This window comes from Helianthus annuus, chromosome 16, assembly GCF_002127325.2.
Source record: "Helianthus annuus cultivar XRQ/B chromosome 16, HanXRQr2.0-SUNRISE, whole genome shotgun sequence".
NCBI classification, from domain to species: Eukaryota; Viridiplantae; Streptophyta; class Magnoliopsida; order Asterales; family Asteraceae; genus Helianthus; species Helianthus annuus.
This window is the reverse complement of record NC_035448.2, coordinates 148,370,630-148,442,718: the sequence shown is the minus strand read 5'-3', so window position 1 is coordinate 148,442,718 and position 72,089 is coordinate 148,370,630. Positions and strand designations below refer to the sequence as shown.

Sequence of the window (72,089 nt, the reverse complement as noted above, 5' to 3'; positions counted from 1 at the left end):
TTGCCGGGATGGTACCTGATCTCGCAATCATAGTCATTCAGGGTCTCCATCCAACGGCGTTGCCTCATGTTCAACTCTTTCTGGTTGAACAAGTGCTGGAGGCTTTTGTGATCAGAATAAATCACAAATTTAATGCCATAAAGGTAGTGCCTCCACAACTTAAGTGCAAATACAACGGCACCCAACTCCAAATCATGGGTGGTGTAATTCTTTTCATGCACCTTTAATTGCCTTGAAGCATAGGCAATCACCTTGCCCTTCTGCATAAGCACACACCCCATGCCCGTGTGTGATGCATCGCAGTAAACTACGAATTCATCTGTACCTTCCGGTAATGTCAGCACAGGTGCGTTGCTTAGCTTTTACTTCAGTATTTCGAAGGACTCTTGCTGCTTTGGCCCCAAATGTACTTTTCTTTCTTCTTGGTCAAGGAAGTCAAGGGCGCAGCAATCCTTGAAAAATTTTCAATAAACCTCCGGTAGTATCCTGCTAATCCTAGGAAACTACGGATTTCGGTAGGCGTCTTTGGCTCTTGCCAGTTCATAACCGCCTCTACCTTAGCGGGATCCACTTGGATACCACGCTCGCTCACAACGTGACCTAAAAATTGAACCTCTCGTAGCCAGAATTCACATTTCGAGAATTTGGCGTAGAGTTTCTCACGCTGTAGTAATTCGAGAATGCAACGAAGGTGCTTCTCGTGATCTGCTTGGTTCTTGGAGTAAATAAGGATATCGTCGATGAAGACTATGACGAATTTGTCCAAGTACGGCTTGCAAACGCGATTCATGAGATCCATGAACGCAGCCGGTGCATTTGTGAGCCCAAAAGGCATCACTAGGAACTCGTAATGACCATAGCGAGTCCTAAATGCTGTCTTATGTACATCTTCATCTCTGACCCTTAGCTGATGATAACCCGACCTTAAGTCGATCTTGGAGAAGTAGCTTGCTCCTTGCAGCTGATCGAATAGATCATCGATCCTTGGTAAAGGATATCTATTCTTTATGGTAACTTTATTTAGTTCTCTATAGTCGATGCACAACCGCATCGATCCGTCCTTCTTCTTTACAAACAGTACAGGAGCTCCCCAGGGAGATGAACTAGGTCTGATAAAACCTTTCGCCAGCAGTTCATCCAACTGGGTCCTCAGTTCTTTCATTTCCGTTGGAGCTAGCCTGTAAGGTGCTCTTGCTATCAGAGCTGCTCCAGGAATGATGTCTATCCTGAACTCCACTTGTCTATCTGGTGGCAAACCAGGTAGTTCTTCGGGAAAAATCTCGGGATATTCAGAAATGACAGGAAGATCCTCGATCTTCGGCTTAGGTTCTTCTATTATCACCTGAGCCATGTAAATTACACAGCCTCTGTTCAAACACATTGAAGCTTTCAGCATAGATACGTCTTCGGGCAATCCGTAGTGCGTATCCCCTTGAATGGTAAGAGACTCACCACTCGGAGTCTTTAAAACTATCTGCCTCTTACCGCAAATGATTTGGGCCTGATTACGAGATAACCAGTCCATGCCTAGCACAATGTCAAAACCCGCAAGTTTGAAAGAAGTAGAGATAAAGGAAAAGAATGGTTCCTAATGGACATTTCACATCCTTCTAGAACAGTAGAGACGGTTTCTATCGTGCCGTCTGCTAACTCTACTTCGTATTTCATATCAAGGGTTTTGATAGGCATATTTAGTAGTTGGCAAAATTTCTGGTCTACAAAGGATTTATCGGCGCCAGAATCGAATAGTACTCTTGCAAATATATTATTTACGAGAAAAGTACCTGTAAGCACATTGTCGTCCTTAACCGCTTCCTTTGCATCCATGCGAAAAACTCTCGCATTCGACTTCTTCGTCTCTTCCGCCTTCTTGGCATACTTTGGGCAATTACTCTTGATATGCCCCTTTTCATTACAACCATAGCAGGTTGCATCCTTTATCTTTTTGCACTCCACGGTCTTATGATCCTTGGACTTGCATAGCCCACAGGATGTAGTCTTTTGTTGCGACTGTGAACCAGACGCAAACCTACACTTCCCGGAGTGAGGTTTCTTGCAGACCTTGCAGTGAGGTCTCCCATCAGCTTGCCCCTCCTTCTTTGCCTCCGACCCTCTTTTGCCCTCACCGTTTCCACGGTGCTTTTTCCCAGACTTTCGTGAGGTATCATCCTCACGTTTTCGCTTTTCAGCCTCCTTGTTCCTTAGTGTCCTCAGACGGACAGCATCAAGTGTAAGAGACAAGGAGAGGTCAGTAACTGACCTGAAGGTCGTCGGCCTGGAGGCCTTCACACTGGCCTTGATCGCCGGCTCTAAGCCCCCAATGAAACGGGCAATCCTTCGAGGTTCTGGTGTCACAAGATATGGCACCAGGCGTGACATGGTGTTAAAGCTTGTCAGATATGCTTGACAATCCAGGTTTGTCATCACTAGTGAGACAAAATCCGCCTCAATCTTCTCAACCTCGTGCTGAGGGCAGTAGTTTTCTTTAATGAGAGCAATAAATTCCTCCCATGTCATCTTGTACAAAGCAGACTTACCAGATGCCTGCACCAACGCCCTCCACCATGCCAGGGCCTCGCCCTTGAATGACTGCGACACATACTTCACCACATCCCTCGCTGCACACCCACTGATGTCCACAATAGTGTCCATCTCGTCTAGCCAGGTGATACAGTCAACCGCACCTTTCTCCCCTGTAAATTCCCGGGGCTTACATGATACAAAGTATTTGTAGGTGCAACCCTTAGCACTGGATGCATCAGTATATTCTCTATCACGATGAACGCTGTGCTCAGTGGACGAGTGTTTGTCGTCATCTTTCTTGGGTTCAGAGGGTGGTTTGGAGTGTGTCTTTGGTTTAGAGGGTGGTTTTGACACGGTTCTGCCTTGGGACTCGGTATATTGACGATCGATAGCTGCCTGAACAGCATTGTCAATCAGAGCCTTCAGTTGTGCGCCTGTCAAATGCACTGACGCATTGTCGTAGTCATCTTCATTTGTGTGGCTGTTCTCTCCATTGGGATCCGCCATTGTAACTTGAATCTGTTACAGAAGATAACAAAATTTTATTTAGGAGATTATTATATAATTGTCTTTTATGACAATTTGTCAACCATGGTACAGAGACCATATTTGGTTAACTTTTTATTCCATTACATGCTAGGATTTGAATATATCCTATTTCAGCTATATAAATAGTATTGGCGGCATAAAGCCTAATCATGATGATGTTTTATAATATTAGCCGAGATTTCAGAGAATCAAAGGCATAGAGAGTTGAACCGTAGTTCTTTTATCTCTTTCTGACAGAGAGTCATAGACTACCACTGTCTTTTGTCTTTATAAGACAATTATTATGGCCCATAGGCACTACACCTCTAATGGATGTTTTAATATAGTTGGCCCGTAGGCACTACATCTCTAATGGATGTTTTAATAATATTGGCCCGTAGGCACTACATCACAAATGGATGTTTTTATAATACTGGCCCGTAGGCACTGCATCACTAATGGATGTCTTTATAATACTGGCCCGTAGGCACTACATCACTAACGGATGTTTTAATAATATTGGCTCGTAGGCACTACATCACTAATGGATGTTTTAATAATACTGGCCCGTAGGTACTGCATCACTAATGGATGTTTTAATAATATTGGCCCGTAGGCACTACATCACTAATGGATGTTTTAATAGTATTGGTCACCTTCATTGGTGATTTAACCCACGATTCATAAATCATTTAGTTGGGTTTTGAAATCCTTAAAGGATTATTGTATAAGAATGACGTGCGTGATTTTAACGAATCACATCTGCCATGATTGTTAACATGCGTACAGAGGTTAACAGGGAATCAGAATCTTTTCAATTAGGTCATACCATCTTGACTGGATCTTAAAAGACACCAAGCTAGGTTTCACCTTTCAAGATTCTTTATTTAGGCAGATCAATATAAAAGGAATGGTTTTGATTTATTTTATACATGTTAAAACAAAATTCATAACATACATTCCAAAATCTCAAATACAATTACATATTGCCCTAAACGGGTCTTTCAAATAGTACATACCTCCATAGAGGTTTTAAAAATAAGTGACAAGTCCACGCAGGGACTAATACAAGATAGATGTCCGTGCAAGGACTAAAGATAAGTCCACGTAGGGACTGAAATACGATAAGTTGTCCACACAGGGACTTATTTTAAAGTAGAAATTACATTCGTACAACTATTAAGGGCTAATGGTCACGTTTCTTCTTTTTGCCCTTTAGTAGATTCGCCAAGCCTTTGAGAAATCCTCGGTGGCTTTTCTTCTCTTCCTCGAACTCTCTCTCCACACGATCTAGTCGATGGAGTATTTCTTCCTGTTCAGGAGGAGAGAAACGTGGTTGTGGCGCTTGATGCGGAACTGGAGGTCTGGGAGGTATTGGATACCCATGAGCTGAGTAGTCCGGTGGTCCCATGTTTCCATGTGCTCCGTCAGGGTAGCGCGCATTATATCTTGCCGACACCACATATGGGTCGCGCTCATAGCCATAGTTGTATTGTGCTTGTGACGGTTCGAACGGGTTGTAAGCCGTTGGACCCGTGTAAGCAGGTATGGGTTGGTCATACCCAAATGGTGGCGAATTTCGTGCAGCTGGTGCGGAGTTCGCCTCCTGTATAGGACTTGAAGGTCCTTCTTCTTGTAGTGGCGGATAGTGGCTACTACTAGAGTGTCGAGGAGTGCTGAAGTGGATACCCCCTCCTCCTCGTGTAGACATACGAGCATTTGTCCTCCTACGCCTTGGCGGATCAGGTATTACTGGTTGTGCCGGTGGCGGAGGTGGTGGCGTAACTGCCTCAAAGCGTGAATCCTCAGAGGGATCCTGTGGATGTCTCGGTTGTTGAGATGTCTGTTGAGGTGGCGTGTAGTACCACTCATGTCGGTCAAACATCGCTTGGAAACTGTCGGGTCCTTGATAGGGCGTTCCATGGAAGGATGACCCATCAGAAACTTCTATCGGGTGCGTGGGCGTACCGCGCGCAGGTTCAGTTGGATCCTCATCTTCCTCCATGGGATCTTCAGAAAAGTGGTCTTGTGGACCAAGCGGAACAAAACCTGAAGGTTCCTGTATGTAGTCAGCCGGATTAAACTGACCTATGTAGTAGGGGGTAGGGTCGTCATAATTCCGGTGCGAAACCGAACGTTGTAGAGGTATGAAGGAAGGTTGTGGGTTGTTGGGATCATTTTCTGAATCTGGCCCAAAGGAGTGCCGGTAGGATGGCGTCGAGCTGTGCGAAGTGGAATGCCTCGCGGGTTCGTAAAGATCTCTTCGTCGTTGTGGCTCTTCGCTCCGTGTCATCGAAGGATGTCTTGTACCAGATGGTCCAGCCTCGTTATCGTGATGTGTCACGATTTCTCCTCGGCCTCTTCTTCCCCTTCCTCTTCCTCGGAATATAACAGGTGGCATTTTCCTGCTCCAAAACTTATTAAAAATCGAATCGAAAATAAAGACAAAAAGGAGTATTAATCCGAATTTGTCCTAAGTTATTGTCTAGACTCAAGTATGTGCAATTGTGTCATTGAGATTAAACACAATAGGATAGTGTTTAATTCACTCAATGTTGGCTCTGATACCAACCTGTCACACCCCGATTTCCACGTGTCTCACCGGTGGGCCCGGTGGGGGATTACCGTGACGATGTTGGCAACAATATAGTCAAACCACACAATTATATAATGCACAGCGGAAGCATAAGATAAATATATAAACTTCAACCTTTGGTTGTAATATCAAATGTATTACAGGGGTTGAATATATCCACAGTGGATCGTAAATAAACAATAAGTATTGTTCCATCAGATACTGCAATCAAGCTTGCGAGACTTATCACGACGCTAGGGAGCTAATACCAGCCAATTTACGTTTAGGTACCTGCACTTAATCTTTTTGGGGAAAATACGTCAGTTTACACTGGTAAATACATTCAACTGACACATTTGAAAATGTTTATTAAAATTGATTTGAATGCACAAGGCACAAACTCTTTTATAACTTGGGAAAATTATAATAAAATCTTGTGAACGTTTTACATGTTCTTTTATGCGTTCAGTAGCCCGGGTCGTGCCGGGTTAAAGATTTATAGACACACCACGTTTGCGTAAAACCGTAGTATAAAAACCAACGGCTACGTCTTTTAATTTAATGTCGACACTTTATACCGGGTGTACGCCTACACCGGGATGTCGATGGTCGTGGCCATTTCGTAAAATGATGCCAAGGATATCCGGGACAACGGTCATTAAACCCCCCAAAGGCTTATAAGCAACAAAACTGTTTAAATGAGCCGATCATATTTAATCAATTAACCACCTAAGCGATGGAATTATATAATGCTCAATCAAGCGGTATTAATATACCGTAACCCAAGCCCATATAGGGGAAATAAGTTAAAGTATTTACCTTTGCAAGTATATTTCCTTATTTTGGATTAAATCACCGATAGCTTTTACTGGGGCTCCTAATCTGGAACGAAGGTTTTAATTAACCTCTTAGAATCCTAACGGGTCGTTATAATGGCCGTAGCCTAGACCGGTTGGTTCCGATATATATAGATATGGTTTAATCGCGCGAAAAGGCGAAAACCGAGAATGGAGTGTGATTCTGACCCAACAAGTTCAAAGACTTGTTTTATATGGGTTAATGGTTCACACTCTGGATTTTGGGGTTCAAATGATATTATTTGACCCGTATCGGCTAAATTATGAAAACTAGTTTCATAAGCCGAACCGTGCGCGCAATAGGCGAAACGGTTAACTATGAGAGTCGTACGCTTATTTCCTAAGTCAATATGCCTTAATTGGGTTGTGGTATGAGTAGGATACCTTCCGTGACGCCCGTAACGAGTTTAAGTTAATATTATGCCCCGTAGGGGCTTTTCGGTCATTTTAAAGACTTTAAAAGGGCTTTTCGAGTTCTACAGGAAATCTGAGTTTCCCGAACAGCTTATAAAGCTTAAAATACTTTATTTATTATTTAAAACCAGTAGCAACTGGAATCGGGTCAAAAGACCTTGTAGAACTCATGTTTTGGCCGAAAAGGGCATATTCGATATTAACCGAACCGTAGCCATAACCGCAGGTTATGAGCAAGGTAAAAATTATTAAAAATCTTTAAAATTCCCAAAATATTAATTTATAACAGTGGGTAAAAGATTTGGTGACGAAATCTTGGTTTAGATAGGCGTTATGCTATTTGCGCCGTTAATTACTAAAGTTTATTTAAATTGCGCTAATTAGCATAACTCTCATTCTAGACCTCGGATTGACGTGAAACTTTAAGGACATGCTTATAATTTAATAAGCAAAGTTTTGGTCCGTTCACGTGTCCGAAATACTCGTTTTAATTTTAAAAGGTCGTTACGGTCAACTTTTAGGCGAATGACGGAATTGCACAAAAGACTCGGATAACTCATGAACCGATCACAGAGGTTTATACCAACATGTGACCTGGTCCTAAGAGAGTCCTAAGGTATATCTATACCTCACTAAAACGGGTCAGAACTGAAGTCAAAGCAAAAGTCAAACTTTTGCGACATTCGGCTCCGAACCGGCTCAATATAGCAAATGATCGATTCAAACGAGCGCAAACAAGTTTATATACTTATTATCATGTTTTATGATTATCAAAACAGGTTCCATAACATATACATTACAGATTATGCATAAATCGCTAAAATAGCTTTCTGTTGACTTTTTAACCGCATGTTTGACTCGACATTTGACATAGTTAGAGTGGTGATCAGGGGGAACCATTTTAGAGGTTTATTACCCACATAAATACCAACTCATAACCACTTTTGATTCGTCATAAGACTGAACCATTACTGATTTATTGTAAAGTCAAACCGTAGTTACGACGGTTTGGTTCTTAGCCATTTACTAAGGAAATGTGAAACCACAAAGGGTTAGATCACTTACAGAAGTTGTGTTCTTGCTTATAGAGCAGAGAAAAGGACTTGAGAGCTCTTGCAATGATCAGAGATGTGTGCTTTTGATGTTGTGAATGTTATGTGCATAAGGTGGCTATTTATAGCAAATGCCAAGCAACTATGATCATTGCAAACACTCACAATAGTCCAGTGGTGATGGGTAGGTGTCCCTGAGAGCTATGGGTCAAGTGTAGGGTGCCCATGCCTCATTGATTGAGGTTTGATCGTTCAAAGGCTCCAAAAGGCAAGTAACTACAACAATTCTGCATCTGGGCACTTTACGCGACCCGCATGGAAGTTCCATGCTCCTTTAACGCGGGTCGCCTAAAGTTCAAATATCAGGCGTGTTATTTAGGAGGCTCGCGGCCCGCCTACACTTAAGCCTAACCTTCACGCGGGTCGCGAGAGGTTAAGATTTCAGAAATTTTAAATCTTTTGTCATGATTGCGAAATCCTGGTAATTAATAACGAAATCTTTCGTAATGATTTACCTGACCTTTCGGGTTTGAAGGGGTAACTTTGCGGTTTGGCCCTCGGTTATTTACCGATAGGGGCCTCGTGTTATTTACCCGCGTTGTTAAGTCCCTGATTGGTTTATTAATTATTCAGAAAGTCTTAACTTTCATTATTGACGCTTTTAACCCTTCTCATACGAATCTGAGTATAACTCTCTCGTTTTAAGACGGAACTTCGCGGAATTTATACAGTATATTCTAGTGAGCGTATAATACTGTTACTAAGTCTTGGGAACGTTAAAGGGTCACTCAGAGGTATAATTAAACATGTTGACATAGTTAACCCCTGTAGTTCGAAATCTCTCACTTTCTTCCGCGTTTCACTTCCGTACGATTTATGATTTATTCGTTTGAAGGTACAAGCGTTATTTAGGGTTACTATACAGTATTTTTTACCCTTGTTGACATTTATAACCCTCGAATTTATATACTTTCAAGGTTTGTCAAAATCAGTCCTTTATTTAATATCAATGCCACGTGTAAACAAATGACACGTGTTAACACATTATTGGACACAAAAATTCGAGGTGTTACAACCATTGACTCACACACCTTCATTTCCCTAATTGTCATAGCTGTCCATTTTCTGCTGCTAGCGATAGGCTTACGGACCGTAAGCCTAAGCTCTTGCGGTCCGTATGCAGCTCTTGCGGACCGTATGCTGAAATGGTTGCGGTCCGTAACCGACCCTTGCTGAAATCGCCCAGGTATGCATCTTACGGACCGTAAGCCATGACCCTTACGGTCCATAACCGATGGTCAGAGGACAAAGATTTACAAACTTTCAAGCCTTGACCATGTAATCATACAAGTCCGAATCCATGCCATCTTTTTCAGTTGTGGGACCTTCTTGCTCAGCCATTGCATGCTTGTATATCCCTTACATGTTTTCACTATATCTTGGATTCATGTGGGAAGATGGAATTGACGGAATTACCAAGAATTCTTCTTGGATTCTCATAATGGTTGAACATGTTAATTAACTATTTTCAGTTCCCTTTATACAAAGGTTTAAATCAGAATTTTAGTAGTAACATTCCTAATGATCCAATTTCCATATAATGGATGGAACTTTATTTATTTAGACACAGCCGGCTAGATGTTTATCATAACGATTTAGGATCTTGGGATTTATGATTCGGGTCGCTCAGAGGTGTTTTAATAACATGTCGCCCTTGGGTCGTTCAGAGGTATTTTTAATAACATGACGCCCTTTTTTTTAAAAAATCCTACCATACATCTTTTTATTTGATCCGGTTTCCTGATACGTTTGTCTCTCATGACACGTGTCTTCATTTTATTGGACAGGAATTTCCGAGGTGTTACATCCTCACCCCTTAAAAGAAATCTCGACCTCGAGATTTACTGAAATAATTGAGGGTATTTTTCTTTCATTGTGGACTCTAACTCCCACGTATAATCGGGACCTCTACGGCCATCCCATTTGACCTTGATAATAGGCACATACTTCCTTCGAAGCTTCTTTACCTGTCGATCCTGAATCTACACTGGTTTTTCCACAAATTTTAAGCTCTCGTCTATATGCACATCTGTGTGTGGTATGACTAGTGATTCATTAGCTAGACATTTCTTCAGATTGCATATGTGGAACACATTGTGAATATCACTGAGCTCTTCAGGTAAGTTTAACTTATAAGCCACTGACCCAACACATTCGATGATCTCGAATGGTCCTATATACCTCGGGCTTAACTTACCTTTCTTACCAAATCGCATCACCCCCTTCTAGGGTGATACTTTGAGCAAAACTTTATCACCAACCTCGAACTTGAGGGGTTTTCGCCTTTTATCAGCATAGCTCTTCTGCCTATCCCGGGCAGCTTTCAGGCGGTCACGAATTTGGACAATCTTGTCCGTCGTTTCAAAGACTAGATCGGGACCTGATAATTGAGTGTCTCCTACTTCTGCCCAACAAATGGGCGTTCTGCATTTTCTACCATATAGTGCCTCAAAAGGCGCAGCCTGAATGCTGGTATGATAGCTATTGTTACAGGAGAACTCGACTAAAGGTAGGTGCCTATCCCAGCTACCTCCTAAATCAATCAAACATGCACGCAGCATGTCTTCCAGGGTTTGAATGGTACGCTCACTTTGCCCATCCGTCTAAGGATGGTATGCCATACTAAAGTTTAATTGCATCCCCAGAGACTGTTGGAAACTCTTCCAAAAATGCGAAGTGTATCTAGTATCCCTATCAGAGATAATAGACACTGGTACCCCATGCAGAGACACAATTTTATCAACATACAGTTGGGCCAACATGTCCGAACTGTAAGTTTCCTTAATGGGTAGGAAATGAGCGGACTTGGTCAGTCTGTCAACTATGACCCATATAGTATCATTTCCCTTCTGCGTCTTAGGCAACTTGGTGATGAAATCCATCGTCACCATTTCCCATTTCCAAGTGGGAATCTCAGGCTGTTGTAGCAAACCTGACGGCCTCTGATGCTCAGCCTTGACTTGAGCACACGTCAGACATTTGGCTACATGGGTGGCTATAGACTTCTTCAAGCCTATCCACCAATAATTTGCCTTCACATCCTGGTACATCTTATCCGCTCCAGGATGAACGGAATATCTGGAACTGTGGGCTTCCTGAAGGATAACGTCTCGAAGTCCTCCATAAACAGGAAACCATATTCTTCCATTTAATCTCAGGATTCCGTCTTTGCCATAGGATAACTGTTCTTCTGTTACTCCCAGCTTTTCATTAGGATAGTTAGCTTCTGACACAGCTTCCTTCTATGCAGCTAACAACCTTTCATTCAGACTATTCTTGATTTCAATGCTCCTGGCATTGATTCTGATTGGCTTCACTCTTTCTTTTCTGCTCAAGGCATCTGCGACTACATTGGCCTTGCCTGGATGGTATCTTATTTCACAATCATAATCGTTCAGAGTTTCCATCCAGCGTCGCTGCCTCATGTTCAAATCCTTCTGATTGAACAGATGCTGAACACTCTTGTGATCAGAATAGATCACACATTTAGTCCCATACAGGTAATGTCTCCAACGCTTAAGTGCAAATACAACAGCACCCAATTCCAAGTCATGGGTGGTGTAATTCTTCTCGTGCACCTTTAGCTGTCGTGAAGCATAGGCAATGACCTTGCCTTTCTGCATTAACACACAACCCATCCCGGTGTGTGATGCATAACAGTAAACTACAAACTCTTCAATTCCTTCAGGTAACGTCAGCACTGGAGCGTTGCTCAACTTTTGCTTCAAAATATCGAAGGATTCTTGCTGCTTAGGCCCCCAGTTAAACTTGTTATTCTTGCGTGTCAGCAAAGTCAGGGGTGCAGCAATTCTTGAAAAGTTCTCGATAAAGCGTCTGTAGTATCCTGCTAGTCCTAGGAAACTGCGAATTTCCGTAGGCGTCTTTGGCTCCTGCCAATTCATGACAGCTTCAACCTTAGCGGGATCCACTTGGATACCACGCTCACTCACAACATGTCTAAGGAATTGGACTTCTCGTAGCCAAAATTCACATTTAGAAAATTTTGCATAGAGCTTTTCTTGATGAAGCAATTTAAGAATACATCGAAGATGCTTCTCGTGGCCAGCTTGACTCTTCGAGTAGATGAGAATGTCGTCGATAAAGACGATGACAAATTTATCTAGATAAGGCTTGCAGACGCGATTCATGAGATCCATGAATGCGGCAGGTGCGTTAGTGAGCCCAAAAGGCATCACTAGGAACTCATAATGACCGTATCGAGTCCTAAACGCAGTTTTGTGTACATCTTCATCCTTGACCTTCAATTGATGGTAGCCTGACCTTAGATCAATCTTGGAAAAATAGCTCGCTCGTTGAAGTTGATCGAACAAGCGTCAATCCTGGGCAGAGGATACCTATTCTTTATAGTGACCTTATTAAGCTCATGGTAATCGATGCACAAACGCATCGTACCATCTTTCTTCTTGACAAACAAGATCGGTGCTCCCCATGGAGACGATAGCAGATCATCTAGCTGCGTCCTTAATTCCTTCATTTCTGTTGGTGCCAATCTATATGGTGCTCTTGCAATAGGTGGAGCTCCTGGAATGATGTCGATTCTGAACTCCACTTGTCTATCTGGTGGCAAACCAGGTAGTTCTTCAGGGAAAACTTCAGGGTAGTCAGAGATGACTGGAATATCTTCAATCTTGGGTCTTTCCTCACAAATGGTTACCTGTGCCATATAAACGACACAACCTTTCTTCAAACATCTGGATGCCTTTAGCATAGCCACTTGCTCTGGCAATCCGTGATGGGTATCTCCCTGAATGGTAAGTGGTTCTCCGGACGGAGTCTTGATCACCACTTGCTTCTTGTTGCACACGATCTGGGCTTGGTTATGCGATAACCAATCCATACCCAACACTATATCGAAACCGGCTAACTTAAAGGGTAACAGGTATAAAGGAAAAGATTGGATCCTAATGGATATGACACATCCATCTAACACAGTCGAGACTGTTTCCATAGTCCCATCAGCTAATTCTACCTCATAATTCACACTTAAGGCTTTAACAGGCAGCTTTAACAATTCACAAAACTTATTATCTACAAAGGATTTGTCTGCTCCAGAATCAAACAATACTCTTGCGAAAACATCATTAATGAGAAACGTACCGGTTATGACGTTATCGTTCTGGATGGCCTCCTGAACATTCATTTGAAAGACCCTGGCGTTGGTCTTTTTCCCTTCCTCAGCTTTCTTCACTAGTTTTGGGCAGTTGGTCTTGATATGCCCTTTTTCATTGCAACTATAACAAGTTGCATCTTTCAGCTTTTTGCACTCAAGAGTCCTATGCTCAGTGGACTTGCAAATCCCACATGCCTTAGGCTGGGATTGGGATTTCTGCTCAAACCTGCACTTCCCATAATGGTGCTTCTTGCAGATCTTGCACTTTGGCCTATCACTTGACTGTTGATCACCCTTCTTGGATCCTGACCCTTTCTTGTGGTCGTTGTTTCCTTTTCGCTTCTTATCTGAGCGTTGTGAACCATCATCTTCACGCTTTCTCTTCTCGGAGTCAGCATTTCTCAATGATCTCTGCCTCTTTGCATCCAGAGTGAGAGACATAGATATATCAGCTACGGATCTAAATGTAGTGGGCCGAGAGGCCTTCACGCTAGCTTTGATTTCTGGGGCCAAACCCCCAATGAAACGTGCAATCCTTTTGGGTTCCGGGGTCACAAGGTATGGAACCAATCTGGACAAGGTGTTGAAACTTGTGAGATACGCCTGGCAATCCAGGTTCTTCATGACAAGCGATAGGAAATTAGATTCTATCTTTTCAACCTCATGCTGAGGGCAGTAATTTTCCTTAATAAGAGCAACAAATTGCTCCCAAGACATGTTGTACAAAGCAACCTTCCCAGAGGCTTGAATCAACGACCTCCACCATGGTAGGGCTTCACCCTTAAATGACTGGGATGCAAACTTCACCATATCCCTTTCAGCCCAACCACTAATGTCCACAACAGTGTCCATTTCATCCAGCCAGGTCATGCAATCCACTGTGCCCTTCTCCCCAGAAAAATCTCGGGGTTTACATGAAACAAAGTATTTATATGTGCAGCCCTTAGCGCGGGGTGCATCATCGAACACTATCTTTTTAGGGTGAACACTGTTCTCATTTGACGAGTGTCGATCATCATCTTTCTTAGACACATCCTTCTTGGACTTAGGCTGGACAGAGGGTGGCTTGCTATAAGCCTCAGAATGGGTTTTTGGTTTGGAATGAGGTGTAGACAGGGTTCTACTTCGGGTCCCAGAGGACTCACTGTACTGTCTATCCAAAGCCTTTGCAACAGCGTTGTCCACTAGTGCTTGCAGCTCCGCACCAGTCAACTGTATTATGGCATTATCATGATTTTCCACTGGATGACTATTCACTTCATCCGACCCAGCCATGTAGCTTCAAATGCTACATATAGAATTAATGGGCAAGGTTATATTTAGAGTATTTTATATTTTATTAACCATGGTTTTAAATTGCCATTTTAGGTTAATTTGTTAAAATTTTAGGATCTTCATTATTACCCTAAAATATGAAATATTAGCACATAAGGCCTAGTCACAAGGACAATTTAATTCAATTATGAACCAGGAATTTACAAAGTCCCGGTATTCAAGTTTGAACCACAGTTCGTCACCTGTTATTGACAGGGAGTCATAAGCTACCACTGTCCCTAGTCCCAGAGGACATTTAATTATTGCCCACAGGCACTTCGTCCACAAGGGGCGGTTATATAATTAAGGAAATTTAAATTAACCCTTTTTAAAGGATGGCCTGTGTGACTTTAATGATTCACAGTTTGCCAAGGATGTTAACATACTCAGAGATGTCAACTAAATTTGGAATCCTTTGGACAGGTTCTACCGTCTTGGCCATGTCTACAATGACACGTGGCTAGGTTTTACCCCCAAGATTCCTTTAATAATTAACACAGAATAGTCCTAAATTAAGATGTTAATATGGATCTTAATCTAATTATGGAACTACCATCTTGGCCTTGTTTTATAATAACATATGGCTAGGTCTTTGTCCTTTTTAGATTTTACCATTTTAATATAATGGCAGATCTCTTTATTATTTTCATTTATTTCCATGTTTTATGCACATAATTAACAATAATAAATAAAATGAAAATTTAACTAGAACATCTCATAAATTGTTTAAACAAGTACATCATTTGCCCTAAACGGGTCTTCTACGAAAATAAATGCCCATGCAGGGGCGGAAAATCAAAACAAACCCACGCAGGGGTCAACTAAAAGACATGCCCACGCAGGGGCAGAATACAAAATGACAAGCCCACGCAGGGGCTGAGTACTAAAGCAAAAGGTCCACGCAGGGACTTGATTACAACTAAAATAAATAAAACAAAAGGCCTTCAATGACCCCTTCTCTTGGACTTCCCTTTGATCAAATCTAATAATCCCTTGAAGAAGCCACAAGTGTTACTGCGCTCTGTTTGGATTTCCCGTTCACAACGGTCCAATCTTTCAAGGACCTCCTGCTGGCGCTCAGGTGGGATCAACTGCGACTGCGGCGGCTGGTACAGAGGTTGAGGAGGTGGCGGAAGCTGGTACCCATAAGTTGGGTAACCAGTGGTCCAAAGACCACCATAGGGTCCCTCTGGGTGACTAGCATTGTAGTCCCATGCCTCCTGGTATGGGTCCACATTAGCATAGTTGTAATGGGTATGCGCCGGCTGCTAGAAGGGGTTATACGCCGCTGAACCGGCGTATGCAGGTATTGGGTTATCAAAACCCACTGGTGGCGCCATAGGCGCAGAGTTGATCTCTGGGATGGGGTTTGATGGACCTCCCATCTGCGGTTCTTCTTCTTCCTGGAGTGGCGGATAGTGACTGCCACTCGATGGTTGGGGTGTGCTGATGCGGACACCCCCTCGCACGGACATCCGTGCGTTTGACCTTCTCCGCCTCGGTGGCTCCGGAGGCGGCTGCTGTTCCACTGGTGGGGGTGGTGGCGGAGTGACTGCCACAAATCGGTGATCCTCGGAAGGATCATGCTGCTGTTGTTGCTGCTGCTACTGCTGGTATGGGGACGAGTGTTCGGAGGGCGTGAAATACCAGTCAATCTGCCTGAACCTCGCCTCGTAGCTGTCAGGACCACGATAAGGCGATCCGTGGAAAGATGACCCATCGGAGATTTCGATGGGGTGGTTCGGTGTTCCGGACACAGGCTCCACGGGATCCGTGTCTTCGTCCATGTCGTCCGCGTGATCCCCTGAGAAGTTATCCTCAGGTCCTAGTGGGTTAAAACCCATGGGTTCTGGAAGGTAGTTAGCCGGGTTGAACCGGCTTTGGAATGCGGGGGTAGGGTCACCAAAAGAGTGGTGAGAGTTGGACCTCTGTAAGGGTATGAAAGAAGGTGGTTGGTTGTTGGGCTCGTTCTCTAATTGGGGCCCAAAAGAATGCTGATACGAAGGTGAGGAACTGAGAGAAACTGACCGCCTCCCAGGTTCAACGTAGAGCCTCCATGGCTCCTGTGGGCTAGTACTCATGGTAATTGATGGCGTACGCCGGTGCGAAGGCCCGGCTTCATGATCATGGCCCGTAACTGGACCCTTGCCTCGACCTCTCAAAAATCTTGGCGGTATTTTCGACCTGCAAACATGGTTAAGATAACGACCAATATATATATAAAATAAAAGACCGAATAAAATAAAAAAAACAAAACAGAGTTTGTCCTATGTTCGATGTCTAGACTCGGAACTCGAGAAATGTGCAATTCGTGCACTGAGATTAAACACAAAAGGCTAGTGTTTAATTCACTCAGTGTTGGCTCTGATACCAACATGTCACAGCCCTAATTTCAGTGTGTCACCGGTGGGCCCAGTGGGGGAGTATCGTGACGTAGTTGATACCATCATAGTCAAACAACACAAATTATAATGCACAGTGGAAGCAATAAAATAGATTTATTTCAACCAAACAAAAATGTAATATCCAAGTATCACATAGTAGCTTAAATAGATCCACAGGCAATCGAAATAAAAAGGAGAAAATTGTTCAACAGATAAATGGCATCCAAGCTTGCGAGACTCTACGATGCTAAGGAGTAGCCAGCCTATTACGTGTAGAACCTGCACTTAATCTTTTGGGGGAAAATACGTCAGTTTACACTGGTAAATACAATTTAACTGACTCATTTTGAAAATGTTTTAAAATTGATTTAAATGCATATGGCACAAAACTTTTTATAACTTGGGATAATTAATTAAATCTAAACTTGTAAAAGAATTACATGTTTATTATGCGTTCAGTCGCCCGGTTCGTGCCGAGTTTAAGGTTAATAGACACACCACATAGTATAAATCTGCGGCGGGAAACCAACGGTTATACCTTAAGTAATATGGACACATTGTCGGGTGTACGCCTACACCCGTGTGTCAAGGTCGTGGCCATTTCGTGAATGATGCCAAGGATATCCGGGACATGGTCATTAAACTCCCAAAGGCGTAAAACAAACAAAACCAGTTTTTAAACGGGTCACATTGATAATACCCAACTACTAATGAGTTAGGGTCAACTGCCCGACCAAGCGGTATTTTATATACCGTACCCCAAGCCCGTATAAGGGAAAATAAGTTAAAGTATTTACCTGTGTAAGTATAAACCACAATAAGCAAATGCAAGTGTCTTTTACTGGTCTCCTATTCTGGAATGAAGGTTTATAATAACCTATTAGAATCCTAACGGGTCTTTTAATATAGCCTAAGCTTAGACCGGTTAGTTTCAAGGAATAGATACGGTTTTATCGTATGGAAGGCGAAAACCGGGAAGGAATGTGATTTAGACCCAACAAGTTTGGAGACTTGTATAATATGGGTAAATTGATCACATTCTGGATTTTGAGACAAAGATGATATGGTTTGACCCGTTTCGGCTAATATGCGTAAACTAGTTACACAAGCCGATCCGAACGCGGAAATGCGTAACGGGTAACCATATCATCATATACAAGTTTCCTGAGATTATATGCACCAAATATGTTGTGATATCAGTAAGATATGTCCTATTATGCCCCAAATGATTTTAAACTCAAATTAGGCCTCATAAGGGCATTTTGGTCATTTAAAAGGGTATAAAAGAGTTAAACCAGCAATCTGAGTTATATATCTGAATAAATCAGTAAATATGCTTAGTTTACTATGTTATAACAGTAAGATATCATATGTATGTGAATTTTATTAATTATAACCATCCTATCCACCGGAAGGGCATTTTGGTAATTTCACATAAGCCTAAAAGGTCAAAACTGAAAACCTGAGTTTACAAATTTAGTTTACTGTTAAAACATAAAAATTTACTGAGTATATCAGTAGGTATCAACCTTAATGCATATAGACTAGTTTTGACACATATTATGTCGTAAAAATGCCTAAAAAGGCGATTTGGAGCCAATTCTGGGTTTTGTATAAAAAGTTGATATTTTTAATATACCAGAAGGCTCAAAATAATTATTTTAACATAACAAATCAGTAGGAAAAGGTTTGGGGTCAAAAGGATTTATAAAACTTATTTTATAGCCCAAAAGGGCAAAACCGGCATTAGCCGAATTAAGCTTAGAACACTAAGTTATGCTCAGCCTAAAATTGAATAAAAATCTTTAAAAATCCCAAAATATTATTTTATAACAGTAGGTATAAAGTTTTGTGTAAAAATTTGGGTTTAGATAGGCTACATGCTAATTATGCTAGTTAATTACTAAGAATGCTTCTAATTACGCTAATGAGCATAACTCTTAATCTAGACCTCAAACTAATGTCAAATTCGGGTACAAGTCTATAATTCAGTAACTAGATGTCTACCCTTTTACATTTTCAAAAATCATATTTTATGGACATTTGGGCATAATGGTCAACATATGGGCATTTAATGGAAATTTGCATAATAATTAGACAACTAGTGAACCACGCCGTATAATCACAGAGGGTTATACTAACATGTTACTAGGTCCAAAAGAAGCTCTAAGGCAATCTTAAACTTGACTAAAACGGCTCAGAACTGAAAGTCAAAGCGAAAGTCAAACTATGCGACTTTCGGTTCCAAACCGGGTCTAAACAGAAAATTGTCGAGTTGAACATGTTGGGACATGTTCTTACATTAGTTACCAAGTTATATTAACGATCAAACAGGTTGCATGTATCCTACATTGCTAATTATGAGTTAATTTGGATTTAAGCATTCTGTTGACTTTTTAAAGTATACTTTGACTCGACAATTAACATGGTTAGAGTGGGAATCTGTAAATACCCTTTTAAGGGTTTGTTACCCACATAATTACCTACTTATAGTTATTTTTAATTCAAGACTTGACTGGGTAATTATGGACTAATCTCGAAGTCAAACCTTAATCACGATGGTTTGACTTTTAGCTAATTAACTAAGCTAAAATGGATTAAGGAAGGTTAAGGACACTTACAAGAGTCCTAATGATGCTTATGGAGCCTAAGAGAAAATGGTTGCTGACCAGGAGCTCCAGAAATGTCTTGAACAAAAGTTCCAAGTGAGCAAATGAAATGGTTACAACTTCATGCTCTTATATAGTGAACCAATGAGCTCAAGATCAAGACATGTAAGTCTAGGATGGTTACAAGATCACCCCAGGTGTCCCTAATAGGCTAAATACTGCCTAGCAAGTCCCTTGTTTCGAAAACCATCTCAATAAGGCGGTGCAACAGGCTGAACAGGCAGCTGTCCATTTTCTGCTGCCAGCGACAGGCTTACGGACCGTATACTGAAATGGTTGCGGTCCGTAACCGACCCTTGCTGAAATCGCCCAGGTATGCATCTTACGGACCGTAAGCCATGACCCTTACGGTCCGTAACCGATGGTCAGAGGACAAAGATTTGCAAACTTTCAAGCCTTGACCATGTAATCATACAACTCCGAATCCATGCCATCTTTTTCAGTTGTGGGACCTTCTTCCAGCCATTGCATGCTTGTATATCCCTTACATGTTTTCACTATATCTTGGATTCATGTGGGAAGATGGAATTGACGGAATTACCAAGAATTCTTCTTGGATTCTCATAATGGTTGAACATGTTAATTAACTATTTTCAATTCCCTTTATACAAAGGTTTAAATCAGAATTTTAGTAGTAACATTCCTAATGATCTTCCATATAATAGATGGAACTTTATTTATTTAGACACAACCAGCTAGATGTTTATCATAACGATTTAAGGATCTTGGGATTTATGATTCGGGTCGCTCAGAGGTGTTTTAATAACATGTCGCCCTTGGGTCGTTCAGAGGTATTTTTAATAACATGACACCCTTTTTTTTAAATCCTACCATACATCTTTTTATTTGATCCGGTTTCCTGATACGTTTGTCTCTCATGACACGTGTCTTCATTTTATTGGACAGGAATTTCCGAGGTGTTACATTAATGTAGGGTAACCTCAGTGTCTCCTAAACCTTCAAGACTAAATCAACTCACGTTTGGGAAAAGTTTTGCAAATCGTGAGTATACATGATCCCTTTTTCCTTTTACACACTTTGGGTGCAACATGTAAAACTTTATTACAGATCACATACACACGATCAATCACATTTACACTATCACTCTATCCATTAAAACATGATACTTGTCATACTCTTTGTTTATACGTGCTATACTCATTCTTGTATACTCTTTGCTCATTAACTTTGCAAGCCTACCTTAAAAATTATAGCGCTATAGGATTAGCGCACCGCCCGTTCTTGTGGTATTGTTAAGTAATTTATTTCACGGCCTTGTCATTTCGGCGATAAGAATACGCACGATTGCGGTACACTTTGGTTTGACTCATAGTTTACACTTGCTAGTATGTTATATTACAATGTATGCAAATTGTCATGTTGGATATGAGGCAACTTTTTTTATTTACACTTATGCTATGTAGCCAAACTTATATGCTCACCGACCTATTTGTGTTGACAGATACTTTAACACATGTTGCAGGAAATTAGTGACGATGCTTGAAGAACACAACTTAGGGTGGACTAGAAACACACCCAAATTTTGATTTTGAAGTTTACTTATTTGATTATGTTATGATCAAAATGTTGTATTTTTCATTCCAAAAACAATGTACCTCCATTTAGTATGATACGGAAATTTCTTATTTAATTATTGTCACTTTTTAATATGTTATGATGTTTTGAGCAATCTCGTTCTCGTCATACTTCGATGTTTCCGCCATCGGTTGGGTGTAACACCCACATGTAACACATTGCACTAACTACATTACGTTACATTAGCCTTCGCGGGTGGCTCACTTTGTGTTCCACACTATGAACAAAGTGGATCATTTCATCAATAATAGTTCTTAAACTGATAATAGTCACCACATTGCATCGGAAAGTACGTCAAAACATCAAGTATCGATTACATTTAGTATTTTAACAAAAAAGATTAAATGACATAGTAAGTTAAGTAAGGTCGATAGAATGCTTGAAGTGTCTGAAATAACACACGTATTTCAATAGTTAAAACCCTATATTTGTAGTTGTATATTCAAGATTCACCTAGAATCAGTTATCTGTTTATTAAGGTTTGGTGTTTTGCAACTCCTGAGGCTTAAATGAAGGATTCTCAAGATTAAAGACGAGATTCGCTGAAAAGAAAATGAAGAAGTTGGAAATAAAGATGGGTACGACCCGTACATAAGAAGTGAAGTACACCACGTACCTGAAAACGACAAGGAGTTGAGCGCCACCATAGGGAAGTCAAACCCCTATTGTGCCCTGTGTCTACATGTGAGTTTGGGCGGTGCGCATTTAATGATGGTACAGGTTATACTTAGTTTGAAACAATAAAAACACCTATAGAAAGAGCATGATGGCTAGGAAACCCAAGAGGACAAATTTGGGCGGACGTAGAAACGGATAAGGGGATGTGTGGATTCGTGTAACAAGTGTGAAGATCAAAATAGCTTAGAAACATAAGATATAAGATACAGGAGATCGTATTCGTGATTCTTATTGAGTTTGATACTTTTAGTTTATGTTTTTCTTTACTCTTTAACATGTATTCAATGATTCTAGTTGTTTTGCTTTGATTATGGCTAGCTAACCGCATTATAGCTCGTTAGGTAAAATGAATTCTAGTTTTTGTTATGTTTGAATATTTATGTTTATGAAAGTGTGATTTATTTACTGCTGACTTTGTGATGTGTATGATTGTATGTTGAGTATTGATCTTTGAATGAGTTTGTTTGGATAATTTAGGTCTTTCTATGAGGTTATGCATGCTAGATCTGATTATTCTATCTTTGAGTTATATATTGATCATTAACTTAGGGCTTGATACCTCGCCATTAATTAGTAAACTTAAGGGTTGATAAAACATATGAACTACCTATGTGAAGGATCTAAATAAATGGGTCTGGAAACTAGTTAGGGTTTTCTTTGAATTGAACTCTATAGATAGTAAATTGCATTCTTCGTTAATCTATATAGTTAACCAATTAAGAGGCTATAAATCACAAGGGATTGGTAAAACACTTAGCTACTTAAAATCATATTATCAGGGCATGTCTATAATTTGGGTATTCAAGATTTTGTGGTTAACCTCGTAAGGTAATCTTTTACATATCTTATTCCAAAATATCATAAACTCACTTTGATTCATTTCAAAATGAGATTTTTATAAATATATCATTTAACAAACTTTTCAAATGACTAGAAGGATTCTATGTAACACCCCGTGTTTTCCAAAAGTCAAAGTCAAAGTCAAGAGTTGACTGTTATTGGAATTAAAGATGAATAAAGATTAATTTCATTTTAGTTTCATTTTGATTTTCATATTATTTGGAGTAAGTGTTGTATAATCAAACTAATCGACCGATAATCGAACTGTGAATCAACGACCGACTGTGAATGATAGGAAGTAACAATGCAATAAAGCTAGTCAATCAATAATCAAGCTAATCAAATCAATCATCGAACTCAAGTGTGGGGATTTTAGTACTTTTTATACGTGTGTGTGTGCCTTATGTGTTACTTGTGCATGTTACTTTTGTGTTAAAGTGTGTGGTGAATCAATCAAAATCAATCAAGACTCAAAGGTGAATCAAACTCAATGGAAATCGAACCCGAAATGGTTGTAAGGATGCTCGTATGTTAGATATAGTAGTTGAGACTAAAAGTAATTTGATTAGGAATTCTATCATTCTCAAATCATCGTTCATCGAAGTCGAAATATCAAAAATCGTCGCGAAACACTCAAAACCAGGCAAGCCGATCGAACAGGGCAACCTGATCGAACAGGCTAGCCGATCGAACAGGGCAACCTGATCGAACAGGCTAGCCGATCGAACAGGCTGTTCGATCGGACAGCTGCTCGATCAGGGATGCTGTTCGATCAGCTGACCCTTTCCTCTTTTGGAAGCCTATAAATAGGGCTGTCTTTGTCAAACTTTCCACTTTTGGAAAAGCTCTAACCGACCAGCCTCTTCTTCTCACTAAATCTCAGATTTCTCTCAAACCGGTAAGTATTTCGCTCTAATCCTTGTACGTTTTTGTTCATTAATCGATTCTCCATCTTTCTATCTTTCAAAACTTGGATTTCAACCATGAAATCACCAAGATCTAGGTGTTCTTGAGTGATGTCATCATGGTGTTCTTGGTGTTCATCAAGAACTTCATGTTCTTGACTTCATTCAACCATGAATAAGCTAGATCTAACCGATTTCCACATAAATAACCTAAAATCTTCCAAAGATCTTAACATTTCACGGTGGAAAAGGATTGGAAGATGGGTTTTCATCTATCTTTCAACTCTTTTACACTCAAAAAGGTGAAAACGAGACTTGAACCGATTTACAAATCAACCTAAACAAACACATGGTTCAAGATTCGGGTTCTACCGAGAGATATACCGATTTCGGGTTAAACGTTAAACTTGGGTTCCAAACCGTCTCTGACCGAGTTTGGGTGATTCCTGCTCGAGTCAGTAGGCTAAGTGGGGACTTCAGTTTTGTGGTTCAACTCGTAGTCAAAATATCTCTAAAACATCAACAATCAACGGGAATAACCAAGTGTTAAGTGATAGGTTAACCGAATCGAGAAGCTGGCCGAACGGCTAGGCTGTTCGATCGAACAGCCCAACCGAACGACTATGCCAGCCGATCGGCTAGGCTAACCGATCGACTAGCACTTAGTCCCACAAACTCATGAAGTGTAATATTGACGAGGTACTGTTCGATCGACTACGCCACTCGATTGTAATCATTACTGCTCGAATCATGAGATACTATACTTCAAAACACTTAGACTTTTCGAAACATTGGAATGTCACCCGATCGAGCATGCCAGCCGATCGAGTGACATATTTGAAAAACAATGAAGTGCTAGCCGATCGGTTGGGCTAACCGATCGAACAGCTGTTCGATCGGCCAACTTGAAAGGTAGTACAAACCATCATACACAAACACATCCTTCTCATCAAAGGAAGAAACAATCCACTTGAAGGAACCAACCGATCGAGCCAGCCGGCCGATCGAATGGATGTTCGAACGGACTTTCAAACCAATCGAACAGCCCACTCGATCGAACTGCTGTCCGATCGAATGGCCTACTCGATCCAAGTACATTGTTTACTTTTTCTGCGTTACTCATCGTTGTGTTATCGAACTATTCAGGCTAACCTATTCTCAGTGCTCCTTTCAATCCACAACCAACCACTGTGAGTATACTCGATCCCTTTTTGCTTTCAGCACTTTTGGGTGTTACATACGTAATCTATCAAATTCACAAACAACACAAACTATTTGAACGCTAACCTACTTGCATGTATTACTTGTCTAAATGATTGTTGTTTATTATGTTTACACGTGGAGTGCTATCTGCCTGTTTTAGCAACGTAGTACTATAGTTTGGACTCAGCACCCGTTCACACGGGGGTTGCTAAGGACAATTACTTGCATGGATTACGGTGGTAATCATGTATTGCGAACTGTCTCGGACAGTCAACTTGAAGTCATTGGTATCGATGGTCCCATGTTGATAATTTACATGCATCGTTTGCCCTTGTGTACGTGCTTGGTTATGCGTAAACTTTTCGAACTTTATATGCTATATCAAACTTGTGTACTCACCTTTACATTATATGTATTGACTTTTATTTTAACGTATGTGACAGGTGTTTAAGCTACTAGCGTGCTAGGGAAGCGAGGCAATAATAAGCTTCTAGGAGCCTGTGACCTTAGGACAGTGTCCACATACCTGCTCCAGGGTCATAATTATCTGTAGATCTTGTACTGGCACCTGTAGTCAGTAAGATCCACAGTTAGCCGTCTAGAAGTCTTAAAACAATATTTACATTCGGTCTGTAATAATTAAGAATTTGAGTTGTCGGAACAGTTCCCATATTGTTTAGTTGATTTCTATGATAACTTGTTATTATTTGGGACACGGTATGGGACGTGTTATATAACTGAATTGTATGATAGTTGTTGTGGAAACTTCTGAACAATCTGTTTCGCTTAGTGCCGCGCCCCGATGATTCCGCCATCGGTTGGGGTGTGACAGATTGGTATCAGAGCCATAACTATAGGGAATTAGGTTAGACACGATCTAGTCCGGATCGCTGTCTTAGAGACCTAGACTATAGTTAGGAACCAAGAGACCAAGATTATGTGCTTATTTTATGTTGTTTCCTTCTATTCTATCATTACATCCGAACTCCGAGCCAAATTTTGTAATTTGGACGGGATTAGGAGTGAAACCCGCAAATTCTTGCCTAAATTACGAATTTTTGCCAATTACTTTGTGCGATTTTCTATCAACAAACGGGGGAGAATTATACCAAATCAGGGTTGAAACCCGTAATTTGATGAAAATTTCCTCTAAAATTTTCTTAAAACAAGGAAGAAATTGCTGAGCTAGGGGTGAAACCCTAACCTTGGCAGTTATTCCGACTTTAATTTATCTCGCCAAGGCAATTGACGGACTCCAACGACCTGAACTCACGAGTATGGCCTAGAATGCGCATGCATAATGCCCAAGAATCGAGGCAGAAACATGTCCCCTAGAGTCGAAAGTGACGACAAGTCAACTGTGAATAGTTAAATTGCCATGGTTAGTCAAAGTCTAGTAGCCGCAGACAATCCATTTTCCGATTTTGAGTGTTGCTTCGTTGATTTTATGTGATTTACCTGTTTACGTGTTTTAAGATTCGTTGGTTACTCCATTTGTTATCAATCTGCGTGACCTTTGTTGCTATTCTATCTCGATTCAAATCCCTGTTGATGTGATCTAAACGAAACCAGTGTGCTATGCTACGCTATACGACTAAGTTAGACGATACAATGTGATGCTATCCGATATGCAAAACGAACGACACTCGACTTGTGGTTAATAGGTTTCTGTTTTCTGACTACCTCTGTGATAAAATTTCGTACGTGTTTAGGAAATTAAGTGCTCTATTTGCTTAATTGCTTATGTGCTCTAATTGCTTCTGTGCTTATGTGCCTCTGTGATTATGTGCTTATGTGTTTATATGTGTTACGTGACGTGAGATGCGACGTGATTCTAAGCTTTAGTAAACTAAGACCTGCGAGATTCGAATTCGTTGTGTTGAGCCCTATGGCGATGTCTATTGCAGACCATGTCGTCATCAGCAAGAATTCGCCAAAACCTTACCCGTCAGGAAAAGAGAGACCGACGTCTCGCCAAGCTCATCTCGAGGTCTGTAGCGAAAGCTGTCAGTGAGGTGTACGAAAACACAAGCAAATCGTCGGAAGAATCCCGAACCCTCACTGAACCCAGCAAAACTCCGTTCAGTTTCAAGCAATTTAAGGCGTGTGGACCAAAGGAGTTCACCGGTGAAGAGGGCCCTACAGGCTTATTTCACTGGTTTGACTCTGTGGAAGTTACCCTTCGTCAAAGCGGATGCCCGGATCATCTTCGAACTCTCAATGCTACCGGTGTCTTCCAGTCGCGGGCATTGGACTGGTGGACAGCCGAAAGGAATAAGCGCGGGAACGACGCTGCCTACGAGCTGACGTGGGAGGAACTGAAGGCTATCATGCTGGACGAGTTCTGTCCTCCCCACGAACGCCAAAAGTTGGAGGATGAGTTCTGGACCATCAAGCAGAAGGAGGGCGACAACGCTGGTCTCACCGCCCGTTTCAAACAACTGAGCATTATCTGTCCAGACCAGGTCAAGACTCCCGAGATGACCATCAAGAAATACATCCGTGCTCTTCCGGATTGTGTTGCAGATTATGTGTTCACCGCCAAACCCGCATCAATCGAGGAAACCTACCTACTCGCTGCCGAGATTAATGACAAGCGAGTTAAGGCTGGTGTCTGGGATAAGCCATCCAAGTCGTTGCATCAAGTTACTGCCGCATCAACCGACAACCCTACTGCTCAAGCCTCCAAGTCCTCGAGGAGAAGAAAGAAGAACAAGAGTTGCGCCGCCGCAACCAATGCTGCTCCTCTTCAGTCAGTACCGCCACAACAGCAACAACCACAGCGCACTGCGCCAGTGATCAATGCGCCGCCGGCTAAGCGTGCGTACACCGGCCCCCACCCACTCTGTGCTACATGTTCTTATCATCACCCGGTGGGTGTGGCCTGCCGTTTCTGTGTCCACTGCAATGTTTACGGGCATTTCACTGCGAATTGCCGCTATGGTCCTCGTCAAACGCAAGCTCAAGCCGCTGTTAACCAAGCCCTGCTACCTGCTCCACAAGCTCCTCAAGCTCCTCAAGCTGCACAGGCCCCGACAAATAATGTTCGGACCTGCTTTGCATGTGGTGACCCTAACCACTTCGCAAACCGGTGCCCGAACAGGGTGGTGAAACAAGAAGCTCAACAACCCCAGCAACAACAACAGCAGCCTCAACAACAAGCCGCTCACGCCAGAACTTTCAACATCAACGCACGCCAGGCTCAAGCTGATAACAACGTGGTCAATGGTACGTTCCTTGTGAATGGTATATATGCATCATGTTTGTTTGATACTGGAGCCGATAACTGCTTTGTGTCATTTGAATTTGAGAAGCTTCTTAGACGTAAGCGCTCTTATCTTTCGTCACCCTTCGAAGTAGAAGTCGCTACCGGAAGAACCATTGCTGTCAATTCTGTGCTCCGTGATTGTACTCTCGAGCTCAACAATCATATATTCCCGATTAATCTCATTCCAATGCAGCTCGGAAGTTTCGATGTCATAGTAGGCATGGATTTTCTTCGTGAAAACCGTGCTGAAGTTGTGTGTTCCGATAAGATGATTCGTTTTGTGCTAGCTAGTGGTGATATTCTATGTGTTTATGGTGAAACTACTGCAAAAGATCTCAAGCTCATGTCCTGTCTTCAAGCTCGCAAATATCTCCGCAAGGAATATCGAGCCTTCTTGGCCAACATTGTTGTAGCAGAGACGGACAAGAAAAAGAAAGTTGAAGTCAAGGATGTCCCCGTTGTCCGAGAATTTCCTCAGGTGTTCCCTGATGATCTTCCTGGATTACCTCCAAGTCGGGATATCGACTTTCGAATCGACCTTATTCCAGGAGCCAACCCAGTGGCCAAAGCTCCGTATCGACTCGCTCCATCTGAGATGCGAGAACTCTCAAACCAACTCCAAGAGTTACTTGAAAAAGGCTTCATTCGCCCGAGCACTTCTCCATGGGGCGCGCCAGTCCTTTTCGTCAAAAAGAAGGACGGGTCGTTCCGAATGTGCATCGATTACCGGGAATTGAACAAGCTGACCATCAAGAACCGATACCCCTTACCAAGAATCGATGATCTGTTTGACCAACTACAAGGTGCTCAGTGTTTCTCCAAGATTGATCTACGTTCAGGCTACCATCAGTTGCGGATTCAAGAGGAAGACATACCCAAAACCGCTTTTCGAACCCGATACGGCCACTACGAATTTGTTGTCATGCCTTTTGGTTTGACCAACGCACCCGCGGTCTTTATGGATCTGATGAATCGCGTGTGTAAGCCGTTCTTAGACCGTTTTGTCATTGTATTTATCGACGATGTCCTGATCTATTCCAGATCGAGGGCCGAACATGCGCAGCATTTGCGATTGGTTCTCGAGTTGCTTCAGGGAAACCAACTCTACGCCAAGTTCTCCAAGTGTGAGTTCTGGTTGGAGGAGGTTCAATTTCTGGGTCACATTGTGAATAGTCGGGGTATACACGTTGATCCTGCAAAGATTGAGGCAGTCAAGGGATGGGTTACGCCAAGGAATCCGTCAGGAGTTCGCTCTTTTCTCGGATTAGCCGGTTACTACCGGCGATTCATCGAAGGATTCTCAAAGATTGCTGTACCGCTTACCTCCCTTACTCATAAAGACAAGCCTTTTGTGTGGGGAACCGCGCAGGAGACTGCTTTCCAAACCCTCAAACACATGCTGTGCCATGCACCAGTTCTTACACTGCCGGACGGAAGCGATGATTTCGTTGTCTATTGTGATGCTTCAAACCTTGGACTTGGCTGTGTTCTCATGCAACGAGACAAGGTTATAGCTTACGCATCTCGACAGCTCAAAATCCACGAGAAGAACTATACAACCCATGACCTCGAGCTAGGCGCAGTTGTCTTTGCCTTAAAGATTTGGCGACACTACCTGTATGGTACAAAGTGTACGATCTTCACCGATCACAAGAGCTTACAACATATCTTTAACCAGAGAGAACTCAATATGCGTCAACGCCGATGGGTAGAACTTCTCAACGATTACGACTGTGAGATCCGTTATCACCCAGGCAAGGCGAATGTAGTTGCAGACGCCCTCAGCAGAAAGAATTACGTGATAGGTGTTCGAAACATTCAGGCTCAGTATAACCTCGAAGCTCTCATCCGTGAAGCACAACATGCTTGCTTTAACGAGCGTACGTTGAAGAAAGAACGAATCTATCACGATGGAACTCAGCTCGTGAGCAAAGCCAACGGGATATTCTATTATCTGGACCGAATCTGGGTTCCGAGGAGGACAGATTTGCGAAAGATCATCATGAACGAAGCCCACAAATCCCGATATTCCATTCATCCCGGTGCGGACAAGATGTACCAGGACCTTCGCTACAAGTACTGGTGGCCTGGGATGAAAAGGGATATTGCTCTATATGTTGGTAGCTGTTTAACTTGTGCAAGAGTCAAGGCTGAACACCAAAGACCTTCAGGCTTACTCGAACAACCGCCGATACCCGTATGGAAGTGGGAAAGCATAGCTATGGATTTCATAACTAAGCTTCCGACCACGCCATCAGGTCACGACAGTATTTGGGTTATAGTCGACCGTCTAACCAAATCAGCCCACTTTTTGCCAATACGAGAAGACTATAAGGTGGCCAAGCTAGCCCAAATCTACACCGACGAGATCATTAAGAATCATGGTACGCCTCGAGACATCATTTCTGATCGCGATGCTCGGTTTACATCGAGATTGTGGGAAACTTTTCAAGCAGCTCTGGGTACGACGCTGAATTTGAGTACCGCATTCCACCCGCAAACCGACGGGCAGACTGAAAGAACGATTCGTACTATTGAAGACATGCTCCGTGCGTGTGTTATCGATTTTGGTGGTAGTTGGAGCAAACACCTACCGTTAGTCGAATTTTCGTACAATAATAGCTATCACTCCAGCATCGAAATGGCACCTTTCGAAGCCTTATATGGTAGGAGATGTCGCTCGCCTATTGTATGGCACGAGGTCGGTCACTCACAATTGACTGGGCCCGAGATTCTGCAAGAAACGACTGACAAGATCCACCAGATAAGGGAAAACTTGGTAAAGGCCCGGGACAGACAAAAGATGTACGCCGATAAACGACGCAAGCCCCGCGAATTTGCAGTTGGCGACTACGTGCTCCTAAAGGTATCCCCTTGGAAGGGAGTAGTCCGATTCGGCAAAAGAGGGAAACTTGCGCCTCGATTTGTTGGACCTTTTAAGATTCTAGAAAGGATCGGTAAAGTTGCCTACAAACTCGAATTACCGGAGGAACTCAGCAATGTCCACCCGACTTTCCATATTTCAAACCTTCGAAAATGCGTAGCCGACCGCGACGCGATAATACCACTCGACGATCTTCAGGTCAATGAGACGCTACACTTCGTGGAAAAGCCTGTCGAAATCATGGACCGACAGACCAAGCAACTCAGACGCTCTCGCATTCCTATTGTAAAAGTACGATGGGAAGGCAAACGAGGCGCGGAGTTCACTTGGGAACTCGAAAGTGACATGAAGGCCAAGTACCCGCAGTTGTTCAGATAGATCTGAAGCATCAAATTGGTAAAAATCACACGGCGATGTACGGTTCTCGGCCTAATTTCGGGACGAAATTCCCTAAAGGAGGGGAGACTGTAACACCCCGTGTTTTCCAAAAGTCAAAGTCAAAGTCAAGAGTTGACTGTTATTGGAATTAAAGATGAATAAAGATTAATTTCATTTTAGTTTCATTTTGATTTTCATATTATTTGGAGTAAGTGTTGTATAATCAAACTAATCGACCGATAATCGAACTGTGAATCAACGACCGACTGTGAATGATAGGAAGTAACAATGCAATAAAGCTAGTCAATCAATAATCAAGCTAATCAAATCAATCATCGAACTCAAGTGTGGGGATTTTAGTACTTTTTATACGTGTGTGTGTGCCTTATGTGTTACTTGTGCATGTTACTTTTGTGTTAAAGTGTGTGGTGAATCAATCAAAATCAATCAAGACTCAAAGGTGAATCAAACTCAATGGAAATCGAACCCGAAATGGTTGTAAGGATGCTCGTATGTTAGATATAGTAGTTGAGACTAAAAGTAATTTGATTAGGAATTCTATCATTCTCAAATCATCGTTCATCGAAGTCGAAATATCAAAAATCGTCGCGAAACACTCAAAACCAGGCAAGCCGATCGAACAGGGCAACCTGATCGAACAGGCTAGCCGATCGAACAGGGCAACCTGATCGAACAGGCTAGCCGATCGAACAGGCTGTTCGATCGGACAGCTGCTCGATCAGGGATGCTGTTCGATCAGCTGACCCTTTCCTCTTTTGGAAGCCTATAAATAGGGCTGTCTTTGTCAAACTTTCCACTTTTGGAAAAGCTCTGACCGACCAGCCTCTTCTTCTCACTAAATCTCAGATTTCTCTCAAACCGGTAAGTATTTCGCTCTAATCCTTGTACGTTTTTGTTCATTAATCGATTCTCCATCTTTCTATCTTTCAAAACTTGGATTTCAACCATGAAATCACCAAGATCTAGGTGTTCTTGAGTGATGTCATCATGGTGTTCTTGGTGTTCATCAAGAACTTCATGTTCTTGACTTCATTCAACCATGAATAAGCTAGATCTAACCGATTTCCACATAAATAACCTAAAATCTTCCAAAGATCTTAACATTTCACGGTGGAAAAGGATTGGAAGATGGGTTTTCATCTATCTTTCAACTCTTTTACACTCAAAAAGGTGAAAACGAGACTTGAACCGATTTACAAATCAACCTAAACAAACACATGGTTCAAGATTCGGGTTCTACCGAGAGATATACCGATTTCGGGTTAAACGTTAAACTTGGGTTCCAAACCGTCTCTGACCGAGTTTGGGTGATTCCTGCTCGAGTCAGTAGGCTAAGTGGGGACTTCAGTTTTGTGGTTCAACTCGTAGTCAAAATATCTCTAAAACATCAACAATCAACGGGAATAACCAAGTGTTAAGTGATAGGTTAACCGAATCGAGAAGCTGGCCGAACGGCTAGGCTGTTCGATCGAACAGCCCAACCGAACGACTATGCCAGCCGATCGGCTAGGCTAACCGATCGACTAGCACTTAGTCCCACAAACTCATGAAGTGTAATATTGACGAGGTACTGTTCGATCGACTACGCCACTCGATTGTAATCATTACTGCTCGAATCATGAGATACTATACTTCAAAACACTTAGACTTTTCGAAACATTGGAATGTCACCCGATCGAGCATGCCAGCCGATCGAGTGACATATTTGAAAAACAATGAAGTGCTAGCCGATCGGTTGGGCTAACCGATCGAACAGCTGTTCGATCGGCCAACTTGAAAGGTAGTACAAACCATCATACACAAACACATCCTTCTCATCAAAGGAAGAAACAATCCACTTGAAGGAACCAACCGATCGAGCCAGCCGGCCGATCGAATGGATGTTCGAACGGACTTTCAAACCAATCGAACAGCCCACTCGATCGAACTGCTGTCCGATCGAATGGCCTACTCGATCCAAGTACATTGTTTACTTTTTCCGCGTTACTCATCGTTGTGTTATCGAACTATTCAGGCTAACCTATTCTCAGTGCTCCTTTCAATCCACAACCAACCACTGTGAGTATACTCGATCCCTTTTTGCTTTCAGCACTTTTGGGTGTTACATACGTAATCTATCAAATTCACAAACAACACAAACTATTTGAACGCTAACCTACTTGCATGTATTACTTGTCTAAATGATTGCTGTTTATTATGTTTACACGTGGAGTGCTATCTGCCTGTTTTAGCAACGTAGTACTATAGTTTGGACTCAGCACCCGTTCACACGGGGGTTGCTAAGGACAATTACTTGCATGGATTACGGTGGTAATCATGTATTGCGAACTGTCTCGGACAGTCAACTTGAAGTCATTGGTATCGATGGTCCCATGTTGATAATTTACATGCATCGTTTGCCCTTGTGTACGTGCTTGGTTATGCGTAAACTTTTCGAACTTTATATGCTATATCAAACTTGTGTACTCACCTTTACATTATATGTATTGACTTTTATTTTAACGTATGTGACAGGTGTTTAAGCTACTAGCGTGCTAGGGAAGCGAGGCAATAATAAGCTTCTAGGAGCCTGTGACCTTAGGACAGTGTCCACATACCTGCTCCAGGGTCATAATTATCTGTAGATCTTGTACTGGCACCTGTAGTCAGTAAGATCCACAGTTAGCCGTCTAGAAGTCTTAAAACAATATTTACATTCGGTCTGTAATAATTAAGAATTTGAGTTGTCGGAACAGTTCCCATATTGTTTAGTTGATTTCTATGATAACTTGTTATTATTTGGGACACGGTATGGGACGTGTTATATAACTGAATTGTATGATAGTTGTTGTGGAAACTTCTGAACAATCTGTTTCGCTTAGTGCCGCGCCCCGATGATTCCGCCATCGGTTGGGGTGTGACATTCTAATCCTAAATGGTTATCTTTTACATATCGTATTCCAAAATATCTTTTCAATCATGTTTGTCTTAACAGTTTCTTTTATAAAATCATCACAATTGACTGGTTAAATATTAACTAAGGATTTAGTATTAAAAGCTCTCAAGTCCTAGAATCGATACTTGGTAACTTATCTGAACTATACTATGCTAATGATAGGTACGCTTGCCTATTACATGTGTAGTAAGTATTTTAGGTCTTTTACCTTTAAAACGAGTTTGTGCATTCTTAATATTTATTGGTTACTATTTGCACACATCAAGTTTTTGGTGCTATTGTTAGGGACACGCCACTTTTGAAAACAATATAAACTTAGTAGTTTGATCACTTTCGGGGTGTTTTTTTATTTGTTTTACTTTGTTCCTTTTGTTATTTACGTTTTAGCCTAAGTCCTTTAATTGTCTTAGACCTAAGACTAAGATGGTAGAATGAGCCATTACGGAGTATGTTCGTCCTCCTCCAGACGCGATTCTAACGAGCATCGTTTGACCAAAGGTGCCTATGAATAACTTCATGATTTCGCCTCAAATCATTTTGATGATTCAACGTTCGTGTCAGTACATTGGACTAGCAGGCGAAGACGCAAACAATCATATCATTGTCTTTCTAGAACTCTTTGATACATTCAAAATTGTTGACAACATCGATGACGCAGTCGGACTTCGATTATTTCCATTTTCACTCATATGTAAAGCCCGTTCTTGGCTTAGTTCTCTAGCGCCTAGATCCATTACTACATGGACCGAAATGGCTGAGAAATTTATGACAAAGTTCTTTTCTCCATCTAAAACTAATCAATTGAGAAGTAAGATCTATGTTTTCGAGCAAGAAAATGATGAAAGTTTCTCAGAAGCCTATGATTGATTCAAGGAGCTTTTAAGGAATTACCCCCATTTTGGAATGGAGTTATTGATGATGATGAATACATCTATAATGGACTATGAGTTCCACAAGTTCTTGATCATCGATCCCAACTACACTCATTCTCGATTGATATCGTATAATGCTATTAGCTCGACAGGTTCCAGTAATGTTGTTGTTGGTGTTCGTTTTGTCAAAATCCAAGAAATTATCATGTTGTATATATCATATGGATATTCAGAATCAACGAAAGTTAAAGACTTTTAAATCTATTAAATGCGTCCTTTATACTTATTATATATAAAGGACACCGCCATCTCCCATTCGTGGCTGACAAAATCATTCAAAATTAGGAAGTACTCCAAGATTTGAAGAGATTCGGAGCTAAAATGAAGAAGAAAACCAAATGGATTCGAGCATCTCGTGCTCTCTAAAGAGATATAGCTAGAGAACCTATTTTAGTACTTTTTCTAAAATGTCTTGTTTTAGCCCAACTCTATAATAAATCATTGAGTTAAATAAATGCCATTTTAGTCCCTGTGCTTTGGGTCATTTTGCCAGTTTAGTCCAAAGGTTTCATTTTTAACCTGTGAGTCCAAAAATGTTTCACAGTTGCCATTTTAGTCCACTGGGTTAACTTCATCCATTTTTTCTGTTAACGAGAAGGCCAATTTGGTCATTTTATATGGCTGAATTGCCCTTTTAGTTAACAGAATTACATACAAAATGACCAAATTGGACTTCTCGTTAACAGAAAAAAATGGATGAAGTTAACCAAGTGGACTAAAATGGCAACTGTGAAACCTTTTTAGACCCACAGGTTAAAAATGAAACATTTGGACTAAACTGATAAAATTGCCCAAACCACAAGGACTAAAATGACATTTAACTCTAAATCATTTATTGCGAAAGAGTAAATTACAAGTTTTGTCCTTTATGTTTGTCCCAAATTTCAGGCGCTGTCCTTTTCCTTTAAAATTGATGAGTTTTGTCCTTAATGTTTCCAAATCGTGCACGTTATGTCCTTTAGGGCAAACCCAGTTAATTTTTTTTGTTAAATCTGATCATGTGCAAGACACATGAGGGCATTCTTGTCATTTTCCCTTTTCAGGGGCTAGTTTGTAAATAACTTTTATTAAAGGGCCATTTTGTACATATTATAAACAAAATATTATATAAACAAACTCTCTCTCTCTAATCTAATCTGAAACCCTATTTCATCTTCTCTCTCTCTCTCTCAAACAGATGCAGCAGGTGGTTGAGATGGTGAAGGCACGGCGGTGGTGGTGGGTTAGGTGTGGTGGTGAAGGCACGGCAGTGGTGGTGGGTTAGGTGCGGTGGTTGAGATGGTGAAGGCACGGCGGTGAAGGCACGGCGGTGAAGGCACGGCGGTGGTGAAGGCACGGCGGTGGTGGTGGGTTAGGTACAGGGTAAATCGCTCCGTCTTCTCCGGCGACATCACATACCGAAGGTCCTCCGTCTTCTCCGGCGACATCACATACCGAAGGTCCTCAATTCAACCGTAAATCGCTCTAATTCTGCCCAAATTTCTTTGATCTATCAGCGGTTGTGGATGGGGTGGTGAGTTTATGGTGGTGGTTGCTGATTTGGGGTGGTTTGTAGGTTCTTGGGGTTAGGGTTCAGTGGGGGTGGTGGGTTTAATGGTGTTTGTTGCAGGTTGGGGTTACGGAAGTGATGAAATGGTGAAATGATTCTTTATTGCCAGCTTTGCAGCAAGGGTTTTGAATAATATGTTAGCATCTAGAATAGTTAAATTTAGTTGGAATTTACTGAATTTTAGTTATTTAAGTGAATATCTTTTTACTGAATTTACTGAAGATGTTAGCATTCTGGTTCAAACGTGATGGTGGAGGAGGGTGGTGGTGGTGGTGGTGGTGGTGGTGGTGACGGTGACGGTGATGGTGACGGTGGAGGGTGGTGGTGACGGTGGAGGGTGGTGGAGATGGCGGTGAAGGGTTGTGGTATATATAATAATAATAATAATAATAATAATAATAATAAAACTAAAATTATTTTGTTTTATTTTTTAATAATATAAGTAAACAGTGTAAAAAGACTAAAATACCCTTGGGTGACCAGATTTAACAAAAAAAATTAACTGGGTTTGCCATAAAGGATATAATGTGCACGATTTGGAAACATTAAGGACAAAACTCATCAATTTTAAAGGTAAAGGACAACGCCTGAAATTTGGGACAAACATAAAGGACAAAATTTGTAATTTACTCATTGCGAAAAGTAATAATAAGAGATTTGGCTTTACTACCCCTAGATAAATCCAGCGTCGAACCAAAGCAAAACGCCCTTTACCCTCTTCACCTCTCCCCCTAGGGTTTCTTCCTGCAACTAGGGTTTACCCTCTACACTTCACCTCACAACAAACACAAATGGAACTCTCCAAGAAGCGAAAAACCGAAGAAAACGGCGTCGTTTCCACCGACACCACCGTCCCACCACCATCCCTAACCCTCACCCCTCAAGACGCCCGCAAAATCCTCGAACCCTTAACCAAAGACCACCTCTTAGACATCCTCCAAACCGTCATGCTCCGAGACGTCGCCGTTTTAGACGCCGTCCGCTCCATCGCCGACGCTGACCCCACCCAACGCAAGCTCTTCATCCGCGGCATCGGCTGGGAAACCACCACCGAAAAACTCAAAACAATCTTTTCAACATACGGAGAATTAGACGAGGCCATAGTAATCACCGATAAAACAACGGGTAAATCAAAGGGTTACGGTTTTGTTACGTTTAAACATATTGATGGGGCGTATTTAGCGTTGAAAGAGCCTAGTAAGAAAATAGATGGGAGGATTACTGTGGCGCAGCTTGCGGCTGCTAGGGATTTGGGGAATGTGGATGTGAGTATGAGGAAGATTTATGTGGGGAATGTGCCGTTTGAGATTAGTTCGGAGCGGTTGTTGAGTCATTTTTCGGCGTATGGGGAGATTGAGGAGGGGCCGTTGGGGTTCGATAAGCAGAGTGGGAAGACCAAAGGGTTTGCGTTTTTTGTTTATAAGACGGAGGAGGGGGCCAGGAATTCGTTGGTGGATCCGGTTAAGAGTATTGATGGGAATCAGGTTTTGTGTAAGATGGCGACCGATGGGAAGAAGGGGAAGCCCGGTCCCGGTGGGATGCAGGGTGTCGGTATGGGCGGTGATGGTGGTGCACCGCCTGTGCCCGGGTCGATGAATTCCGGATATGGTATGATTGTTTTGTTGATGATTGTTTAACGAATTGTTGTCTTTTAATGTTTTATGTATATAGTGAATTGATATATTGAAAGTGTGGTGAATTGCAGGAGGGCTACCGTCTTATGGTGGGTATTCCGCTGGGCGGCCAATGCCACATCAGAATCCGCCGATGAATTCATCAGTGCCGTCAGCAGTTGGTGCTGGTGGTGGTGGTCCTGGTTACGGTAACCAGGGGCCTCCGTCGTTTGGTGGCGGTAGTGGTGGCGGCGGATATGGTGGCGGAGGGTATAACAGTGGTGGGTATGGCAGTGGCTCTCATTATGGAGGTGGGGCTGGATCGGGGGATTATCCGGGGGTGAACAGTTACGGGTCTTCTATGAATAGAATGCCCCCGAGCTCAGGCGGAGGGTATCCTGATGGTGGGAATTATGGTTTGTCTTCCGGTTATCCGACACAAATGCACCAGCCTCCACCTCCTGGACCGCGGGGTCCTCCTGGCCCAATGTATCATGGCGGGCCTCCTTACTATTGAGGTAATTTTTTTGGTTTATTATAATATTACGTGTTTGCATTACTAGTATATAGAAGGAAACAAATCCTAATTCTGGATTTATGTGTTCCTCAAAAGGCTTGTGTTTTGGTTTGATTTGGTGCGCTAATGCATTGTGTTTTTACTTGTGCAGTTGGCTTGTATCTTTTAGCGTTTATTAATATGCAATAAAGCAGCAGTAAATGTTTTATGTGATGTTGTTGCCCTTTGCTGCTTGTTTTATGGGCTAAATGCTTTTCGTGTTAGTTGCTGCTTTTTTCAATGGATTTTCTTGGATTATTGGTTTCTTGTTTTATGTGGTTTACAAATTATAATTGTAATTCTATTCATTTTCAGGGCGTGTCAACATGTCTATAGAAACCGAAGTGTTTTTTTTTTCTTTTTGTAAAAGTGAATGATGTTTGGATGTTTCAGAAACTAAAGGCGTTTCACATTTTACATTTTTACTTGAACGATACTCAAACATTAATTGCAAAGTATTGCATCTTTCTGAAATTATTGAATTTCTTATTAAAACTTCTAATTGAAAGCATAGTTGTCAATAGCGATTATAGCGGTCGCTATAGTGCGCTATATAGCGAAGCGATGTAGTGTCGCTGTTATGTTCATAGTGACAAATAGCGACAATAGCGACACCTTAATTTTTTTTAAATACAGATAGCTATAAAATAGCTAGATTTTAGTTTTTTTGTTAAATAAAAATGTAAAATAGCATAAAATAGCTAGATTTTAGTTTTTTCGTTAAATAAAAATGTAAAATAGCATATATACCAGGGTATTTTGATATAATATACATATTAAAATATTTTTAAAATTCTTTTTCTAGTTTATCACTATTTATAAAATAGCCGCCCGCTATTTATCGCTATTCGCCATGTAGCATATAGCTTCCTTATCGCTATATGTCGCTATTCGCCATTAACAGCTATAATTGAAAGCTCATTTGTCCTGAAAACTCCGAACTGAAAACACCCAAAATTTTATCAGTTTTAGTCCAAGATATTTTAAAGTCATGTTTGTTATCTGAGTAATTTCAAATCTTTTTTGTTGGGTATGATGCTAATGTTTTCTTTTCCTTTGAGTAAAATATACTATAATCGATTTAAAAGTTGTTTTCATTGGTCATAATTTTTCAAAAAGTTTCAACGACTGCTCACTTTGTTTTGTTTGGCATCGGTCAAAGCTTTGTTATGTTGGTAGATTGTTGAATGATGGATTGAGTTAAATGTGGTCCAGGTGTATGAGAGCTTGTTGGACTGCTTCGAGTGGTTTAAATGGTTATGGTGATTGCTGATTGGTTGCTGCTATCTGTCTGAGTTGTTTTCTTTCTTTCTTTCTGTTAGTATTATGCTTTAGATATTATTATTGTACCTTTTCTTGATGAAAGGTGTATAAGACTTGTGTTAGTATGTGCTTCTTCTTAGCTGCTACAATATATGTGCATTTTTTTTACCCGAAGTTGCGATGTTTCTTCAGCTCTGCAGACTCTTTGGGTTTTTCTTTTACATCAGATGTTCGCCTTTATTATTCAGATTTGCTGCTCTCTTCTAAATGCTTTCTTAAACTGGCTAAACTTGAAAGATGTGTATTTTTGCTTGTGTACAAACTATTTTTTCATCTGGGCTAAGTTGTTTGTTCTGAAAACCGAATCATTATATGGCCTTTTATTTGTAATTGTTTGTTGTCATATCGAATATGCTACTGCGGCGTTTATAATCGAAAGCCAAATGCAAGTTAGGACATGAAACCTTTGACCGAATAAGGGGTTGGAGATGGTGTTTTGGGCGTGATCAATTGGTGAAGAAACTTGGTCTTACACAGAACCATTTGTGGGGGTTAGCTGTAGACATCTGGTGGGTTGGGTGCAGGATTGTTTGTTAAAAGTTTGTTATCTTAGTCTTTTGAGTCGGTGGATGTGGTTTAAGACAAGATCGGTTGTTCAAAGCCGAGTTATCTGTACAAGTATAGTTCATGAGTCGTTTAGCCAGGGCATGTGAAGTTATCTGTTGTAAATTATTAAACTTGGAAGACAATGGTTTCATCAGATGTTTGTTGATAACGATTTTCTTTTAGACCGTAATTGAACACCCATAGTTTCTGAGGATGAAAACCTTTACGTTTTCTACATAACATGAATACATAGCTATGCCGTGCTAGTACTAGTTGTCTAACAAACATGTTTCTTTTTTTTTTAGTTTGGTCGATATGTTCGATTTCATTGTACGTTTAACAATGTACTAGTGAACTAACCAGTCCCATTGATGAGGACACTAGAAAAGTAACTGACGAAAAGGGACTTCAATGATCAATGGGTATGGTAAAAATGGCACTCTTGTAACCATTGCGACTTTCATCATCCAACAACACCACTGAAATCAACAGTATCTTTGGCTTTGCGCTATAATAGAATAGAATAGAATAGAATTCAAGAACATGAAAGATTTGCGAGTCAAGAATAGCCACGATACAGTAGTCGCAACAAGATCTGCCAAGCTTCGCGCTGACAGAGAAACGTCTATAGTTACTAATGCCTTTTGAACTCTTTTGTTGTTAAATACCGCACACGAAGTGATTCCCTCTGTCTTTGCATTCTTGTGTTTTTTTGCCAAATCAAGTAGGATGCCCTTGATGAACCTTTTTGGTGTCTTCACTATTGCCAAGCTTTGAACAATTGAATAACACAGAAACATAACCAAATTACACTGCTTGAAACAGCCTCGTTCGCTATTTAGAGATGCCTCAAAAACAGGCGGAACACTACAATGGAAATAAATCACAAACAGAAAGCTAATAAACTAACATTTATTATAGTTTAAGGACACTAGTTAATAAATTTCTTATTATGTTGTGAAATAAATAAAGAAAAACTGACACCTAATCAATTTATTGTTACACTTGGTGAATAAAATGATTGAAAGTAAACGCGTCCTTAACACAACCCATGAACTGTACAAACATGTAACTGTGACCGAATGAAACAGACATGTCTATATAACATTTAAGCACTTGAATACAATTTATTTAGTAAAAGTACTAGCCTAAGATCCCGTGTATTACACGGGTTGATTAAAGATAATATCGCTTCATCATCGTTGTTTACATAAAATGTTATGAATATATACACGTCTTGAAACGGATCATGTAAAAACTTTTTATTAACCATCAATATGCAGATATCACAATTTGTTGAAAATCTCTTTATACACCACATTAGTTGTTTTATCTGTAGGTTTTCCGTTGTTGTCAAGTATGAGTATTTTGACCCCATTTCTTGTTTTCACCCTTGATAAGGGAACATACAATTGACCATGAGAGAAGACAGGTTGTTTGAGGTACAAACCAACTCTTGAAAGAGACTAACCTTGACTTTTGTTGATCGTCATTGCAAAACATACTGCCAGTGAAAATTGTCTCCTTTGAAAAGCAAAAGGAATCTTTTTATCAGAAGGTATCAAGTTTAATCGAGGTATATATGTGCAACTACCCATATTTGCACCAGATATTATCTCGGCTTCTATTACACGGTTGTGCAGCTTTTTTACTTGTAGCCTTGTACCGTTGCACAATCCATTCCGTTGATCAATATTTCGTAATAACATTACTGGAACACCAACTTTAAGGACTAACCTATGATTTGGTAAGCATGATATTTTAAGACCATTGAGCACATCTTGGCACGTTGCTGTGAAAACACACGGAAACACAACTTGGCAAACCGTTTTAGTGGGTGTTTGGTGTTGCGTTTTCAAAATAGCTTGTAGGTACATGCTTCTCCAAAACCGCGTTTTGGAGGCAGATAATCACTTTTTCATCCAAACACTTTTTTAGATTATTTATGTTTTACAAATGCAATAATCAAATAATCAGTTCAAAACGTAATCTCAAACACCCTCTTAGACTAACAGTTTGATAATTGAGTTTAGGTGCTATATTTGCCCATTTGTATATATAGTATGGTATACACCTTAGAAAAAAGAAACAATCCCAATTATACATACTATCCCAAACTTTAGCTGCTATTTGATCTAGTATAAATATAATAAATATTATAAGAACTCATAAATTTAATTATACTTTATTATCGGATAAATATGATACTGTATCAAGTTTTAAAAAAACATTAAGTCATCAATAGTAAGTCATCATATATCCTCGTATGCATAAACATGAACCCTAAGATATAAAACAATATATTTAAAAACAAACTATGCTTAAAATCAAACTTTGAACACTAAAATAAAATTAAACACAAACTATGGAAATCGTTAACTCTGAATCCTAAATATATACATTATTTAGAGTTACGATCGATTGTTATTATTCTAGACTTCAAAAATATGCCTTATGATAATTAGCTCGTAACTGAGGCATCAACCTAGTGTGAAACCGCTAGAAATGAAAGACATTGTATAAAAAAAAAGATGTTTTTGGTTGGGAGGGCGGGAAACATGCTAGCTTAAGAACCCGCGAGCTTCGCGGTTTGATAAAAGAAAATTTCTTCATTAATATCGCTGACATTAAATATTATGATTTTATACATGGTAAAAGACAACAGAATATATTAGATTACGACGACAGATCTGAATATTTTTCCAACAATAACGACACTAAATAAGCCAGATCATCGATGTGCAGGAACTCACGCATCGGTGACCCTGGACCCCACACCATCACTTCCTTATCTCCTGAAACTCTGGCATCATGAAACCTCCTCATCAATGTTGGCAAAACACATGCATTCTCGGGGTGGAAATAATTGTAGTTAAAATGCCTCTTAACAAAATCCTATCGAAAGAAAACAAATGATAAAATAATTAACAAATATCATTATATAGGCAGAGACAACTCAAAGGACTATAGATGATGGAACTTCATATATATGAAAACGTAAGTTAATCATTATTAATTCAACACCAAAAACAAACTGCATAAATAGAGGCTAGCATGATACAGGTCGACCCGAAAAGACCCGAGAACCGGACCAAGAATTAACCGAAACCGATAACATTCATAACATTCATCGATTTCGGGTCCGTTCTCGGTCTAGTACTGAAAATAACCGAATAATATAACCCAAGCCGAAAATTTTAAAAAAAATAATAAGGTCTAGGCCAATGTGTGTATAAAGAGTAGTGACAGATCTTAGTCACATGAGTCTGGTGTCTAGCTTACCTGAACCAATGGTCATGTGTGCCAACTTCCCTACAGTGTTGGAAACGCCTCCACTATTTCCCATCAATCCTGCTGCTCCACCAAAAATAGGTTTCTCAGTCCAAAAGATATCATAGATCCAACCACGAAATTATAGAGGTTGCAAATTAGGAGTGACGGGAACCCTAAATCTAAACATAAAACGTGTCATCTCAGGTTGACCTGAAGACCTTTTGTCCAACATTTTTATGTTTTTTTTTTTACAAACAGATAATTTGTTGTATATGTTGAGTAAAGTTTATATTATTTTAACAAAAACTTTTATAAGGTTTTATGCATTAGAAAAGTCACTTTGGAAGTTTCAACCTCTTTAACCAAAAATTTGCAATTGTGGTTTGTAAAAGTAGGTCCAAATTGATCATCAGATGAGCTTCATCTTACTTGTATTGTATAAGTAGTGTGAAATTCACCTGTTATCTCGGTGTTTTCTCGAGTTCTACGACAACCTCAACCATGGCAGAGCAGCTCTTCAGGGGTTCTTATCACACATCGTCACACGATTCTGGCATAAGTTTCCAAGGATTCAGTTGTCTTGGAATCCCACCCAAAACAACCAATTAAGTACCCCCTTTGTTTATCAAAACATCCTTCAAGGCTCAGATATGTAATCGAGGTTGTAATAACCATATTTGAAGTCCAGGGCTCTATATGTGTGTATAAAATTTTGATAGTGACTAAAAATCATCATGATGATCATATTTCCCTTTTTTGATCTTAAAAGTTTCAATCATATTTAACTTTAACCGGTCTTCCATATATCTATAATAAACATATAGATGTATGTATACATGTCTGTTGTGGCTTTCATACTTGTTATGTAATCCATATAAACTTGAAACAAATAAATTAAATGTTTTATGCTGAAATATAGTTAAGTATATGTATAAGCGATATTGGCGAGTGCACAACAGCAATTCAAATATCATCAAAACAAACCCTAATCCCCATCAAATACAAAATTTAAGTCAACAAAACAGTAATCAGAATAATCGGTTTCAAAGTCCACTAATTTAGATCTTATTCATCATATCATTAGAAAGACAAATAATGCCATGTACTCTGAACAAAAAAGGCTACAAAAGAGATCTTACCAGACGATTTGAATTACATCTATAATTGACTGATCTACGTCAACTGCTACTGAAATTGATGAGATCTTCTCAACTTATTCCTCCTTAGTAATCAGATTAACACCGGAGCTAACGTTCGTTTTTACACTCTGAAACAACAGGTCGATGAAACGTTCAATTCAAAAAAAAAAAAAATCGCGTATACAATTTAACTAAATATAACGATTAGCGATTAAGAACATTGAAAAGTTGTAAAATCAAGATTGTGACCTTTTGTTGCTGATGATACTAATTTAAATCCAAACAATGATGAACTTGTCTAGTAGAACCCACATAAGCATTTTATCAAACACCCTAAGTACATAAACATAAACCTGCCACACTCAATGACACACACAATAATTGATCGGTAACTGAATCTTCAAGTGTCAAATGTTAAAAAGGTATAACATTCTTAACATTAAGAACCAATAATCAACAAAATCGAAGCATAGAAAACATATACTTTAAAACAAACTGATGTCAATTGCAAAAAAATAATAATAATAATTAAAATAATCAAATACCTCTGATGTATACTAAAGTTAATGTGGGAACGAAGGTTGTGGTCATGGCAGTGGAAGTGAACCAGCGTTCGGCGAGACAGTGGGTGACTGCACCTTGTGACTCTTAGTCGTCTACATCAACACCATCTCAACTCTCTCTTCTGCCGATGGTTTTCCAACGTCCATTTATCATAGGAATTGGATCGGATCTTCAATACATTTGCTTAGTTTCTCGAATGAAGATTTTTAAAAACCTTTAACGACGGAAGATAGGCACACTTCTTGTTTTGCCGAAGATGGTGGCTATAAGTCGATAGCTGCAATAAGGCGTATGATAGTATAAGAAAAAACCTTTGACCGCCTGTTAGTATCCAATTTTTAAAAAAATTCACCAGTTCCAATTGTTAAAAAAGTCACCAGTTCACTATCAAATTTTATATTTTGTAGCCATAAAATAAAAATAAAGAAAACACTTTTGACCACCTATTAGTATCCAATTTTTTATTCACCAAGAGCAGTTATTTAAGAAGTCACCAGGTCACTAAGTTACGTGTTAGTCTAAATCAAATAATTTTTCATTGTTCAGCCCCGACGAATAGCTGATCACAGATAAGCTGCTACTGCTGGTGGTGGTTTTGGGGCGTAGTCGGGCCGGTTTGATGTAATCCTTGCTCTGTTCCAGCCACCATCAATGATTTCTTGTCTACTTAGCCATGCCCTTGATTCAAAACAACCTTTTGCAAACCCATATTACAAATTGGATTAATCGTACAAATGCATATCCTCCAACAAAAATTGAGCACCAAAACCACAAGTCAAAGCTAAAATTACAGATCAAAAACCCCAAAAGTCATAAATTACCTGCAAGAAATTTATATAAGTTAAAGTGTCGTACAAAATTAAACATGGTGTAAAAAGTTACATAAATTATTTTTTAAAATAAACACTCAAACACAAAACTGAATATTAGGAGTAGGGACTTACAAAATGTAGCTCTGTTGCCGATGAAAAACATGAACTTTGGATTCTTCCACATTTTCAATCTCAACTAAGAAGAATGGTGTTTTTTAACATATATACCAGACAACATTTGCACTCTAGATTCCATTTTTCCAGTTAACGTATCAATCGACGATGGATTTATTTTTATTTGTTAAACAGTAGGCGTCGGTCAGTAAGACAAACAACTTCACAAACGCTATGCTCCTCTGCACGCTTATCACATCTTTTGAACTATGGTAATGATTTTCCAGTCGTGCTTTGCCCAGTTACTATAAAAAAGTTTGAAAACATTATATTTGGTTGTTCATTTATTTAGAAACCCAACCCTCTGCGTTAAACTGAGTCATTTGTGGGTCAATACTCAATAATGTTTGCTTATTGGTGACATATATACGTGTTTTTAATTTGTTACCTGGTACATGTTTTTCGTAACGTAAAAAGTATTGATAAGAAAAATCATGAAAATAGACACTTCATCAGTGAAATTACCAAAATAAAGAATGGCCATTGCCCATCGATACATACATACTGTTATCTATGTGGGTCTGGTTATTGCACCGTCGAGGGACCTAAACAACACTATGCATAGGTCACACCAATATAGAACCAAACAGTAGAATAAATAAAGCAACTAAACAAATGAGAAGTTACCTCTATGCTGGACGACAGAGAGTCGCTGAAGTGCGCCAGTGTGTGGGAAGAATAGCAGATTAGGTATCGCAGATTCACGGGAGTAAACGGAAACCGACCACTGTGAATGCAAAAACATTAGGCATTAAAGATAATGGTTTGAAACAGTAAATCCGCAATAGTTTTGCGGAACATATACAAAATGAATTGACAAAGATATCACACAACAAACCCGCATGTATCGCTAAGCCTTTGTATCAACTATTCTTGCACCCTAGTATATAACACAAATGTAAGAAACTTAAATAAAGTTATGAAACCTTGAAATTTGGTAGTAAACTATTTGAAAATGGTCAATCAGGTTGAAAGTTGCCAAGAGCCGATGTCAAAGATTTGCATTGTCGTAATAATATTGTACATGATTACTATAGCTAACGCATTAACTATTTATTAACATAGTTTCAACAAATTAGAAAGAAAGAGTGTTTTAAAGCTCAAGTTATAATATATTCAGTCAAATTAACAAAACCCCATGTCAAAGAAAATAATAACACATAACAAAAGTATATCCGATCAAATGTAAAACCCATTAACAACGAACACATCAATGTTAAATATCAAAAACCAACCCATATCAGTGTAGCACAATGGTAAATATTAAAAATGTTCTTCAGGCATTTCATCGAACAACACGTATGAACATTCCTAGTCACAAGATTTACCAAAACCCTCTGTCCCCATCGCATTCATGTCACTTTAAAAAAACCCTAATCTGAACAAAAAAAATGATGGAGAAGATAATTGACCAAAAAATGGGAACACGCCATACAATACTTGACATACCTTGATTTCATGAGCCAAGAGAGCGATGGCCTTCAAATCGACAACTTTGATGGTGCGATGACATCAGTGCTTCAACTTTCAGAGAGGTAACTGTTCCATATAAGGAGCATGCTGAAATGCAATATAAGTCATGAGAAAAAAATGATGACCATAAAAATTAACCTATCATCACCCGCGTTCCCACGCTTGAATCAGTCGATTGTTTGCTGTAGAAATCTTGGAATAACAGTTCAATGAACAGCAAACATAAAGTTAGAAATCAGATACTATATGCGATTTAAAAGACACTGAACCCTATACCTCAATATGAACTCGTAAAGAAATAAAATACAATCCAGGTTTGTATCTATACAATAAATATCAAGAATTGGATTTTTGAAAGATAAGACAAATAAATTATTGTAATCTATAACATCATATTAGTAATCCACAAAACAATAACATGAGACACATAATTCACTCAAAATCAAACCTTGACTTTGTTTACCAAGACTTAATAGTTACAGCATGTTCACGTAATTGCCATGAAATTGATGCCCTAATATCATTCTTCACAAATTGAATAAATGAAAAAACATAAATTAACACTAATTTCAGAACCATAATTTCAGAAGGTGTGCAAGCTTGTCCAGCAATATCAAATACAAATCAGAGAACAAAAGTTACACGTGCCCTATTTTGAATCAACAAATTTGCTGCATCACAAAAGCCCAATAGGAACCACAAGAACCCTAAAGAAAACAAACAAAGAAGTTCAACTACCTATTGTAAAATTAGAAACTGAATACCTATTGTATCGAAAATTAGGGTTTTCGATAACAGAACTAAATTAAAATAGCAGACGAAAACATAATCAAATAAGAAGAATACATGGTTAATCGAAACGGGATAAACTCAATTCAGATTGAGCACAGGGTTAATCAAATCGGGATAAACTCAAAGATGGTTGAACACATGGTAAATCAAATCCCGATAAACTCAAACGGGTTGAACACATGGTTAATCAAATTGAATACCCGAATCATAATCACGACTTCAATGATTGAGTATAATCAGGAAAAAGATGAAATTGATTTTTTTTCTTGAATCTGGGTTTTCGAAAAACACTAATTGATAAAGAAAGCATACAGATTAGAGATGAAAAATCACAAATACAAAAGGGGCAGATCTGACCTTCTTGTTTGCGATGAAGATATTGAAGATGAAAGCGGTAGAAGATGAATCGTCAAAGTGCAAGGATTGTCTTAGATTTAGGGTTTGTGATATGTAATAAGATTGAAAAGAAAGAGTTTAAACAGAATGGAAAGTCTGGTGAATTTATTGATGATGAAACGTATCAATCACTCTTTGATAAAAAAGAGCGGACGAATGAGATAAAGGAGAATAGAGGTTTGGCGCTCAAAGAGAATTCTCTACACAAAGAGAGTGTCCACATCATCAAAATGATTGGCTAAGAATAGGCCTTGTGGCCTAAGAGAATTCATTTAGTATAATAGATAGATTGGGGATGATTGTATTTCCATAAACGTAAATTAACTAATGACACTATAATCAACATGGATTGCTAAATGGTTCAAAACATATAAGTTTCATATAACTATGATCTTATTTCAAACAGTTTTACTTTCATTACATACTCATAAGCAAAACAAGTAAAGGCAATAAGTAATATTATTCAAGAAGGCAACAATCTGCTCTTTCTTAGAATAATGATTTCTTAACTACACTGCAAGTTTGATCTTATAAAAAAAATTCTACTGGTCATATTAGCAAAGCATTGTTTTAATCATATTAGGCTGTCGGGTAAGAGGCTCGCATGGCAATTCCACACAGTCCTTCTGCAACATCCGCATCGCGCTGAATCTTTACATATCCATTATGACCCCACTCAGGGCCCCATGAATTCTTCGCTAACCAATACTTTATGCCATCATGTGTTCCATACCCGACTACTGTGACTTCATGCGTTAAATTTGTTCCACAATGTCGCGTTAAAACACCACTCGAGTAGTACCCGAATTCAAAACAAGTTGCATCTATGGAAACTGATACCGGCTGTTTGGACACGGCCATCAGCAGTGCTGTTTCATTGTTGGCTGGTACCATTTCGTAACCAGTGATAGTGGCTGCCTGGACTGCCTGGTTAACAGTGTTGCAAATTTCATCTTTTGCATGGTAAGGGTAGCCATTTTCGGTATTTATACCAGTTTTTGCAATGTAATCAAAGGCATTTTCTTTGTATCCTCCTAGACAACCTCCACTTCCATTTCTGTTACAATCCACAAGTTGTTGCTCAGATAGTGACAACAATTTGCCTGTTGTAAGTTGAGTAATTCCTTCCACAGCAGCAATTGCAGCAAAAGCCCAACAACTTCCTGTAAAATAGGAAACCGTTTCACGAATTAAATAGCAACTTCGCATAAGCTCGACCTTGACTCATTTAACTAACGGGAGCTCGAGCTCAAACTAAGATCGTTTATTATTTATTAATTATTATATTAATTTATTTTCGTTTATATTTATATTTATATTTATATATATTTTAATTCCCATAAGATTAAGATTTGTTTCAAAAAATGTAGAATTAGGTTATTGAATATTGATTTACCACATGCGCCTTGACCCTTGACTCCTGTAACAGCTCCTTCCTTCCTCCAGTCCAATTTAAGTGGCACTTCACTCACATTTTCATATTTAAAAGATGTTAATAGAGGCAATTTCAAACCCAATGGATCCGTGTGCCCATGAAAATAGGCCTTGAATTCATCCTTCGTTAGGTCCGCAAATTGGTTGACAGCCAGCGTGTAAGATCGATTTCCAAACGAGTTAAATGATTCTATGAATTCGACATTTTTCTTGAATATGTCAAGGCGCATTTCCCTCTCTGCATTAGTTTTGTATACACGACCATGTTGAGTCATCCATAGATCATGCTTTTCTGATATGTATGCATCACTTAGAGTTCGTGATGTTATTTGGCACAAACACATATCAAGAATTAGAACAAAAAGAATTAGTATTCTCTCACTTGACAAACCCATGGATTACTTTTGTTTTTGTTTTGACTACAACTGAGAGGTGAATATAAATCTATGTGAGATAATCTTTATCACATACAACTATTGGTTTTTATAACCCTTAATGTAACTGGCACAATTGGTAGTTAAGACTTATTATATAATGAATAGTCATTGTGTAATGACAGTATTTCCTTAAAATAACCATGAATCAATATTATTCCCATTATACATCATTAATTCCTTTAACTAGAGATAAAGTCAATTATTAGTTTGATCTAATTCCTTAAACTAGAGATAAAGTCAGTTTTTAGTATGATCTAAAGCTTACTTTTTTTAAACGGCAAATTTCTTTAAATCTCTGTCGTGAGACTTGACCCTAAGATCACCCACTACTAAACTCAGATGTTTAAAGGCTTTGCTTTTGCCAATGATCTAAAGCCTATTAAATAGTAAATTAGGAATGTCAAGTCCTTGTTATGAACATTTTTTATCAATAAAATCGTGTTGGATCTTTAATTGGTAAACGTAAAAAAGAACGATTTATATGGTTTCTAAAGTTTCTTACATGCATTTACACACATCATTACTACACAAAAACACACCTTGAGCCCGTTTCTTATGCTCTTCGTTTAAAAAAAAAAGAATTAGAATTGAATCTAAATCATTTGTTCACCTCATTCTTTTCGATATAAGGTAGTTATGCCATTTTGCACATTTTACATTCCAATTCTATTGATAATATACCAACCAAACACATTATATGATTTCAAAGAGATTTTTTTAAAATCCAAATCCAATGCCAATTCCATTAGTACCTAAAAGTATACACAATTGATCTTCTAGTTCCTTCACTAAGACTTTGGTCACAAAAATGTATAGTAATAATTTTAGCTTTACTTTTATATGTGATGCTCTTTTAGTAAAAAATTTTACAATTATTGAAATGGACTAATGACAGCAGTACAACACGTTATTGGGGATGTTTGTCTTCGTCACAGTGGCAGACCCAGAAATTTTTTGCTAGGGGTGCGGATGAGGTGTTTAACCATATTTTCAAAGGGTGCGGTCGGGTTTTTTTGCCTAAAATATACACTAATTTTTTTTTCTTCAATTAGACTTTGCTCACAAGAATATATATATATAGGGTTGGGCTATATAGAAAACCCTAAAAATTTAAGAAAACTCTGGAAACTCAAAACTCCCCCCATTTTTATCCAACCTCCCGACATTTTTTTTTTGAAAAAAATAACACATGTAATATACATGTTTTTAAGTGTTTTGGGCAAAAAAAAAAGCGCCGAAGGGATGTTTTTAAAAAAAATAAACAAATTTCAGCAAACTCCGGGTGACTAACATGTGTTAGGCAAAAAAGGCTGAAACTTGCTGAAATTTGTTTTTTTTTAAAAACATTCCTTCGGCGATTTTTTGTTTTTTTTTTTGCCCAAAACTCTTAAAAACATGTATATTACATTTGTTATTTTTTTCAAAAAAAAAAAAAGTCGGGAGGTTGGGTTTTCTAGGGTTTTCTCAAAATGGAGGGTTTTCTACCTAGCTTTAGCCTATATATATATACATATATATATATATATATATAAGGGGCTCATGCGAGAACCACCCTTATTGTGAGAACCTTGAGAACCAATGTGAACACAACCTAAAATAGCTAAAAAAACCTAACCCCACCCCCCCCCCCCCCAAAACCTAAACCCCCCCTCCCCCACTCCCCAAAAACCTAACCCCCCCCCCCCCCCGAAGCTAAAATGCTAAAAACTAAACCCCCAAAAAACCTAAAAAAATCTAAAAAAAATAAAAAAAAATCTAAATTTTTTTTTGAATTTTTTTAATATTTTTCATGTTAAAATCGCTACTTTTAGAAGCCAAAAAAAAAATTTAAAAAAAGATTTTTTTTGACTTCGAAAAGTAGCGATTTTTTTATAAAGAATATTAAAAAATTCAAAAAAAAAATTTTTGTATGATTTTTAGCTATTTTTAGGCATTTTTGGTGTGTTCACATTGGTTCTCGCGGTTCTCACAATAAGAGGTGGTTCTCGCATGATCTTCTCCCTATATATATATATATATATATATATATATATATATATATATAGGATAAGGATCATGTGAGAAGTAGTATGCTAATTGAGAAACTTGAGAAGCATTCTGGACCACACATTTTCTCTAAGATTTTCGTAATATATACATATGTATAGTTTAAAATTGACTATATACATATGTGTATAATTCAATATACATATATGTATATACTCAATTTTAAACTATACATATGTGTATATTACGAAAAACTTAGAAAAATCTGTGGTCCAGAATATTTCTCAAGTTTCTCAAATAGGGTGGACTTCTCTTAGGATCCCTACCCTATATATATATATATATATATATATATATATATATATATATATATATATAGGGGAATGCTAGACAGAAAACCCTTAAATTCTTAGGAAACTCTGGAAACTCAAATCTCCCCCCATTTTTACCCAACCTCCCGACATTTTTTTTTTGAAAAAAATAACACATGTAATATACATGTTTTAAAGTGTTTTGGGCCAAAAAAAAAAAAAAAACCAAAAAGCGCCAAAGGGATTCTTTTAAAAAAAATAAACAAATTTCAGCAATGTCCGGTTGCCTAACATGTGTTAGACAAAAATGCTGAAAGTTGCTGAAATTTGTTTTTTTAAAAAAAGAAAACCATTCGGCGCTTTTTTGATTTTTTTGGCCCAAAACTCTTAAAAACATGTATATTACATGTGTTATTTTTTTCAAAAAAAAAAAAAAAAAAAGTCGGGAGCTTTGAGTTTTCCGGGTTTCTTAAATATTTAGGGTTTTCTATATAGCCCAACCCTATATATATATATATATATATATATATATATATATATATATATATATATATATATATATATATATATATATATATATATATATATATATATATATATATAGAGGGAGGGGCTCATGCGAGAACCACCCTTATTATGAGAACCTTGAGAACCAATGTGAACACAACCTAAAATAGCTAAAAAAACCTAACCTCCACCCCCCCCCCCCAAGCTAAATGATAAAAAAACCTAAAAAAACCTAACCCCCCCCCCCCCCCAAAAAAAAAAAAAAAAAAAAAAAAAAAAACCTAAACCCCCCTCCCCCACCCCCAAGCTAAAATGATAAAAACTAAACCCCCAAAAAACCTAAAAAAATAAAAAAAAATCTAAATTTTTTTTTTGAATTTTTTAATATTTTTTTATGTTAAAATCGCTACTTTTAGAAGCAAAAAAAAAATTAAAAAAAAAATTAATTTTTTTTTTGGCTTCGAAAAGTAGCGATTTTTTTTATAAAAAATATTAAAAAATTCAAATTTTTTTTTTGTGTGATTTTTAGCTATTTTTAGGCATTTTTGGTGTGTTCACATTGGTTCTCGCGGTTCTCACAATAAGAGGTGGTTCTCGCATGATCTTCTCCCTATATATATATATATATATATATATATACACACATTTTTAGTCCTAATTTTAGTATTTTATGACATTTTAGTCTTGAGATTTATAATTATTGAAATGGACTAACGTCAATATAAAAAAAACAAGAATAAATAATTACGTAAGATTATTCGTTCTATTATAAATCAACCCTTTAAAGAGAGATCATAAAGAAATGTCTGTAATTAGCTTTATTGGTTTAATGCTTGATTATTGATTTAATGCTTGATTATTTATTTAATGCTTGATTATTGAATAAACTATGATCTTATTTCATGTAACATTACTTTCATCACAAATTATTCAAAAGTAAAACAAACAAACAAGGGCAGTTAGTAATTTAATTCTAGAATGCAACAATCTTTTCTTTGCTAAAACATTGTATTCTAAAACTACACTACACTACCAGTTTGATCATATTAGCATATCATTGTTTTAAACTAAGAGGTAAGCAGTATCTTAATTAGTTAACTTTCATCGTCAGGGCGTTGGTAACACCTCAGCATAATCAACAAATGATTAAGCTATCGGGTAAGAGGCTCGCATAGCAATCCCACACAGTCCTTCTGCGAAATTCACATCCCGCTTCATCTTTATATATCCTTTATGACCCCAAGCAGGACCCCATGAGTTCTTCACTAGCCAATACTTTATGCCATAGTGTACTCCATACCCAACCACTGTAACACCATGGCTTAAATTTGTTCCACAATGATGTGTTAAAACACCTCTTGAATAGTACCTGAATTCATAACAACTTACGTCTATGGCAACTGATACCGGCTGTTTGGACACAGCCATCAGCAGTGCTGTTTCATTGTTGGTTGGTACCTTTTCATAACCAGTGATGGTCGTTGCGCGAAACGCTTCTTTTGTGGTGTTGCATGTTTCGTCCATTGCATAGTAAGGGTAATAATTTTCGGTATTTATCCCATTTTTCGCGATATAATCAAAGGCAAGATCGTAGTATCCTCCATGACACCCTCGGTTTACATTTCGGTCACAATCCACAAGTTGTTGCTCAGATAGTGACAACAACTTGCCAGTTGTTATTTGAGTAATTCCTTCCACCGCCGCGATTGCAGTAAAAGCCCAACAACAACCTGTTAAAATGGTTATATGGCAGAGATTAATTTAGTATAGGAGATAGTGAATCAACAATTTAAGGATGGTCAATAAAAAAGTCAACGGTCAAAAAGTCAAATAGAAAGTCTAACTAAGTCAGAAAGTCAAAGTGGACAAGAAGCAGAAACAAATTCCCACCGCCACCTAACTTTTTAACGAGTGATAAAATATGTGCGTGATAAACTTCACGCGTTATGGCACATTCCGTGATAAATGGATGTGAGGGGGTGTGATGGTTTATTGTTGGGTGTTGTGAGTGATGACCATTGCCACTAAAAAAGGTTGTGAGTGATGGAAAAATGGTTGATGACATGGCAGAACTTGATTGGGTGTTGTGAGTGATGAGTGATGACCACCCCACCCCCTAATTTTTTAATATTTTTTAAAAGTAGTTGTGAGTGGAAAAGAGAGAAATCATAATAATAAATGAATAAAAATATTATTTAGTTGATAAAGGGTGAAAATATAATAATTTTAGTGTAGTTAAGAAATGGGGATAGGGAAAAAAAACATGAATGCTCTGATAATATATGCGTAGATGGGATTGGTTAGTTGGTAGTTATATAGGCTCTATTATTGTTGTGTTAGTTCATTTGGGTCGTCTGTGAACTAAATGGGCTTTAGGGAAGCTTGGGCTTGGGCACTGTTGACACACTTGCAAAGTAATTAGAAAGAAAAAAAGCCTTTAAACACTTTAACAGAAAGCGAGAAGGGTGAGTTTTTAGGTTCAAGTTCTACAAATAATAGGAATAAAAGAAATTTGCTGTTAAAAAAAATTTTCATTCAATTAATAAATGTATATCAAGGGAGAATCTTTAAACAATTTTTTTATTCTTAAAATAGTTATGATTAAAACTTTGTTGGGTACCATTCCCTTTACCAAATAAATAGTAAAACGGATAAAAAGAATAAAATAAAAAATAAAGATATTTCCAAATGTTTTGATAAAAAAATATGTTGATGACTTACCACATTCAAATTGGTTCTTGACTTTTGTTACAGCTCCTTCCATCCTCCAATCCAATCTATATGGCACTTCACGCACTCTTTTATATTTAAAAGATGTTGATAGAGGCAATACCAAATCGTGTGGATTCATGAGCCCATATGCATAGGCCTCGTATTCGTCCTTTGTTCGGTCCATAAATTGGTTGACAGCCAATTTGTAAGACTGATTTCCAAAGGAGTTGAACGATTCTATTAATTTGAAGTTTTTCTTGAATATGTTGAGGCGTATTTCCTTCTCTGCATTACTTTTGTATACACGACCATATTCCGCCATCCATTGATCATGTTTTTCTGAAATGTATGCCTTACTTAGAGTTCGTGATGTTATTTGACAGACCCACATCCCAACAATTAGGACATAAGGAATTAGTGTTCTGTCACGTGACAAACCCATAGACTCTAACAAATAGTAAACTGTCTTGTTACAAATGAGCGATGTACATAAATCTTTGTGAAGTAATCTTTATATACTAATAAATATGCGTTTCTTTTGTAGAATTTATGTCTTTGGAATCTTAGTTGATATTTGATAGAGTAAATATTTTGTGAATACTTTAATTAATTAGTTTTATAAAATTGAAAAAAAAAAACAATATAGATATTAATGTCACTGCCACAATTATATTATATATATTATTGACGAATAATGTACTTTTATTTTTAAAATAATATATAGCTTTTTAAATTATTTATGACTTTAATATTGTAATACATGATTATTATATTTTGATTTGACTTTTTGATATATTTTTTTTTCTCTTCTTAAACCATATTTCCTCTATCATTTATTTTCTATTTTTAATAATTATTTTTTTTTCTTTTTTAAATCATATTTCCTGTTTAGTTAATTTGATATTTTTTTGATAACTTATATTCGTTAATTTTTTCTCTTGATATTCGCGTATAAGTTTTGTTAAAATAAACATGTATTCAAAATAGAGTATTTATTTGGTATTATAAAACAATACGATAATAAACTGAACCGATTCTGACGGTTAAGCTTTCTAAAAAATATGCTTCTTTTTCAAATAACATTTGTTTTACCTTATCATTTGCTCCGTTTCGACGCAATGCACGACGTCAACAAATCTAGTAGATTTATAAAATTACTAGTTAGGCTTGCGTTATTCAAGGGTTAGTTAATAAAAAGTCAATGTTGGTACGTTTATAATGAAAATAGGTGATGATAGAATTTCCACAAGTAAACCATGAATCAACGTTATTACTATTATATAGTGGTGGACCTAGGTGAAGCCTAACGTGGGCGGGCGTACCCCTTGAAAAAAAAATTAGTGTATTTTTAGGCAAAAACCCGACCGCACCCCCTGAAAATATGCTTGAACCACTCATCCGCACTCCCAACAAATAATTCCTGATTCCGCCACTACTATTATAAATCACTAATATTCCTTTAACTAAATATTAAGAAAAGTAATAGTGTAAATTGCCAAAATCATCCCTGAGGTTTGGGTACGATTGACAGTTTTATCCAAAACAACTTTTTAGTACCAAATAGTCCTTCACTTTTGAGATTTTTTTGCCATTTTTCATCCAAACGTTCAATTTGCATTATTTTTCCTATCAAACATTTTGATGAAGATGACAAAAAATTTCAAATCTCAGTGACGATTTTGGTAAAAAAGTTGGACGTTTGGAAAAATGGTAAAAATCCAAAAAATGATGGGAAACATGGTACAAAAATGTTGTTTTGGATGAAATTAGCAAACATGCCCAAACCTCAGGGATGATTTTGACAATTTACTCAAAGTAATATATTAGTTTTATGTAAATGGAAATAACAAGAGTATGCTTGTTTGTGACAACTCGTATTTCAGAACCTATCTTTGTGTTTGATTTAACCTGTATGAACTCTATGTGACTAGTTGATATGTGGTTTTAATGAATCATTAAATGTTTCATGTTATGTGAATTTGTGTTATGTGTATAAGTGTATAATAATCTTGAACACACAACACTAGTCCAATCGCACAAGCCTTTTGGACACATCACTCTCGGCCCACACCCTTTGAACTCGAAACCAAGGGCAGCCCATGTACTGGTTCGGCCCACTCCTTTTATACACATACAAGCACCTATGTGTGGGGTTTTGTTCTCATTATTTGCAAACACAAGAACACACACAAACCCTAAGCTCTCTCTCCTCTCCTCCTTCCTGTTCGACGGCAGCCATTCCCCCCTCTCTCGAAGTGAAGGCCGACGGGTGTCTCACCTCCCTCTCGAAGCCTTATCATCACACACAATCCTTGGCTCATAGCTTGATTCGGTTAGTCTCTTATTAGTGTTGGTGTTTGATGATTTGACAGTGAGAAATTGATATTATGCATGATTAAATGATGAATGATTGTTTGATGTTTCTGATCCGAATCCATATAATGATTATGAGATTAGTGTTTGTTGGGAATTAGGATTTATGTGATGATGTTTATATGAATCAGATTGCATGATATTGACCTAGAACCGATTTCATGTTAATCGACTGTTATGCAAGTATATTTGGATGATTGGTTGTGTTGTCATGTTAGGGTGCATGTTAGTAATCAAGATCATGAACCTGTTAATGTGATTAATATTATGGTTGTTGTTTATGCTATGAATGAGATTAGGGTTCATAGGAATTATATGATAAAGTCTTAGTTTGATCGATTATAGCATGATTGGAAAACGGTTAATTGTTAATTGGAAACTGTCAAATTGTTGTAACTAATTGCATGATTTAAGGGAACATAAAACACATCGCACAAGGCCAGTCGTACAAGGCCAGTCGCACAAGGCCAGTTGCACAAGCCAGTCGCACAAGCTAGGATAGGTTTGGGTACAACAATTTAAGCACAACGTATAACCCCTTTAAGCTCAGTCACACAACATCTTGTGGATCACACAAGGTTGTGTTGATCGCATAAGATGTTGGGCCACACTAATGTTAAGCTAAATTACGTTATTGGGCCGTACAGCCCAAACCCCAATCGCACAAGTAATCTGTAGTCGCACAAGTCCATTTGGATCGCACAAGTCAGAGTGTTTGTTTAACTGTTGGGCCGTGTGAGTATTGGGTTGCATGTAATTGGGCCGGGTATGTGTTGAATCGCGCAACCCGTTGTGAGTCGCACAAGATTGTGCTGGACGCACAACAGATTGGGCCGGATGTTTATTGGGCTTTATCCTTTGGATCGCACAAGGTGATTGGGCTGGCATAACCACAACGGCCCAATCACTCGAGTCGCATAAGTTGTGTTATGTTTATGTGGACTGTATGCTACTGTTTGACTAGTTTCCATGATTCTACGTGTTGGCCATGATCGTTATGTGTTCGTAACTTGTTAGCTTATGTGTACGCACTACTTGAACCTAGACCTAACTTGTATGGTAACCATGTTAGGACGTGGTTGACCACTAGCAGCTCGATTGACCTTTTGTTTATCTACCGAGCTAACCTAAGGTGAGTTCACACTTTCTACAAGGCAGGGGATTCCCGGTGGTTGGGAATAGGTAATTGATTTAATGGAAACCTACGTATTCTCTTTGGGTAGAATACGTACCTCCACCCTCTTAATTGAAGGGTGATAACATTGATGCTAGACCAAAAACTCTATCATAAGTCCCTCATTTTTATATCGACTTAATCGCCGGGCCAATGGCGAACGGGTCATTAGTTAAATAGCGCTATTAGGTTTGACAAGCCTCATACCGTGCCGCAAAGGACGGGAGTGGACTAATGGATCTGGGCACGTCAATGATGATAGACATTGACTTAGGGCACCCAACTTTCTCAGTCAGTGGTCGATATGGTAACGGGTCTAGTGGGATATTCATGGGGTAGCCCCCACGGCTGGGAGCCAGAGTAAAAGGAAAGGATTAATCATGTTTTTAAACTATGGGGTAACCCCCACGGCAAGTAAGCCAGCTAAATGAAACCTATGTTTTTTAAACAACTTAAAACAAACACCCAACTGTGAACTCGCTCAACTTTGTTGTTAATTCGTTACTATATGCCTTGCAGGTCATTAGGTGCTTAGATGGAGCTTGCACAGGAGGTCGAGGTCGTTGTGGGACATGGACTGTTGAGTTCCATGTTAAACATTTGAACTTTTAAACTTATGTTTTGGTTTGAAACGTTATGCTTTCGCTGATAACTTGAATTTAGTTAATTTATTTTGGACACCAATTATATTGTTGGTTGGTTTTAGATTTACTTAATACATTGTTCGATATGATTGGTGGCTTGATCCTGGTCACATCACGCCTCCTGCGGTAATACTCCGCTTGTGGATTTTGGGGGTGTGACATTGTTGACCGCGAATGTTGCTTTAGTTAGCCTTTGAATTTTCTAAATTACCAGTAATGAATAAAAACAAATTTCAATCGCAACAGCGGATTTATACGTGGATCAACAAATAAAAATAATCTTTAAAAAATAACATTTTAAAATTAAAATACATTTGTAAATAAAAATAGTTAATTTAAAAAAAACTAACTTAAAATAAAATAAATTAATATAAAAAAATTGTAAACAATATCAATAATAATATAAATAATTAATGTAAACATATTATTTATAAAAAAGAAACACGTAATATAAATACAATTAATAATAAAATATTATTTGGAGAACTAATTAATTAAAAGTTTTATTTTTAAAATATAAATAGTCAATATAAAAACGTTGTTTGTAACATAAATAAAATTAATAAAAAGAATTATTAGCAAAATGAAAATAATTAATACAAAAACCTTATTTGGAGAATAAAAATAATTATTATATAAACGCTATTTGGGATAGTTAATACAAAACCCTTATTTGTAGAATAAAAAATAACTATTATATAAACGCTGTTTGGGAAAAAAATAAATTTATACAAAACAATAATTGTGAAAAAAAATAATTAATATAAGAAAGTTATATATAAAATTTGTGAAAAAAATAATCAATATAAGAAAGTTATATATAAAATTTGTGAAAAGAATAATTAATATAAGAAAGTTATACATAAAATTTGTGAAAAAAAATAATTAATATAAGAAAGTTATACATAAAAATCAAATAATTAATAGGGAGGTGTGGCTGACACGTGGCATGAAATGAATGGTTTAACTATTATATAACTACAAAACGTAACTTAAGTCACACCTTTTGTTAAAAACTTATATTATACATATATATATTCTATGTATAAAAAACCATTGCGTCCTTTTCAAAAAAATCGTTGTTTCCCTTTGTCAATTGAAAGATTTAAATATCTCCTCGATGTGTTAATTCGTGATTACAGCAGTGCATCGCATCCTTCACAAAATGCTATGTCGGTTTAAAATGCATGCAAAACATCAATTAAAAAGGACACGTTGGTTTAAAAGCATTAATTAAAAGGACATGACGTTTCTCTTTAAACCAACGGACACAATTAAAAGAAACTCGACAACATCCCTGCAATGCTTTTATAAACCGCTTCCTTGGATAATAAATATTTAAACCCCTATCCCCTAAAGATACTATCTATGTCTCAGTTCAATCGATTCATCCATGCGTTTCCATGACTTTCATTCCTTCCTTTTGAATCGATGTTACCTTTTTATCGTGACTTTTCTTTGTGACTCTGCATACCGTACTTGACTAAAGCATATGCCTTTTCAGTGATCGTTGTTTCTTTCCTTCTTGAATCGCGATTTAAACTCCGTCAATCGACTCACGCAAAAGTCAATAATTAATCGGCAAAAATTGTGGCTTTCGTGAATTTCTTGTATCTAATGCATGTCAAATCCTATCTCTTTATGAACATCTTTATCAATAAAACTTTGTTGGGATTGGTAAAATTTATATAAGAACAAGTCCATATAGTTTCAAGAATTGGGTAAATGCATTAATTAGAAACAAATATTTTCCTCATAATACAATTCGGTTTTGTGTTGAAAAAAAGTGACCGCGCAAGTGTTTTGTACACGTGTATAAAGTATTAATACAAAACATATCTTAAATGTGTTAGTGAAGTACACTAATATTTTATGCACACATCAAAAACATTGGCGTTGTTACTTCTAACTGGGCTCATTTCTTACACGTGAAGATGCTAGATAGATAACACGTTTTTATATGTAACTAGCGAGATTACCCGCGCTTCGCAGCGGGTTTCGGTACCGGACTACCGGCACTCGGAATAGCAATCGAAATAGACAAGCACGAGAGGATATACACATCGATTGAAAACAAAAAAAAATGAATATCGTTACCGATAGCGATGTTCTTCGGCTGGTACCGATTCGATTCGTCACGGTAAAGTTACTATACCAAACTCGCCATAGCTTACGGTAACCAAAAAAATATCTATTGCAAATACAACTCCATCTTCAACAAACTTTATACCGCCGCATCGAGAAAGCCATAAAATGAATATGTTACTTGTAGCGATACCGATGTTGTTCAAATATTATTCGTCAAATTTTTTACGGTAAAGTTTGACTATATTTGACTCGTTCGAATAAAGTTATAAATAAAAAATAAAATATACTCAAAAGTATTATAAAGATAAAATAACACATAAAACTAAGTTTAATAATTTTTTAAATAATATAATTAAAAAACTAATAGTTAAAAAATAAACTAAAAAATATTAGTAGAATTAAAGAAATAATATTAAAATATTAATCTACTTAAAAATGTAAGATATAGTAATTGTTTATTTTTTTAAATAATATCATTGAAAAAACTAATAGTTAAAAAAATTAAACTAATAAATAAAATATTAGTAAAAGTAAAAAAATAACATTAAAATATTATTCTACTGTACATGTCCTTGTGAAATGTAAGATATAGGAATTTTAAAGTGTTTTGTAACTTTTGTGTGTTAAAAGAAACTTAAAAGTTATAAAAGTTTTTTTTAACAAATTACCACATAAAAGGATTAATAATTGCTTCAATTCATCAAAGATTCGCATAATTATGAAATTAATTTCAAGTACTTAAGTAAAGTTTTGTTAAACATTCAAAAGTTAAACAAATACAGAAAAATAGTAATTTTATTTTAGAATGCAACACTACCAAATCAATGCTTAAACAACTCTATCAAATTAATATTCAACACTAATCAGCATAATTAACAAACGATTAAGCTGTTGGAAACGACGCTTGCTTTGCGATTCCACACAGTCCTTCTACGGCTTTTTCACATCGCGTTGCTGATGGGTTTCCATTGTGATCGGTTAAAATTTTATTTATCAAAAACCCGATTCAATAAATAATAGTTAATTAATTAAACGAGTTAATTAATAAAACGCAGCGGAAATATAAACTAATGATCAACAAAATGAAACCCAATAGGATCCGGTTACATGTAAATACGAGCACAGTGAAAATATATTTAGCTACCGATGAGAAAGATATACCTCGGTTAATGACTAACCGGTCGAGACACCGAGGTTCAACGAACAAGTGCTAGTGATACGAACTAACGAAACGCGACGAAGAAGGCGGCAACAAACAATGGCGGCTGGCAGCGGCGGTCAGCAGGGCGGCGACGGTGTTCGGCTCGCAGAGGCGGAGAAGGTCGGCCGCGCAAGGCGGCGGTGACGTCCGGCTCGCGAAGGTGGAGAAAACCGGCGACTGAAGATGTATTTCTTAAGATCCCCTTTTGGTTCATCCAACTCTCTTCCTTTTTAGTTATCATCACTTTTATAAAAATGAAAGAACCAAAATATAAAGTTGTATGGACCTTTTGCATGTTAGCCAAGTGTCACACCATGCATAATGCATGTGTTGTAATTGGCCAAAAGTTTGGTGCGCGACAAGTGGCAATGGGTGAGTATACCCATGTCACCCGGTCCATGTACCCGTCTCTCAGTTAATACCCGCTTATGATCATAAATATAATTATGATCTGTCTCGTATGTTGTTCGTGATTACCAGTTAAACATGTTAAGTGGATTTTAGTTCGTTGCCCAAGGTGTAAATCTTATGGGTCAAGACCCGCTCGGCAGCATTGACTTATCGAACCGGACATAATATCCAACAGCTCCCACTTGGACGGTCTCTGATAAGATCTCAACGCAGACAGCCAGTGGTGTTCTAGCTACACATGGTTGCCCCCAACAGGTCATGACACTTTAAAGTCAATAACCAAGGTATCTTCTTTTTAGTAACGGTTTGCTACATGAAGACAGTAGACTTATGACAATTCTTGTCATCTATCCTTTCTGTAAAAGACATCAATTGAACAATGAGACATGGATCAGATTCAATCTCACATGGCGTTCAATCTTTATCGTTCTCGTTCACATAATCAAAGTGGTCCAATCAAACACATAGTAAGTTTGGGTAAGGCCTTACACTTCACCAGTTTGAGTCAACGAGGGCGCCCTGACGTCTAACTGTTACATATAATGTAAGAGTACAGAATCCCATCTTGACTACATACAACTTCCACTGAACTTCAGAACCACTCCCAACCAATGCCTTTATGATTGGCAATTACGCGACAGCATTTGACATTAATCAAAGAATAGTCTTTAGTAAACAAAAGTTCTAGTATGTATCTCAGGTCAGAGGATACTAAATGAGTATACCTAAATCAAATACATCTTATGACCAAGATCCATGAAGATGATTTGATGCGAGTTACATCCAACATCATTCATAATGAGGTCTGTGAGTTTGGAAGTCAACTCCTAGAGTCCAAAGTCAGAATAGTCTTAATTCAGAGTCGTTCCCACGAGTCTGATCGACTACGGATAATTTAGAATACAAGATTCATGGATTAAACGTATCAAAATTGAACACAGTTGTAAGATTCAAACTTTGCATTTAGCCAGTAAATCAAAGGTGAATTCAAAAGGTACAACTGTTTGAATGTTCGTACATCCAAATACTAAATCAAAACAAATGGTTATCCAATCTAAGACCGATAGCTTGTCCTGAGTCATCGGTTTAGAGAACGGGTTTGCTAGGTTTTGATCTGTGTCTATTCTGCTTATTAAGATGTCATCTCGTTCCAGTATTTCCCGTATATAGTGGAACTTTCTTAGAATGTGCTTAACCCTGTGATCCGGCCTCCTTGGTTTGAGCAATGATTCCTGTGTTATCACAGAACACCTAGATTGGTTTCTGAATACTTGAAACCGCATCGAGGTCGTTGATGAATTACTTCATCCAAGAAAATTCTTCCGTAGCATCTGATGTAGCTATATATTCAGATTCAGTGACTGAATCCGCCACTACACTCTGTTTGGAGCTTCATCCAAGAAAATTCTTCCGCAACATCTGAGTGAATACGAATCCTAATTGTGAGCGAGAATAATCTCGGTCACTTTGGAAGCTAGCATCAGTGTAACACCTTACAGTGAGCTCCTCTTCCACTCCTCCAAACACCAAGAACATATCTTTGGTTCTTCTCAAGTACCTCAGAATGTTCTTTACTGCAGTCCAATGAGCAATGCCAGGACTATGTTGAAAATGACTAGTCATGCTTAAAGCATACGAGAAGTCAAGTCTAGTACATAGCATAACACACATGATCGAACCAATCGCTGAAGCATATGGAACTACTTCCATTTGCTTAATTTCAATGTCTGTTGAAGGAGATTGCAATTTGTTCAACACGGTTCCTTTAGTGATAGGAACACCTCCATTCTTGGAGTTTTCCATCTTGAAGCGTGTCATCAGTTTGCGTATGTACGTTCTTTGACTTAGCCCTAGAAGCCGCTTAGATCTATCCCTATAGATTTTCATTCCTAGAATGCGAGCAGCTTCTCCAAGATCTTTCATTACGAAGCAAGATCCCAAATAGTGTTTAACTTCGTTAAGCATGGGGATGTTATTTCCAATGATTAGTATATCATCCACATACAGGATGATATGGTGCTCCCACTAGCCTTTCTGTAAACACAAGCCTATCTTCATTGTTGACAAAACCAAACTCTTTGATCTTCTGGTCAAAATGAAGATTCCAGCTACGAGATGCTTGCTTAAGTCCATAAACGGACTTATTTAGTTTGCACACCTTAGTTGGATATTTAGGATCGATGAAACCTTCAGGCCGAACCATATAGACATCTTCAGAGAGATGTTTATTAAGAAGGGAGGTTTTGACATCCATTTGCCATATTTTGTAATCATAGTACGCAACTATGGCAAGCAATATCCTGATTGATTTAATCATAGCAACGGGAGAGAAGGTCTCATCATAGTCAATACCTTGAGTTTGAGTGAAACCCTTCGCAACTAGCCATGCTTTATAGGTGTGTACATTTCCATGCTTATCAGTTTTTCTCTTGAAAATCCATTTGCTCCTTACTGCCCGAGATTCGGGGGTAGCTCAACTAAGTCCCATACTTGATTGTCATGCATAGATTGCATCTCGACGTTCATGGCTTCTTGCCACTTCTCAGATTCCGAATCTAAGATTGCAGATTTATAGTTAGCAGGTTCGTCATTAGACTCAGCTACTAATAAGACTTCGGGACCCTTTTAGATGCCATAGACATCTATCAGATTCTTGCGAATTCTACTACTTCTGCAAACGCTTGTGTTTTATGTCTGATTCATTGGCAACAACTACTTGTTGGTCAGACAATCCGACTACATTAGCGGTTGTTTGTGGCTCTTGAATTTCTCCAAGATCAACAACATTATTTCCAGTTCCTCGATTATGAAGTTCGTCCTCAAGAAAGTGTCCCTTCCGTTTGATGGAAATCTCGTTTGCATTAGCATGGTAGAAATGCTTCTTTTATAGTATTCGACAAGAACAACCTTTCACCCTGAGGATCGAGCTTGTCATCAGAATCACTTGTGATGTATGCATCACATCCCCAGGTATTCCAAATTGGGTTTACGCCCATGCCACATCTCATATGGCGTTTTTGTTTACCTTTTAGTCGGAGCTAAATTGACAATGCAGGCAGCGATCATAAGAGCATAATCCAAAAGGAGTGAGGAAAGTTAGTTCTACACATCATCGATCGAACCATATCAAGTAGAGTTCGATTTCTCCCTTCACTCACGCCATTAAGTTGGGGTGTGCCAGGTGGAGAGGGTTGTGAAACTATTCCACACTCTTTCAGATGATTGAGAAACTCAAAGCTGAGGTATTCATCACCTTGATCTGATCGAAGTACTTTTATCTTTCTATCAAGCTGGTTTTAGTCATGGTTCTGAAAGGGCCATATACATCATGTGAATGAGTTCTAGAAGACCATTGATCCGTTCACCAACATCGGTGAAGGGGTGCTTTGTGAGTTTGCCAGCTAAGCAAGATTCGCAATCGTCAAAGGAGTCCTGTCTAGTGGATTCAAGAATCCCCTCGGACGGGAGCCATTTTATGCATGCCTTACTTATGTGGCCAAGTCTGCAATGCCATAAATATGTTTCATTTATACCAGCTTTGTTACGTTTAGAAAGATGATATATGTTATTACTTGCTTGAACATCAATATCATAAATACCATTTCGAGGTTTAGCCTCAAAACAGAAGACATAATTCAAGTAGGCTAAAATAGAAAAACCATTAAAACGTACTTAAATCCTTGTTCAAACAGTGAAGAAACTGAAATAATGTTTCTGGTCAAACCAGGTGCATATAAATAGTTATTTAAAGTAACTACAAGGCTAGGGGAACATGAAAAACAAAATATTCCAGTTGCCAGAACTGGAACTCTCATTACCAACTATGAGTTCCATGTGGCCTTGTTTCAGTTTCTTCCACTTTTCAAGCTCTTGCAGGACACTAACGATGTGGTAACCACATCCGGTATCAAATACCCATGTGTTTCTAGAAACAGTGAAAAGTTCGATAACATAAATGAGAATATCAGAAGAAGTGCCAATGTTATTGGCCTTGTTCATCTTCAGCTTGGCTAGATACTGTGGGCAGATTCCCTTCAATTGCCCCATTTGGTTGCATTCAAAGCACTGACGCTCCTAGGAGGGTGTGGTTTTGCAACATGCTTTTTGTTGGTGGCATTTCTGGCAGCAATAACAACTTTTCTTTTGCCTTTGCTCTTATGTTTCCTTTTCTTGTTATTGGGCTTCTTAACACCACCAGGCTTGACCATTAGAACTTGGTTGGTTTTGTGGAATAACCAAGTTTGTTCATTTGGTCAGTGTATCTTTTCATCTTTAGCACATGAGTACTGATACATGATCCTTCCAGCATTTTACAGCTTATGAACTGTTTCATGGTGTCATATCGCTCCTGTCGGGCTTGTTTCTGGAACATGCCTTTCAGTTGCTTGGATCATGTCAAAAGCATCCTTATCTTCCATGTTCTTCTGAAGTTCAGGAGACATGGTGGCTTTCACAAGGTAGGGTACCTCAACGGCATCCTCGTTATGTTTCTCCAGTGCCTTGCGAGCAGTAGTAGAAGTACTTCCAGGCTCGGTAGGGACTGGGCCATCTAAGATATACAACTTTTCCTCCATCTTGAGAACTATTCTCAGATTTGTGGTGCCATTCGAGAAGGTTGGTGTTATTCAAATTTTTATTTCTTTTTCTTTTCAAGTGTAAACTTGAGAATGAAGGAGTTGTTTTCGTTAGACATATGTTATATAAGCAAGGTGATTTTAGTTAGTATTTTCAATGTATATCTCCTTATATCGTGAGGTGAGACGACAAGGAATGAGAATCCAGTTATAAGCTCTTTCTAAAGGCAGCTGGGGCATGCAACATTAGCAAGAGGTTCAAGCGGACTGACAACGATTGTCAATTGTGAGAAAAGCACAACTCCCGGGGTTTATGAGGCTGCGAGGATAACCTTTTGTCCTTGCATTGATGCGTTTGGCCTCATCTATGCCACTTTTGTTCTCGAGACAGCTGTGGCACGTAAACACGAGAAGAAAAGTAATAGTCATCCTAAAACGGTCACATGTGGAAGGGTCGGATGTGTCGACGAAGCTCTTGCACCTTGGAAGGATAAACTAGACACCAAGTGTCGTGCTGTGGCTCCAAGACTGATGGTTCGCATTATGCCGCAAGTGTTACCAGTAGTAGGATGGCATAGACCATTGATTTTAATTTTTACCAAATAGGGTCGTTATAGTCGGTTTTAATTTAGATATTAATTTTGCGACATAACCAAAAGACCTTTTCACCTCTCGGGATAATTAGTTTTAGATAACCTATAAAACTAAGTTTGTCGCGACTTGGAATAACTAATTTTAAGTTAACAGAAAAACTATAAAGTTAATAGTTTTGGAAAATTAAAACTGGTTTAATTTGCAAAACTTAATTGGTTATTGTTTGTTTCAAAAACAACCTTTGTTTTATAACAAAAACTTTAACAAGTTGTAAAAACACTTTAGAACTTGTTTTAATGTGATTGTTTTAATATTTTAAAACTCCTTTTAAAAACATGTTGGTATTTAGGTTGGTTATGTTATAACAACTTAAAAGATAAAAGCAACCACAATAGCAAGACAAATATGTAAATCCATATGGCTAAAGTGTTCGAGCAACTCCCACTGACTTCATTACTCCTGTTTTGCGTCCTCGGTTTTGTCTCCGGGTCTTCGTTTATTACAATATTTACAAAAATACAATAAAGGAAAGAACCCTATCTATTACAACTTTGAACCATCTCGGTGGCCAAAAATAATAATTACAAAACCGAATAAAAAAACTACAAAACAAGGTCGGGCCGGATTTACACATCGCACAATAATCACAAAATAAACCGGGCAATGTTTTGGTCAAGCAAAACAAATAAAATATTGACCAAGAATAAAGTGCCCTTAAAAATACTTAGATCATAAACTTTAAATAAATAAAGTTTGTGTTCTAATTCCGGTTAAAAGGACCGGTAGCGACTCGTATGTTGTAACCAAGGCTCTGATACCACTAATGGGTTTCCATAGTGATCGGTTAAAATTTTATTTATCAAAAACCCGGTTCAATAAATAATAGTTAATTAATTAAACGAGTTAATTAATAAAACATAGCGGAAATATAAACTAATGATCAACAAAATGAAACCCGACAGGATCCGGTTACATGCAAATACGAGCACATTGAAAATATATTTAGCTACCGGTGAGAAAGATATACCTCGGTTAATGACTAACCATTCGAGACACCGAGGTTCAACTAACAAGTGCTAGTGATACGAACTAATGAAACGCGACGTAGAAGGCGACAGCAAACAGTGGCGGTAGCCGGTGGCAACAGCGGCGGCAGGTGGTGGCTGGCAGCGGTGGTCAGCAGGGCGGCGACGATGTTCAGCTCGCGGAGGCGGAGGAGGTCAGCCGCGCAAGGCGGCGGTGATGTCCGGCTCGCGAAGGTGGAGAAAACCGGCGATCGAAGATGTATTTCTTAAGAGCCCGTTTTGGTTCATCCAACTCTCTTCCTTTTTAGTTCTCATCACTTTTATAAAAATGCAAGAACCAAAATATAAGGTTGTATGGACCTTTTGCATGTTTTACCCGTATCCCACACAAGGAGATAATGTAGTTTTACCCGTATCCGCGAGTTTCGCAGGTGGCTTAACACAAACATATGTAGGATCGTGAAACGACCCGAACGAGTCGATCAGAAGAGGTCTTAGACTAAATCAGAGGCGGAATTCATTGATTCAGTCTTTGTTTAGCTTGTATAACACTAGAATCACTATTAACTGTCTCTTGTATTGATTAGAAAGCAATTACAGACTCGGAGACACTTCGACGGAGCTTCGCCGTCGGAAACAAGACTATTACTACTGATCTCGCTTGAATGAACTATTTATAGGCATGTGATTCCGCTTGAAACAACTTCAAGCGGAATTACATTTCAAGCGAAATTACATCAAAAAGAATAATCAACATGATTCCGCTTGAAATAATTCAGCTGATTTCGCTTGAAATGACTCCGTGCCATTTCAAGCGGAATTACCTATAATTCCATTTCTCGTTTTTCGTGCACTGATCTATCAGTTCTAACCTAAGACTCGAATGAAGATGAAGTCGACAGACAACTGCACCAACAGACTCCCCCTTGAATGTTGACAGAATCTTCAGTGAGAGCCTTCAATATTACGACTCTTCAAACATGATCGGTCTTCTTTCTTTCTTAGCATGTTCCAGGATCTTCTCTTTGGCTCTAACCTCGTCAGACTCTCCCTATCATCATGCTGGGATTGCTGTCTGGAATTAGCTATCACCTTGAGATCAAATCTTGGCTTTATCTCTGATTAAGCTCTCCATAGGTTCTGAATTGCATCCTAGCTTTCCGTAGCAACAGGATCAGAAGCCTTTCTTTCACCTACACACATCTCAAACACTCATAAACAAATTTTCTCATTTAAAATCTTATCAAAATTTGAAACATTC

General features: G+C 38.5%; 3 protein-coding genes and 1 non-coding gene across 6 annotated transcripts; 1 reads left to right on the top strand and 3 right to left on the bottom strand.

Annotated features, from left to right (window-relative positions):
- Positions 1-35,014: 35,014 nt before the first annotated feature.
- Positions 35,015-35,120, bottom strand: LOC118488767. Its single transcript, XR_004885302.1, has one exon. It is a non-coding gene; the product is annotated as a small nucleolar RNA R71 (small nucleolar RNA).
- Positions 35,121-37,343: 2,223 nt separating this feature from the next.
- On the top strand, positions 37,344-40,916 carry LOC110917905 (UBP1-associated protein 2C). 3 transcript variants are annotated; one of them, XM_022162344.2, is made up of 3 exons: positions 37,344-38,304; positions 38,402-38,827; positions 40,081-40,375. In XM_022162344.2, the coding sequence occupies exons 1-2, from the start codon at positions 37,488-37,490 to the stop codon at positions 38,824-38,826; spliced, it is 1,242 nt and encodes a 413-aa protein (XP_022018036.1). In that variant the 5' UTR covers positions 37,344-37,487; the 3' UTR covers position 38,827; positions 40,081-40,375. The 3 variants fall into 3 exon arrangements, with proteins under 3 accessions (XP_022018036.1, XP_022018039.1, XP_022018038.1); XM_022162347.2 differs by lacking the exon at positions 40,081-40,375 and adding an exon at positions 40,568-40,916 and having other exon boundaries at positions 37,370-38,304; XM_022162346.2 differs by lacking the exon at positions 40,081-40,375 and adding an exon at positions 38,978-39,075 and having other exon boundaries at positions 37,370-38,304.
- Positions 40,917-49,936: 9,020 nt separating this feature from the next.
- LOC110919769 (ervatamin-B) lies at positions 49,937-51,186 on the bottom strand. Its single transcript, XM_022164027.1, has 2 exons — positions 50,754-51,186; positions 49,937-50,520 (listed from the first exon to the last, which is right to left on the bottom strand). The coding sequence occupies exons 1-2, from the start codon at positions 51,184-51,186 to the stop codon at positions 49,937-49,939; spliced, it is 1,017 nt and encodes a 338-aa protein (XP_022019719.1).
- Positions 51,187-55,178: 3,992 nt separating this feature from the next.
- LOC110919768 (ervatamin-B) lies at positions 55,179-57,186 on the bottom strand. The gene is made up of 2 exons (XM_022164026.1): positions 56,754-57,186; positions 55,179-55,762 (listed from the first exon to the last, which is right to left on the bottom strand). The coding sequence occupies exons 1-2, from the start codon at positions 57,184-57,186 to the stop codon at positions 55,179-55,181; spliced, it is 1,017 nt and encodes a 338-aa protein (XP_022019718.1).
- Between the last annotated feature and the right edge of the window lie 14,903 nt (positions 57,187-72,089).

Coding starts and splice junctions, on each gene's coding strand:
- LOC110917905 (XM_022162347.2), top strand. CDS start 37,488: ATGGAACTCTCCAAGAAGCGAAAAACCGAAGAAAACGGCGTCGTTTCC. Junction 38,305..38,401: donor GTCGATGAATTCCGGATATG/GTATGATTGTTT, acceptor GGTGAATTGCAG/GAGGGCTACCGTCTTATGGT.
- LOC110919769 (XM_022164027.1), bottom strand. CDS start 51,186: ATGGGTTTGTCAAGTGAGAGAATACTAATTCTTTTTGTTCTAATTCTT. Junction 50,521..50,753: donor CAAGGGTCAAGGCGCATGTG/GTAAATCAATAT, acceptor CCTATTTTACAG/GAAGTTGTTGGGCTTTTGCT.
- LOC110919768 (XM_022164026.1), bottom strand. CDS start 57,186: ATGGGTTTGTCACGTGACAGAACACTAATTCCTTATGTCCTAATTGTT. Junction 55,763..56,753: donor CAAGAACCAATTTGAATGTG/GTAAGTCATCAA, acceptor CCATTTTAACAG/GTTGTTGTTGGGCTTTTACT.